The sequence below is a fragment of the Panicum hallii genome, chromosome 3 (assembly GCF_002211085.1).
Source record: "Panicum hallii strain FIL2 chromosome 3, PHallii_v3.1, whole genome shotgun sequence".
Lineage (NCBI taxonomy): Eukaryota > Viridiplantae > Streptophyta > Magnoliopsida > Poales > Poaceae > Panicum > Panicum hallii.
In genome coordinates, this window is record NC_038044.1 from 55,405,320 (window position 1) to 55,476,669 (window position 71,350).

At 46.4% G+C, this 71,350-nt stretch overlaps 2 protein-coding genes, 1 long non-coding RNA gene and 1 pseudogene across 5 annotated transcripts; all 4 read right to left on the bottom strand.

Moving 5' to 3' along the window:
* Positions 1–18,792: 18,792 nt before the first annotated feature.
* On the bottom strand, positions 18,793–35,697 carry LOC112887180. 3 transcript variants are annotated; one of them, XM_025953289.1, is made up of 5 exons: positions 35,185–35,697; positions 34,989–35,077; positions 19,617–20,756; positions 19,448–19,520; positions 19,205–19,343 (listed from the first exon to the last, which is right to left on the bottom strand). In XM_025953289.1, exons 1-5 carry the CDS (start codon positions 35,573–35,575, stop codon positions 19,306–19,308), a joined length of 1,731 nt encoding a protein of 576 aa, XP_025809074.1. In that variant the 5' UTR covers positions 35,576–35,697; the 3' UTR covers positions 19,205–19,305. The 3 variants fall into 3 exon arrangements, with proteins under 3 accessions (XP_025809073.1, XP_025809071.1, XP_025809074.1); XM_025953288.1 differs by having other exon boundaries at positions 18,793–19,520; positions 34,989–35,068; positions 35,185–35,695; XM_025953286.1 differs by having other exon boundaries at positions 18,793–19,520; positions 35,185–35,695.
* A 4,706-nt stretch (positions 35,698–40,403) lies between these two features.
* LOC112884204 lies at positions 40,404–42,851 on the bottom strand. The gene is made up of 2 exons (XR_003227054.1): positions 41,987–42,851; positions 40,404–41,918 (listed from the first exon to the last, which is right to left on the bottom strand). It is a non-coding gene; the product is annotated as an uncharacterized LOC112884204 (long non-coding RNA).
* A 450-nt stretch (positions 42,852–43,301) lies between these two features.
* Positions 43,302–47,058, bottom strand: LOC112885011 (ABC transporter F family member 1). The gene is made up of 5 exons (XM_025950676.1): positions 46,729–47,058; positions 45,678–45,751; positions 45,380–45,590; positions 45,017–45,251; positions 43,302–44,571 (listed from the first exon to the last, which is right to left on the bottom strand). The coding sequence occupies exons 1-5, from the start codon at positions 46,939–46,941 to the stop codon at positions 43,514–43,516; spliced, it is 1,791 nt and encodes a 596-aa protein (XP_025806461.1). The 5' UTR covers positions 46,942–47,058; the 3' UTR covers positions 43,302–43,513.
* A 24,035-nt stretch (positions 47,059–71,093) lies between these two features.
* The window catches only part of LOC112885513, a 706-nt pseudogene continuing 449 nt past the window's right edge, over positions 71,094–71,350 (bottom strand).

Genomic DNA, 71,350 nt, shown 5'->3' on the forward strand with positions numbered 1-71,350 from the left:
GCTTGACTTGGGACCACGGCCAGTCATATTTGAGAAGCCCTGAGGAAAGAATTATAAGCATTTGAAGGCTCTATACCTCAAGGGTTACATCAACGGCCAGCCTGTCAACAAAATGTTGGTCGACACTGGTGCGGCGGTCAACATAATGCAATACTCGGTGCTGCGCCGGTTGATGCGTTCTACTGGAGATTTAATCAAGACCAATGTCACATTGAGTGACTTCAATGGCCAAACATCAGAGGCACAAGGTGTCCTTAATGTGGATCCGACCGTGGGAAGCAAGACTATCCCCACCTCTTTCTTCATCGTCAACAGCAAGAGTACTTACACCATCCTACTTGGGAGGGATTGGATTCATGCCAACTGCTGCATTCCTTCCATGATGAACCAATGTCTGATTCAGTGGAACGGAGACGAAGTAGAAGTGGTTCGTGCGGATGATTCGGTCGAGATTTCACATGCCGCCATGAGCATCTGGGACGCAGAAGATCAAGAGCCAATTTCAGGAATTAGCTTGGAAAGCTGTGATCGCATGGAAGCTACAAAAAATGGGGTGAGGCTAGTCTTATCCACTGGCCTTACAGAGTATACAAAGCATCAAGGGCGAGCTATTCTGACGCAGTTGGCAAGGCCGATCCCTGTGATCGGTCACAAAAAATAAAATGTAAACTCCTGATGACAAGTGCATTGCATGATTGTGGCAATTACAAGGAGGAACGCTCTAGCAGCCGGCCAATATATCAATTGTAAAATTTCAAGGATTAAAGAAAATTATAAGGGGCCGATCTTAACAATTGGCCAAAACTCTTTTCTTCACATTATTTTCCCATTTGCAGCATCGACTCGACAGATGATGGAAAGCTAGGATACGGTTTTACATCGGCTGACGAGCTCGAAGAGGTCGACATTGGTCCTGGGGATAAGCCACGACCAACATTCATCAGTAAAAAGTTAAGCCCGTGTCTACGAGAGCTGATGATAGCTTTACTGAAGGAGTATGCAGATTGCTTCGCCTGGGATTACACGGAGATGCCTAGTTTGGACAGGAGCATCGTCAAGCATCGGCTCCCTCTCAAGAAGGGATTTCAGCCGTTTCAGCACGAGCGCAACAAATGAAGGCTGAAGTTCTAGAACAAGTCAAGAAAGAGGTGGAGAAAATGCTAGAAGCAGGATTCATCAGGCCGTGCAGGTATGCCTAGTGGATTTCAAGTGTTGTACCTGTGCAAAAGAAGGATGGTAGACGGCGAGTCCTCGTGGACTTCAGAGACCTCAACAGAGCTACACCAAAGGACGAGTACCCAATGCCTGTTGCGGAGACATTGATCAACGCGGCTGCTGGTAACAAGATTTTGAGTTTTATGGATGGCAACGCTGGCTATAACCAGAGTTTCATGGTTCCGGAGGATATACACAAGACCGCATTCAAAGTACCTGGGGCGGTAGAATTGTTCGAGTATGTGGTCATGACCTTTGGGTTGAAGAATACCGGCGCCACGTATCAACGTGCCATGAACTACATCTTTCACGATCTAATCGGCAAGTTGGTGGAAATATACATTGATGACGTACGACAAGTTCTTGAACGAACTAGAAGGTTCGGATTTAAGATGAATCCTAAAAAGTGCGCCTTCGGCGTATCGGCCGATCAGTTCCTAGGTTTCTTGGTTCATAAAAGAGGAATTGAGATCGGCCTAAAGAGTCAGGAAGCGGTAAAAACAATGGTACCACCTACTACAAAGAAGGAGCTCCAGCAACTCATTGGCAAGATCAACTTTGTCAGAAGGTTCATATCCAATCTCTCCGGGCGGATCGAGCTGTTTATGGAGCTGGTGAAGATTAAAGTCAATAATGAATTTCGCTGGGGGGCAGAGCAACAACGGGCATTCGAAGATATCAAAGAATATTTGTCAAAACCACCCGTGTTGGTTCCACCCCAGCAGGACAAACCATTCTACATCTATTTGTCAGTAGGCGACACCTCCATCGCTTCGGTGGTGATCCAAGTGCATGATGGCAAGGAGAGGGTTGTGTTCTACCTCAGCAGAAGGTTGCTACATGTGGAGACCAGGTACCCTGAGATTGAAAAGTTATGCATGTGTTTGTTTTTTACCTGTACAAAGCTTCGTCATATCTTGCTATCTGTCGAAACGATCATCATCTGCAAATCGGATGTTATCAAGCATATGCTATCAGCTCCTATGTTCAAAGAGTGACTCGGAAAGTGGATGTTTGCATTATCAGAGTTCGATATCCGGTACCAACCCGTGAAGGCAGTCAAAGGGCAAGCGCTAGCGGATCTTATTGCTGAAAGGATCAATACTAACATAGCAGCACTCTCCGTGCGCGCATGGGCCATGTACTTCGACGAATCGGCTTGTGGAGACGGATGTGGCATAGGTATTCTGCTTGTATCGCCTTAGGGGGCAACATATTCTTTTTCAATCAGATTACCTACCGCTTGCACCAACAATCTAGCAGAATATGAAGCGGTGCGTAAGGGTATAGAGTTGCTTCTTGAGGCCGGAGCTGAAGCAGTGGAAATTTTTGGGGACTCAAAGCTGGTGATTTCTCAGCTCACAGAGGAGTTACTCTTCCCGTTATGGGTACAATGTCAGGAGCTGATGTCCCAATTTAGGTACGTAAATTTCTATTGGATACCAAGGATACAGAATTCAGAGGCCAATGATCTTGCACAGATGGCTTTGGGATACAAGGCTGTGGCAAACCGAGCCGATCTTCAGGTGCACCTTCTGGAACAAGGAGACTGGAGAGCCGATATCTTCAATTACTTGAAGGATCCGGCTCGGGTGGCACCTAAGAGGATATGTTACAAGGCCAAGTGGGTAGAGGCCGTCCCTATGAAGTCAGTAGCATCCAAGGATGTCATTAATTTTGTTAAAGAACATGTCATTCATGTGACATCTCAGGTATATGGGAGCCAGACATAGTGCATTGAGTGTAGGATGTGCTCTTGTATGCTATTTAAGGGCAAGATTTTTAGGGTGTTTTCTGTAATTTTAGAAAAATATAGGGCTGAATGTGCAAAATGTGTGTGAGGGTAGATAATTTTGAAATATAGGAAGGGCTGATTTGCAATGTTGCTTTTACTTTTAAACCACTGTAAAAAGTGAAAACAAACCAGGGAGCTTTTTGAAATGTAAAATTCAAATAGGTTTTAAAAGAAATTTGACTAGTTGTGTGGTTTTTAAAATAACTTTGAAACCTCAACTCTCCTGAAGTTGAACCCTAAAGCAAAGTTGTAGAACTTTTTCTTCTCTACACTTTTTGTTTTGGGAGCATTTTCTTTTGAGCTCTGGTTTGAAAGTTACTCAAGCTTTACAGTGGAGCCCCTGGTTTTTCAGTATTTGCAACCGGGTCCTGTCTTCCACCTCCAGCCTACTCTGCTCTGCCCGTGAGCTGCTGCCGCCGCTTTAACTCCAGCGATCTGCCCCGGTCGCCACCTGCCCCTGCGCCGCCCGCCAGTGCCACCTCCACCTCCAGCGCATCGCCCCCGCCGCTTGCCAGGCCCTGGTGGCCTTTTTCCCGAGCCGGCACGCCATTCCCGAGCTTCCCGCGGCCGCCACGACGTCGCCGGCGTCCAGCACCTGTTCGCCCCCTCCAAAGCTTCCCCAGGTGCATAAATAGCTCCATGGCATCCTGCTCGAGCTCCTTTACCACCTCTCCGAGCTCAATTCTACCCCGGCCCCCTTCTCCCGCGCGTCGCCGCCATCCCCCATTGCACCGCCTTTCGGCCTCGCCGTCGGCAGCTCAATCCCGAGCCTCCCCTCCCCTAATTCTTGCTCCACCAGCACCACATCACCCTCGTGAAGCTCATAGTGCCGGCCATTTTCCATTTCCCCCACCGGAACACGCTGCCCACGAGCACGCCGTCGTTCCTCCGCCGCCGTAGCTCGGCCTCGTCGTCGTCCCACTGCTCCGCCGTCCCCCAGCCCCTGCCAAGTAGAGCAACAGCACCACATCAACCTCACGAAGTTCTCCAAGCACTTGTTGTCCACTCCCCGGCCCTCCGGCCACCGGAACGCCGCCACCGAGCTTCCAAGCTCCGCCGCCGCCTCTGTCACCCCCGTTCCGCCGCTACACCTCCTCCCCAGCCCAACTTCGGCCACCCACGTGACCGCCGTAAGCCCCTGAGCATTTCCCCTCACTTTGCCCTCACCGCCGACGAGCTATCTCACCGGAATTGGTCGCCGGTGATCTACCCCAATAGGAAAACCGGCCAGGGACCTGATTGCTTTGTTTTAAAACTTTCCAGGGGCCTTTTTGTGAAGAATCAGTACCTTTTTCCAATTCCAATTCAGCCAGCTTTGAAAATTCATAGGGAATTGTAGAAAAATCCAAAAATGGCAAAACCAGTTCTGTTGTGTTCATAAAAATGAGATCTACAACTTTTGTTACCAAAGTATAGTTTGAAATCAATTATTTTTGAAGTTATTTAAATGTTTTCAAAAAGGGATCTTTTGTGTATAACTTGTGTGATTTAATTTTATTTCCTGTAATTCTTGGCTACTAGTTAGCTTAAGGAGTGTTTAGTTTTGTGTGAAAAATTCAAAACCAGTACAATTTTGTAATTTGAGTAATTTCATTTTTGGTCAAATTAAGTTCAAATCAAGAAAGGTTTAATTAAGTAAGTTTTTGATAAAATCATGCTTATATATCTTTATGTTAGAATCTTATGAACTTAATATGACTGCTAAAAATATTTGAAGAATTTTTATTCATATTTGAATTAAGTTTTAAATTTAAACTTTAAATTTGAATGTAATTCAAATTGCTTTAGGAAATATTAGCCAAAAATTAGGAAAAATTTATGGTAGGCTTATTTTTTTATTAATAAACCCACTTAGATAAAATTTGAGGTTACTTTCTATATAAGTTCAAATAACTAAGCTTTGGGTATAATTAATGCTAAATGTGTTTAAACCTATGATTAGGAATAACTTGCCTTAGTTTTGTGATACTTACTTAAGGACAAATACTTAGCTACTTAATAAGTTTGTCAATTTGTTGTTGATGCTGTGTGTGTGTTGATTTGTTGAATTACAACTTTATCATGAAGGAAAGGCTTAACATGTTTGTCACTAAGCATCAATCCTTGCATATCATGTAGACTCACCGATACTTGAAGACGGAAACTACGAGTTGATCTTGGAACCCGAACCCGGGCTATCTGAAGACTCCGTCCAAGTTACTGAGGAAGTGACTGAAGCCCCGAACCAAGGTTCGGAAGTTTTTAACTCGTCTGACCCTAACTTCGCTTCCGAAGGCAAGCCCCGTGGCATAACCCAGTTTTCAAATTACGCACTTACTTATTATTTCAGTATTGTGCATTTAAGTTCTAGGAATTGAAATAAAACCCTAGATGCATGTATCCTAGGAACCTTTGTAATGCTTATCCCGAGTCCTATCGCATAGATGCCTTGCTAATAGGATCGGTAGAAGTCGAGTGATTCCCTGTCGCTCGCGCGATATAGGAGAAATGACAGACGGGGTCATGGTTATGGTAGAAATGATAACAGCATACCCCGTCTGTGTTGATGAAATTTGTTAAGGTCGGAAAGTGTGGTAGTGGTAGTCAAGTGTTTGAAAGTACTAGCCGCATGCCGTAAAATATGGTACACGGTAAGCCTATTACCTGATTGGCCCAGCAAGTGGACTTACCCCACCACTCGACGTTGACTTTTGTTGCACGCACCGACGGGCAGGAATACGTTCTGCATGGCAGATGGGAGTATGGTTATACAGTCGCGCTGTAAGAATACGTCCCGCACAGTAATGTGCGTATGGTCCTGCAGTCGCTTGTGGTGGCCCTGTTCCACGACCCGAAATATGATGGAAACGGTTGCCCGGAAAATTGAAGTTTCCGAGCGTGTGAGTTAGGATCCCTTGCAAGGTATTGAAATTCGATTCAGAATCGTCCGTTTCTCGCGGAGATTGAGACTACTTGACACTTTTGCCACACGGAGTAACAAGTGTAACATGAGGGATACAACTTGTTGTTTGATGAAGATCTACCTTGCTTGATTAGAAGTAATGCTCACCTAGAATGGATAAAACTACTAGAATTTGATGGCTAAAATATGAAAAGTTAGTTCATACTCTTTGTTGCTTTTTAGCAAAAGAAACTTAGAGCTTCCAACCAAGCATGGTCTAGTTTCTGGGACTTCTCCTAGAACCCGGTTAAGTCTTGCTGAGTATCTTTATAATCAGTCTTGCTAGAACTGCTTTCAGGTATGCAAGTTGAGAACCAGGCCGATAGTACTTCCTGCCCCTTTGCTGTTCCGCCTGGTTGGTCCGCGGAATGGGATCCGTCCCCGGCCGGCATTAACCCCTCGGAGTGACACCACCGACTGGGCTATGCATGGTGCTGCTAATGGCGACGTTGTTACTCGCGTTGTCTTTCCGCTGTGACTTTGGTCAACGGGTGTTTACCCGTTGCTTTTAAACAACCCTTTGTTAATTTGCTCCAGTCAGGGCTGGAGAAAACTGGTTTGTAATAATGCTACTTACTCTGTGGTAAAGGCTTGCACTGTTATGTACCTGGAGCTCATCTTGTATGAGTATAACTTACTTTGATCCTGTGTAACCGTGGTTGCATCGGGCGGTGACCCGACAGACCCATGGGTGTGACATCCAGGTAATAAGATTCAAAAAACTAAACCTTGGGTGTAATAGACATAGTTGTTAAGGGTGTATTTAAAAATTTCCATGCATTGTAGGTCTTTAAGTGCAAGGTGTGTGCTTTGGATATGATCATAAGGAGAAATAAGCCCTTGAGTAAGGATAAGGGCCTATGTGTAAAGGAATATAGGTTATAGGGTCTTTTGTGCAAATAGTTGAGGAATAAAAATAACTTTCATGCTTACCTGAGGGTTTATTTGTAAAATTACTTGTCATCATGACATTTCATGAATATTTGCAAACATATCAAAATTTTGGTTAAAATCTCATTTGGTAAGGACAGGGGTGATTCAAATTTTACCTTGCCTAAAATTCAATTTATAAGGTTGCAAACTTTGAGTTTTTGAATTTGAACCTTAAAGCAAAAATGTAGGGCTTGAAAAACTCTACAATTTTCATGTTGGGCTTTTTCTCAGAAAACCCCTAAATCAGTGGGAAAAAGTAGATTACCGCAGGGTCCCTGTAATTTTTGAGTTTTGCAAACGGGTCCCTGAATCCTTTCCCTCCCTTCTTCTTCCTCTGCACCCCCTCTGCTCCCTCTGCTTCTGCTCTGCCGCCGGCGCAGGCCATCTCCCCTGGCCTCTGCTCTGCCCTCGCCGCCGGTCATCTCTGCCCTACCCTATCCCCCACGCGTCCCCCTACTTCTGGCCGCCGCTGTAGCTTCTCCCCGCTGTCCCCTTCTGTGCGCGCCACGGTTGCCCGAGCGCCCGCCGGCCGCCACCGCATCGCCGCCGTGGAGAGCCCCGGGCAAGCCTCGAAGCTCTTAACCTTCACGCGCTTTAGCTCCGCCAGTACCCCTACACTTTTTCTCCCCGTTTTTCCTGGCATTCCCTGAGCTCCTGACCCACTCCCCACTGCCGCCATCGTTCCTCACTCCGGCAACACATGGTTGCACTGTGGGCAGCCGCTTCTGGCCCCCCAATTGCCTCTACAGATCATCCAAATCGCTTCTCCAGTTTCCACTCATGCTCCCAGCCACTGGTCATCCTCCAATCCCCACCGAAACACCCTCGTCGGCGATTACCACCCGCCGCCGCCTACTGCTCACCGTGGGCAGCTCACTCCAGGCCGTCCCACGCTACCACAGCACCCTAGCCAGCACTACATCACCACTACCAAGCTCTCCGACCCATCAATTTGATTCCTAAGGCTTTACATCGACTCCCCGACGAGCTCCCCGAGTTTTCCATCGCCGCCGTGTTCTGTCCACCGTGGAGCACCTGCTTCCAGCCACCCCCGACCTTAACTGGTTACACTTCGAGCTTCCTCGACTCGCACTGAAGCTCCTGGACTCCTCCCTTGTCCCTTCTGACCCCCGGAGTACCCTTCCCGCCGTTCTTCCCCGTCGCCGGCCGCACGATCTCCGTCGAGCCACCGCCACAGCTTGCCCCGAGCCGATTCCAGTTGCCCACAGGTGCGCCTTGACGTGGTCGTGTCTCCCCACCTCGCCATCCTCGCCGCCGGTGATCGCCGACGACGAATCACGCCGGTCAATTCATCTGTCCCCTCTTTGACCGGGAGTAAGGGCCTCGGGTTAGAAGATACAAACTTCCAGGGGGATTTTTGCAAGGTCTGTGACTCAATGAAATAGTACCCCCGAGGGACCTCTGTGTAAACCTTTCTTTTATTGTATGTATTTGATGCTGCCGGCTTGTGGAATTCATAACAAATTATAGAAAATTCCAACAATTACCAAATCAATTTTGCTGGAAACTAGATTTTAAGTCCTACAACTTTGGTTAATAAAGTTTGGTGTGAAACTAAATATTTTTGGATCTAGTTTAAATTCAAAGTAAAATGATAAATGGTGTATAACTTTCACATGGTTGTCTTGTTGCTTGTAATTTTTTTGGTATGCAACTTCCATAGGATATGTGTGAGCTTAGGTAAAAATTTCAAACCCAGCAAACTTTCATGGTCTAAGTTCTTTTAAACTTGGGCTTTTCAATTTGAAATGTTATGAATTTAATTAAATGTATTCCTTAAGTTTATTTTAACTAGATTTCTTTACCATGATCTGTTGTGTTAATAACCAGTGTTTAATTAAATTTTCAAGACTTTATGATTCTTTTTGTCAAAAACTTAAACTTAATTTTGAAATTGGTATTCAAATTTAAATATTGTGGCTCCTATTTCAATAATTTTGATTCTGTAATCATAATTTAAATATGAGAGTTAACCCAAATCTAAACCCCCTTTTATATCATAGGTTCATGGTATATTTGATGCATGTTAACTATTTAGATTGCAACCTTATTATGGAATAAAATAAAAAGAATATGCATTCCTTAACCTTATATTTTTGCATATCATGTAGAACCGTTTACTCTCGCCGACGGTGATTACGAGCTAATCGCGGACCAAGCCGAGGAGATTCCTACAGATTTCGGAGACACCGTCGAGAATCCAACTGAAGCTCCGAACCAAAGTTCGGAAAACCTTGATCCTGCTACCCCCAACCCTATACAAGAAGGCAAGCCCCGGACATAACCTACTATTTTATTACACTGCAATCTATATCTATTTACGTATTCTATGCATTAAGTTCTTAGGAATTGCTTGAAACCCTAGCTGCATTCTCCTAGGAACCAATGTGATGGATACTAGCACTTGAGTCCGACTAGCTGCTATGCTAATAGGACCGGTAGAAGTCGGGTGATTCCCTGTCACTCGCGCGATATAGGAGTTGTAATGTTTACATTCTTGTTATCACTATAAGGATGACGGACGGGAGTTTTATGAGGTATCATGGTTGAGGTGATACCCCGTCTGTGTTGTTGAATTGGATAAGGTCGCAGTGTGTGGTAGCGGTGGTTAAGCATTTGAAAGTACTAACCACATGCCGCGAAATATGGTAAGCGGTAAGCCTAGTAGCCAATCGGCCCGAGAAGTGGACATACCTCCCACCACTCGTCTTGCTTCTTCTGGTTACTTATGTTCGACGTGTGGGAATACGTGTTGCAAGGGCAACCAGGAGTACGGGTTTTGTAGTCGCGCTACAGACGTACGTCCTGCACTTTGGAAGTGCGTATGGTCCTGCAGTCACTTGTGGTGGATCTGATCCATGAGTCGGAATGAAAGGTAAACGGTTGCTTCGGGACGACCCTTTGGTGTTCCAAGCGTGTGAGTTAGGTTTACCTTGCAAGGTTAAATTCGATTCAGAATCGTCCTCTTCTCACGATGGTTGAGACTGCTTAATCCCTTTGCTACATTGAGTAACAAGAGCAATCATATTATTATTATCAAAAATGATGAATGATTAAAGATTATACCATGCTTGTATAGACTTAAATGCTTACCTAGAAAGGATATTCAATTAAAACTTCAAAGCTAAAAGATGAAAGTAAGGATCTACTCTTAGTTGCTTTTTCGCTAAAAATTTACCCCATAACCATTACCAAATTTCATGAGTCTAGTTATATGGCTATGTATACCATCACCGGGTAAGTCTTGCTGAGTATTAGAATACTCAGCCTTGCTTTGTAACTTTTGTCCAGGTAATGCTCCTGCTGACCCAGCTCTGCCTGTACCGTGGCCCTACCCTCTGCCTGATGGTTGGTCCGTGGAGTGGGACCCGTCCAAGGCCAACCCGGACCCCTCCGAGTGATGTCATGCAAGGGCAAGCATGACATCTGTACTGACGACGTGTATTATACCGTACTTTAAATTCCACTGTTTTACCTAAAACTTATGTCGGTTTGTAATAATTCCCCGGTTGGGAAGGTGATATTACTTTTAAACACTCATGTAATTTAACTGCCTGTGATGTAAAATGTGACGGCCTTTGTATCTCTGGACTCGCCGTCGTGCGGGGTACCTTGTTTGATCCTGCTTTCGATGGTTTATCGGGACGTTACCCGACAGGCCAAAGGATTATACCATTTGAAGCACGCCGGAGCCCGCTAAAGTGGACTCGCGTACTTGAGCCGGTGTAATTCAGGTTGGTTCTGCCACAATGGGTTGTTCCGTTTGAAGTGCATTTGAGATCATCTTGCCTTTTTAGCGATGATTAGTGTGCTTGAACCGGAATAATTCAGGCGGTTCTGCCACAATTCACAGGTTCGGGATTCCTCAGACCATCACAATAGATGGAGGGTCAGTCTTCATATCAGAGGAGTTCAGAAAATTCGCTACTGACATGGACATCAAGCTGATCAGGTCGTCTCCATACTATGCTCAGGCAAATGGACAAGCTGAGGCATCCAATCAGAGCCTTATCAAGTTGATCAAAAGAAAGATCGATGAGCATCCTAGGCGTTGGCATGAAGTCTTATCAGAAGTATTGTGGGCATACCGTGTTTCGTGCCACGGGGCAACAAAAACTTCATCTTATCACCTAGTGTATGGACAGGAGGCCATATTACCGTGAGAGATTACGGCCGGCTCGAGACGTGTAGAGTTCCAAAATGACTTAACAGCTGAAGAATATGCCGCTCTGATGAACGACAACATTGAAGACCTTACGGAGCTCAGGCTTTGGTCACTTGAGAAGATCAAAGAAAACAAGGCCAAGGTAGCCCGCGTGTACAACAAGAAAGTCAAGCCAAAAGAATTCCATGTTGGAGATCTGGTTTGGGAAGCGGTGTTACCATTAGGGACTAAGGATGTAGCGTATGGCAAGTGGTCTCCAAATTGGCATGGGCCTTATAGAGTTGACCAAGTCCTACCTGGGAACGCATATATGCTTGAGGAGTTAGATGGCGTCAAGTTTCCAGTGGCTGTCAATGGTCAACATCTCAAGAGATACTTCCCGAGTATGTGGGATGATGGGCAATAAAGCCGATGCCACGCATCAGGCTGTGAGCCGATACGTACAGATTGGTCCATACAAGTGAAAGCCGATGCTACACATTAGGCTGTGAGCCGATACGTACAGATTGGTCCATACAAGTGAAAACCGATGCTACACATTAGGCTGTGAGCTGGTACGTACAAATTGGTCCATACAAGTGAAAGGTGATACTACACATCAGGATGTGAGCTGATACGTTCAGTTGGTCCGTACAAGTGAAAGCCGATGCTATGCATCAGGCTGTGAGCCGATAAGTTCAGTTAGCCTGTACAAATGAAAGCCGATGTTACGCATCAGGCTGCACATAAGAAAAGGGGCTGATACGTTCAGTCGGCTTGTAAAAGAAAAAGAAAATTCGTACCCAACACACTGAGTTAGTCAAATAGCCAATGTATCACCATCAACTTTAGAATTGTAATTTGAAGTACATGCAGGTTTTTGAACGGCAATAGGCTACAAGAGGTGATTACAAGGTAGTCTACTGAAGGAACTCATCGATGGCTATGATAGCCTCAAGACGGACATGGTCAGCTTCAACAATCACTGCTTCATCGTCCTTGTCTTCACCTAACACTATCTACCAACTTAAAACGCTCAGCTCTGTGAGTTCTATCTTTAGTTGGGTGGTCAGGTCCTCTGCTTCTTGTTTGGAGCGGGCCATGAGGTTCTTCTCTTCTTGGATGCGCTGCTCGGTTGCCCGGACCTTAGCCTTGAGGTCCTCTAACTCCTCCTCCAGAAGTTGAAGCCTCTGAGAATGTGCAGAAGTGTCAGTTTTGGCGTCCACAGCCACCTTCTTCTCTTTGAGCAGTCAGCACCTCTCGGCAATATCGGCTTTCAAGGGGGCTTGTGAGCGATGAGCTTCAATCCTTTGCTGAGCCTGTTCTACCTTTGCCCGAAAGAAAGGAAGGTGTCCGGTTGGCCAGAGCTTTATCTAAAGGATTTTCGGGAGTTGGGACTTGATCTCCTTGAGAATTTGCCTCACTGCATCAAAGTCCCGGACCAAAGCATCAATTGGAGCTGACAGCAGGCCCTTTATGCGGAGAAGTTGGCTGGCGACACCAGCTGGCTGTGGCTGATGATCATCCACTTTGAGTATGGCTGAGCCGACAGATGCAGGGTCAAATGAGAGCAATTCCGAGAGGTTTAGACCCTGAAAGAAGATAGAAAATTAGTACGATGCAGGGAAAGGAAGATGCAAATGGCTTAGAGATATAACGCGCCTTTTTTGGAGAAGGATTAATAGCCGATGAGGTGATAATCGGCTCCTGCAGACGCACCTCTTTCGGAGAAGGATTGATAGCCGATGAGCTGACAATCGGCTCCTGCAGACGCGCCCTTTCTGGAGAAGGATTGATAGCCGATAATCGGCTCCTGCAGCTCCTGAAGGTTGACCAGAGTATTGACTGTTGTTGCAAGGTTCTCCGGAGTTTCCAGGATCGGATCCTGGAGGTTGACCAAGAGGTTGATTGCTGTCACAGGATTCTTTGGAGCCTCTGGAGATGGGTCTTCTTGGCGCGCTTGCTCTTCCCCGCTGGAAATATCCACGATATCAGCCTGCAAGCAAGGAAAGAACAATTAAGTCAAAGTATACCTATTCAGAGGACTAATTTTAAAGGGACAATCCAAACCTAGTTGACATTCGAAGCTTCTTGTTCCATAGAAGTTGGTCCGGCCTCCTTTTGAATCTTCCTAACAGTCAACTTCTTTGCCTTCACCTGGGCTCGGGGGGCAGCCATGTCGGAGACTCGTTTCCGCTTGAAAGCCGATTTTACAGAATCAGGCTGAATCCGCATTATGGCCTTCGACGGGGGAGGTGCATTCTTGCCAAAGAGGACCACAGGAGCAACCGGTAAGAACTGGAAAGTGGAGCCATCACCGTTCTTGGGCTCCGGACCATCCTCCTGCTGTAGAGAAAATAAACGGAATTAGAGAAGGGGGCAAGCGGAATCACGAAGAAGTATCAAACTGATGGTAATACCTCATCTTCAGGGGCTTCATACTCAGCGTTAATCTGCTGCAGCATTGGCCCCAAGGCTTTCCGAAATACGTGAGTCTTCCACATGCACCACCAATCCTCGAAGCCAACGGACGAAGAAGTGAATGATAAGTCAATGGGGATTGGGAGGTGAAGATCAGAGAACAGGCTGTAGCATCTCTAGCTGGTGAGGATGTCGGGCAGATTAGCTCTACTTATTGTCAGATGGTGAAGGAAGAAGTGGGGAGAAACTTGCCCAAGACCAAATTGCCGGGCTGCTATGACCAGCTGGTAGAATTCATAACCGGGCTTGATGATTCTGTTAGAGGTGCTCATGCCGACTGGAAGGAGGCAAGGGCGAATCATGATAGAGTACAAATGCCGAGTGCTATCATCATCGGCAAAGTCAACCATTCTGAAGACGATTGGGTTCTCAAAAACTTCAGAATCTGTGTAAGGAAAGGAAGATTGGGTTGTCCAGACCTCTATAGAATATCCTAAACCAGCTTGAGGCATCTGTGGGGTTCAGCTTGCTACCAGGAAGACTGTTCAGAGCCTGGCCGAAGCTGGTATACCTGATTTGTCTCCCACTCTGATCTGGAAAGGAGTTGTTGGTCAGAACAGGGAAGTTTGGTATGTGGTTCTGAAAATATAGGTGAGCCCACAACTAGATGAACCACCAGGGACTACCGGTTCTAAGTTTCTTTTGGGTAAGCAGGCTCAAAGACATCAGGTGAAGATATCTATAGACTTCCCCAAGGAACAATTTACCAAGTCCAACAGTTTTACCTTTGGCCAGTTCATATGCCAAGGAGAGGTAGTTTTTGGTTGGGGCAAGGGAAGGTCCGTAGAATAGGAAGTGTTCCAACCAGAGATTCAGAAAGGCTGTATGTTCTTTCTCAGTTACAGGGCCTTTGGTTTTTATGTTCTGGTTTAGTTAGGCACCCCTGTTTGTGCACTCTGTTTTGGAGGACAGTTTAAAGGGGACCTTAGACAGTCTGAAGGCAGAGAGGCTGGGTGATGCGATCTCCAAGCCAATGATCATCATGACATCCATGAGAGTTGGAGTCATCGGCCCATGGCCAAATAAGAAGCAGTTCAGGGCATCAGACCAAAAATAGCTAATGGTCTTCAGAAGGTTCTCATTCTTCTCGAGGGGGGATAATGACAAAGACAGAGCATCGGCTATTCCTATGGTTTCCCATGTGGATTGGTAGGTTTTTGCTACTCTGTTGTACCAGGATACCCAGCCCTCAGGAGGATTTGGCCAGGCACGCAGGCTGTCGGCCCAGGAATCTAAATCTATGTCTTGGCTCACAAATGGGATTATGTTAGCCTCACAGGAAATTAGATCTACTGGACTCTCATAAGAATGAGGCCCAAGACAAAAGGAATTGGGGGAAGAAGGATGCGGCAAAAGAACATCTGAAACCTGAAGAATCGATAAAAGCCAAATAGCAGGAAAGAATCATTTAATGCTTCAAGGGTTTGAATAATTACTTCATTAAGTTAGAAAGGTCGGAGTTTTACCTTCAGACCAAGGACGCCCGCATCGGCACTCGAGGGTTCCGCCATCCAAAGCTCTAATGGCGGTCGAAGGCGCGAGATTGGATCTAGGGTTTGCTTCGTGAGTTTCAAGTTCGCGCTCTGAGGCTTCGACCTGAGGTTTTGCGATTGAGTTTCGGAGCAAGGGTTTTTGGAGCGCAACTTGGATTCGGGGAACCCGTGTAGATTTTTTTCGGGAAAGTTCCAGATTTGAGCAGAAAATGGAATTGATTTGAGAATCAACTCAGATCCAGATCGGCACTTCAAGGAAAGGAACCGATGCGTTGCCATCGGCTCCTGGTGAATCGGCTTCTCAACAATTGTTGACTAAATATAAGATTTCCTTTATAGGGAAGGTCATTACAAAAGGGGAGCCGATTGCTCCTGAAGCTGATCTATCAGCTCTGTATATGGCAGTCGTTGCTAATCCTACGAACTACCACCAGTAAGTGCCTAAGACCTTGCGGCGCTTGATCGAAGGGGCTGCACCAATGTCGCTGTCATCGTTGCTGCTATCGCGTTCGCTGCTGCTATCATCTCCGCCGCCGTCACCGCTGAAGCCTCCTATAGCCGAGTCATTCTCGGTTGATGCATCATCAACTTCTTCCTCCGAGGTGGAGAAGTCCCCCTCCCAGGACATGTCGTCGTCGCCATCTTCATCCTCCAGCTCCCCGTTGAAGAGGAACTGAAGGTCTTCGCCATCGGTCAGGGGCTCATCATCTTCTGACCAAACCTGAAAATCCCACTCCTAATGCAGAGGAGCGCAGGCCTCATACGCAACCATGGGATCAAACTCCGGGGTCACCTCTCGAGTTGACTCAGATTCGATGAAGATGACGGAGGAGGCAGAGGAAGCCATTGTGGGAGAAGGAGGAGTGAGTTAGTGTGGTTGCTATCGGCTCAAGGAAGAAGATGAATGAACAGGTTGCCAGGTCAAGTTTATAAAGGTAGGAATGGAATACGAATCGGCACCGTGACGATTTCCAAGAAGTTGGATGCAGAGTGGTCATATCCTGTGGAAGTGGAAAAGGCACGCGTGTACGTATTTTGGAAGTCGAAGAGGCAAGGCGATGGAAAGAAAAGAAATTGTTTTAGAATTATTATTGCTGAAACCAGGGGGCATGTGTTATCACCATAATTTGGCTGGGCCAGAAGGTAGGCCACGAGCAAGATGGGCTCAGAGGACAATTATAATGGGCTTGCGAATCGGCTCCTGCGCGGGCGGTTTAAGGCCAGATTGGCCATGTATCTAGATAGATATGTGCGTTTAAGTTAGTTGAGATAGAGATAGCCAGGATTCGTGTCGTAGTCAGTTAGGATTAGTTAGGAGAGGCAAGTCTCCGGACTATAAATATGTACCATAGGCTACGAATGAAAGGACGAATGAACAACCATTCACAAACAACTCTCGGCGCATCGCCATCCTTGTTTTAGGGTTTCCTTCAGGTATGTGCTATGCGGCCCCGGTCATGCTTCGCGTGATCGGGGCAGCATCGTTCCTACCATTCATCTTTGTGTTTCTTGCACTAAAGTGTTGTTGATGGCGAGCAACACTAGCTATCCTAACATTTATAGGGATGCATCGGCTCTTTCATACTATACCCGTGCATTATTCATCACCTGTAAACGTTTAGCTATCCTCATGCCTAATCCCGGGTATGAGGGCAGCGCCTTGCTCTGTTTCGATCAGTAGATCCAATCTGTTATGGTTAGTCTTTGTTTATCAAAGATTATCCGCATGGTTAGGCCCTTCAAACGAGTTAAATGATCCGGCAATACGTTTGGTGCTTTATATTAATCTAAAGAGGGAATCGGCTTTCTGTTGATTTTTAGGCCTCTGTTTAGGTTACTGTTCTATTATCTTTCGTATCTGTTAGGCTTAAATACGCGTAGGATGTTCCGATCATATGGTGAAAGCTTTAATTATCGTAGATTGAATCAGCTTATCGATTGCAGAGCAAATTAATATTAGTATCGGATATATGCACTTTGTTAAATATACAGATCCGATCTAATACTGGGAGACAATTGGCTCTTTACAGCCGATATCGGGGATCACCCGAAGAGCCAATCACGGCTCGGATTAACGTCTATACGTGTCTGTGTACGCAGGAAACTAACCGAAACTACATCCACACCTTCCTGATCAGGTATACGTCAGGTGGCACGCCTAGCAAACCCAGACGTAAGGTCGTGTGCCAGATCTTGGACCATTGACCGAGGGACCGGGACCCACCAGCAGTCCCAGGAGCCTCCCGGATCCTCATGTTGCCTGTCGCTGCTCACCGGTGGGTTTCGACCGACAACACCCTAACAAGGAAATCAACTCGGATTGAAATTAAAACAACTCGGTAGAAAGCCAGCTTACCTCAATGGTGGGACTCTTGAGGTAGTATGCAATTGGGCAGCCCTTGTCCCGGACCTGCCCGCTCACGATGCGGGCGACTTGATTCGCCACCTCCGCGCGGAGGACTTTGCGGTTCTTTACCCGGGTTAGTCATAGCCTAGGTGGACCCTGTCTTGGATTGGCTGGGTTAGCCGCTTGGAGAACGATAGGGATACGACGGCCCCGGTCAGCTTCTTGGCCTGGAGCTCCAGCAGCTCGGCCATCAGGACTCTCACCTGGACCATCTCATCCTCGGAGGGCATTTCCTCCCACTTGTCATTGAGGATCGGGGGATACCCAGTCCGGAGCGGAAGACCAGGAGTGGGGTTCGCCACCACGAACCACTCCTCCGCCCATTTCTTATTGCTATTCTTGAGGCCGGCCTCCAGATACTTCGCCCCCTAGCGTCAGGCATCCCCTTCTTAGGGTACGCCCTCAGGTGGTATAGTGCCCGCCAGAGGTTAAAGTGGGTGGGGATGCCCAGGAAGCTCTCGCACAGATGAATGAAGATCGTGATCTGCGCAATCGAGTTAGGCTTGAGGTGCGTCACCTCTAGCCCGTAGTAATGGAGGAGCTCGCATAAGAATGCCCCCGCGGGTAGGCCGAACCCCTTCTCATAGAAGGACCGGAACACCACCGTCTCGGTCCGGTCCTCCGAGGGGAAATCCTGGCCATAGCAGCACTTCCACCCGAAGATCACCTACTCCAGGAGGAGGCCGCGTGCCTCCATGTCTTTGAGGTCCTCCTCCGTCAGGGTGCTCGGCGGATCTGGAAAGGGGGCGGCAGCGGTTTTGCAAGGAAAAAGGCGAGAGCTTTGAGGAGCGCCGACGAGATCTGGAATGATTCGGCAGGGGCGGAAAAAGCAGAGGAAGGAGAGTGAGTGGATAAGAACTGGTCGTGTCGGTCTCCTTTATATTGGCCTGAGACTTAACGGCCCGTCCGGCGCCGCATTCGAAATTCGAATCACCCCTAATGGCAGATAAGGTTCGTATGCCGAAAGGAATGGGGAAGGGAAGTGAACAACCGTTATGCTCTTGTTCCTAAGGTGCCCTGTCAATGCTTTTTACTTGAGACAGGGCAAGCACCTACTAGCCGAACTTCCTACTGGATGTGGCCGAGCTGCTTGTGAGTTGTGATGCATCGAGTGGAGGTGAGTGGCACGGCTGATGACAGGCTGCTTCATCTGTTGGCTCTGCAAGCTTCCCTAAGTGAAACAGTAAGAGGGCATCGCCTGAAACTAACCAAATAGCCAGGCTATTTCACTTCTGCTGCTTCTTACGTAAGCTACTAACATCATCGATCTGCGCTAGAACCTCTTCCTCTGCTGTTGACCTAATCTTGTTAATTATCTGTTTTTCTGGTTTAGATATCTAATATCTTAACAACTGCATCGCCTGAAACAGTAAGAGGGCATAAGTGAAATAGAACCTGGAGCAGAATACAACGTTGTGTACAAAACATGGGTCCAAGGAGTTGTTATGGCAGAAATACTCTTGATTAAATCTGGTACAGAAGAATTAAACATGCAACTACTGGCTACAAGGAGGCTGCAGAGCACAAAGAAAATATTCAGCTAAACAGTAGACCACAAATTAAGCTCCTGGAACAAAAGACAACGAAGCAGGGTGCCGCCCATGAGGGATGACAAGAGGAGCCAGCTCTGCAGAGATCGTCGAACCTGAGTTTTGATAATCCAGGACGATTATCTCCCTAGGCACTTTGTCATGCTCGATTCCTCGGCATTCAGCAGCAGCGTGATCTTCGGCTTGGTTGTCGATGCTGGTCAATTCTTGGTTGACGGTTGAATCGTTCCCATAACTTCCTGTAGTTTTCGCTGATCCGCCTAACTCTATCTTGTGACAACCGATAATGTGCCTCCGCAGGCGAGAAGTGCCATTTATTTTTGAATCAGCTCTCAATAGCTTGCCACAATGTCTGCACATTGCCTTAATGACGCAAGAATCATCAATGTTCACCACTCTTGAGAAATGAAGCCAAACTTTTGATCTTGACCACGAAGTACACTCCGTGTGCTTTCTTGATTTATTACCTGGTTCAACTTCCGCACTCTTCTTTTCAGTGGAAGGCATGGGATTCTCTGCTATTTCTGTGAACTGTAGTCCCTGCGAACAAGAGGACAATTGGGGTCGTTTTGCAAGATTAAACCATGCTTACATGTGTATCTGATATTCTGATGTACAATCTTATGATGCCCTTACCTGGTGAGGACGACCATTAGCGGAGGCAGCTCTTACGATACTGTTGAAATGATGGCAATCAAGAGAAGCTTGGTCTTTGGCTTGGCTGTGGGTGCTGGCTACTTGTTTTTTCTTTTTTGATTGTCTCTTCTTGATTACGATTGATCTGGCTAACTTTATCTTGTGAAAATCTGTAATATGCCTCCGCAGGCGAGAAGTACCATTTCTTCTTGAATCAGCTTTCAACACCTTGTCACAGTATATGCACTTTGCCTTAACGCCAGAATCTTCAACGGCCACCAATTTTTCGAAATGGAGCCAAACTTCTGATTTAGACCCTGAAGTGTACTTGTTGCGCTTTGTTGATATTTCACCAAGCTCATTGTCAACCACACTCTTATCATTTTTAGTCAAAGGCGTGGCATTCTCAGCAATTTCTCTGGTCAGCTCTTCTGGGTGGCCTGATAGGTCCATCTGATGAACATTCTCAAGACGCCTTGAAAGGTGAGACGTGCCATAAGTGGAGGGAGCACTTGCGGTGCAAGAATCATTGGAAAAATTCTTGCTGAAGTGCAACCTAACTACTGAACCAGCATTTGAACGCTGCTTCACTGAAACTCCCTTCCTCCCTTTCTCATGTTGTTGAACTCTACAGCCTCCAGTGGTATTGTTCTGGGGCGATGAACAGTAGGAACCTTCAGAATTTCGGGCACATGTACTGTTATTCTGCTCATGGTTCTCACAAAAAAGCGCATGGCCTTGAGAGCAAATCCTCAAACCTGCATCGCCGACCACCTTTAAATGGCAAAAAACCTTTTTCATCAAAGCTGAAATATAGTCAAAATGGGCGGCGGTGTACAATGTTCCTGCACCAAGCATCCTGGGACGGCCAGCTGCCTCGATGGGGGGGTGATAGAGCACAATCCTTCGGCTGATATCCTCGACTTTGGCTGTGACCTCCTCGATCTGCTTGGCTTTTCTAGGTACTGACCATCTCATGGCCAACAAATCCATGAGGCAGTCAACCACCTCTAGGAACTGGTTCACCAAGGTAATTACCATGTACTCAGATCTCTCAGGGGCCATCAGGTAACAACGCATTGTCTCGATCTCATCACTCAGGGAAGCTATACTCCGAGACCTTGTGACGATGAGCTTTGTCTGATAAAGCTAACTGTTAGTGCCCGTGCATAAAGGGTAGAGATGGATTAAAAAGCAGTGAAAAAATAAATATAGCTAATAAACTCCTAGTTGAGTAAGAAAGTTATGCCTTTGTTCCTTTTGTGTTTTTCCATCATGACTTCGTTCCAACTTCTTTGTTGGGACTTTTAATAAGACGTTTTTTGGGGTTGCTCGCATGTTTATGACAGATGTCAATTTTTCATGGCATTTCTTCCACGCAATATTTTTTACCACATCGGTTCCAAATAGAAGTAGTAAAGAACAGCACAGAAGGGTTATGTCCCTAGGGACACGAAATAGTCACTAAAAACTATGTAGGGGTATTAACTGTCTACCTTTCCTATCTGCTTCAGTTTTATGATTGAACTGGTTGATGGATACAACTAAATGTGGTATCAGATGCAGAGATCTTGAGTTTGAATCCTAGCATGTTATTGCATGTGACATATTTTCACATTTGAGAACGAATCGAGGGAGTCTGCACGTTAAGAGGTGTGTTGAAGTATAAGTGAATTATTCATCTTTTTTATATTTTAGGTTGAATTGGTCAATGCATATAACTTAATATGCTGGTATTCGGACTAAAGGTCTTGAGTTCGAATCATGATGAACATAATTAAATAAAATAATTTTAGTCAACTTATATTTCCATTTGAGGCTTGAGGAGAGGGTTGAAGTATAAGTTAATTGTCTTCGTTTTCCTATCAATAAAGTTTTTTCGGATGGGGAGTAGGGCTGATCCTTGTTTCTTATATATGGATGGTCAAATCAGGCTCGGGCCCTAGTTAAACTGGCCCCGACATGCTCACTGATACCGACTCGAGTCAAAATGCCTAAGTGGTGGCCGCAACCTACTCACTATTAGTATATTGCTATACATCAGCTATCCAATAGGTAATTTTATACAGTGTCACATAATATTTTTTATTATATAGAGGAGAGAGCGCAAAGTGAGAGAAAGATGTGCTTGTTTCACTGAACAACTGCTTATTTTTAATTATATGCAGTACAACTGCTTGTTTCCTGCTGATGATGTGGACAAGTGAGCATAGGAAGGGGTTTGACACCCTGTTCTCAGCTGTCATTCCGGAAATCTGGAACGAAAGGAACGCAAGGGTTTTTTGCCGGACTTTCATACATCTCGATCAACTACTCCAGAGAGGATTAAAGCCGAGGCTGAACTTCAAGTCGTAGCACACTACTAAAAACGCACGATTTGCAGCAATGTAGCATTTTTTTCCGAAGCGGGTCAAAATGTAACCTACTCCTATAAGCAAGAGACCCGCTCCTAGAAATGTAGTTTTAGGGACAGGTGATGACGTCACCCATCCATAGAAGTGACCACCATTTTTAGGGGGCGGATGGAAAATGCATTTTTAGGGTCATCCGCCCCTACAAATAGTCCCACGCAAAAAATATTCATAATTTTTTCATATAATCTCGGATGAAGTCAAACTTCATACTAAAATGAACTTCATACTAAAATGGTAGAGATTGACGAGACCTACAATTGAATTGTAGTTGATAACTTAAGATCATTTAATTGTCCAAAAAATATTATAAGTTGTCTAATAGGTAGGACTATATAGTGTCTCATACAACTCAAGTCATATTTTAAGATTTCCACGATCTTAACCTTTATATACACTAAAATATACTTGGCATATTTTTTTATCTACAATTCACAATAACCATACTATAGAAGTTTCACTTTTTTAGATTTGTTTTGCCATATGTAAAGATTTAAATGAATTTTTGGAATAAAATAGAAAAACATTTGTAGGGGTGGGTGATGGCGTCACCCTCCCCTACAAATCAATTTCAGAGTTAATACAAAAAAATAACATAACCAATAGAGTCATGAGTGATTGTGTAGTGTGGTGGAGATAAAGGTACGTGCGAGGCTCGAGGTATTCGGTTCGAATCCCGGATGATGTAAATGTACATATTTCATCAAAAAAATTGTACCTCAATAATACAGAAAGATTGTGGTGGTGGCTAGTTGGCTGCAATATTTTTTATTTTGCTATTCTTGATTTTTTTATTTTCTAGAAATTGATTTCTGATGTGACCCGCCCTTAGAAATCATTTTCAGGGGCGGGCTCATAACCTGCCTCTAAAAATAGCATTTTTAGCTATGAGAAGTAGGATCGGATACCGCACCCGTCTCTAAAATATGTTTTTACCCATCTCTAAAAACACGTTTTTACCCATCTCTAGAAACTCATTTTACGTAGTGGCAGGAGCGACAAATCTTTCTAGCGTGTTGTTTGGTGTTTTTTTCTCAGGTCATCTGAGTTTTGTATTAATTATATAGAATAAGGGAGCGCTCCAGCATGTTGCAATCTATACTCTTTTTCTATTTTAATATAAAGATGGGCAGTTCTCTTGCATATTTTATAAAATAGATTTGGCAATGTCGGTGGTTAAATATGACATCTTTTTTGTTACTTCCTAGCTTCGTTCCAAATTATAATGAGACTTTAAGATCTGGTGGGGAATTATTGGAATATTTAGGCCCAATAGTGCAAAGACGCACCATATAAATCCAAGTAATTCCAATAAAATCTCAAAGGCCCATTAGTGCAAAAGTGCATGGCAACAAGTTAGTCCCACCTTGCTAGTGGAGGTGGAGGAAATCCAAGTTAAATAGTTGGATGCTCTCCATGCTCTTGCAAGTGTGGGTGAGAGGAAGAAGGAAGAACACGCGCACGCTCGCTCGCCTCGCCGGGCTTGGGCTTCGGGCAAAGAGCGTGCACACGCGACGTGCGCGTGAATGGTCCGCCAAAAATCCGGTCCAATCCTTGCGGGAATGCGGCTTCCTTTCGCAGATTTGTTTTGCCACTTCAAATCTGTTACGGATATCACGTGCGGAATTTTAGGACTCGTAACCGACTTGGTTTTTGGGACGCCAAAAACCCTAGCGGTTCCTTCCTGTAAATACGCACGGGCCGGCTAGAAAAATACATACAGAAGACGCACAACACGCCTCAACCTGCCTGCTGCGCCGCCGCGTACGCTACTTCATCCCGTTCGTCGGCGTGCACCGGCGATCAGGAGAGCAGGTCTTCGGAATTTCGTCCTCAGCGATCCTGCACTAGGAGAGGGCGAATAAGGTTTTTTTGGAAGCCCTCTGCACGACTGCTCGAACGCTTCCACATCGCCATCCTCTACGTCCTCGTCACCACGGCTCGTCTTCCTTCTCGTCAGTAGGGCGCGACTCGGCGTCATCAAGCACGCGGAGGTGCTGATCGTCACCGTCGTCTTCTTTACCCGGTTATTCCGATCAGCCTAGAAACGTACAGTTTTCTGTCCCTAACTGTGTCTTTCATACCTAGTATGATCTGGTTAGGGTTGATCTTGTTGCTGCGATATTTTATCTTAAATCACTTGATCAGCATGTTTACATATGTTCATTTTCTGTACGCAATTTTCATCATGGTCATGATTTATCTTCAGATTAATTTAAAACTAAAACTTTTATTTATTCCATCAATCCAAAAACCTTGATATAGGAATTTCATTTTCATGGCTGGATTTGTTGATGCTCTGAGGCCCGAGAAGTTCTCTGGCGAGCACTGCCATGAACATGTTGTGGGTGTCCAAGGGCAAACCTGAGGGGCCTCTTACCCCTGAGCAGGAGAAGCCCTTTACTGAGGCCAATACATTTTTTGTGGGCGCTGTGATCGGTACACTTGTAGATCGTCTACAAGATGTGTACCTCCATCACACAGACGCTAAAAAGTTGTGGGATGCCCTGGAGGCTGACTTTGGCGGCACAGATGCTGACGCTGAGTTGTACATTATGGAGCAGTACGATGACTACAAGATGACCGATGGAAAATCTGTAGTCGAGCAGGCTCACGAGATACAGTACATGACCAAGGAGCTTGAGCACCTCAAGATCAACCTACCCGATAAGTTTGTGGCTGGTGGCATCATTGCCAAGTTGCCTCCTTCATGGAGGGATTTCGCCACTACTCTCAAACACAAGAGGATGGAGATACCAGTGTCTAATCTGATAGCATCCCTTAATGTTGAGGAAAAAGTTTGGGCCAAGGATGGGCGATCTAAGGCTGCTGAGGGCCAGACTAGTGCCAACATGGTGCAGAAGTCTCATAGCAAAGGCAAGGGCAAGGGAAAAAAAGATCAAGTCGCAGCCTACCACTACTTTCAAGAAGAAGTTCAAGGAAGGTCAAGGCTGTTTTGTATGTGGATCTTCCGATCATTGGGCAAAGAAGTGCCCACACCGCAAAGGAAGGAAGCCTTCACCTGAGCAGAAGACTGCGAACACGGTCACCATGGCTGGAGTGGAAACCAGTGGGTATAATTCTTTACCTTTGGTTTTTTTTGTATTTACCGTGGCTTGATACTGGTGCAAATGTTCATGTGTGTTCTGATGCTACCTTGTTTTCTTCTTACCAGACTGCTCGGGATTCTACCGTGATGATGGGCAATGGGTCGCATGCTACTGTTCGTGGTGTTGGCACGGTCGATCTGAAGCTTACTTCAGGAAAGATCGTGCAGCTGAAGAACGTGCAGCATGTCCCTACTATCGGCAAGAATCTAGTTAGTGGCTCCCTTTTGTGTAGGGATGGTTTTAAAGTAGTGATTGAGTCCAATAAATTTGTTGTGTCTAAGTGTGGACAATTTATCGGTAAAGGCTATGAGTGCAGAGGCTTGTTCCATTTTTCAGTTTCAGATTATTGTAATAAGTCCGTGAACTTAATTTCTGATGGTATAAATGAGAGCGATGCATCTATTTAGCACTCGCGTTTATGTCATCTAAATTTTGGCTCTATGTTTCGACTTTTCACCATGAGTTTAATTCTGAATTTTTCCATAATCAAAGGTTCTAAGTGCCATAGTTGTGTGCAATCTAAGCAACCTCGAAAACCTCACAAGGTGGCAGAGGAGAGACAATTGGCACCTCTAGAACTCGTCCATTCAGATATCTGTGAGATGAATGGCGTGTTAACAGAAGGTGGAAAAAGATATTTCATACCTTGATTGACGATGCAACTAGATTTTGCTATGTGTACTTGTTGAAAACGAAAGATGAGGCTCTTAACTGCTTTAAAATCTATAAGTCTGAAGTAGAAACCCAACTTGAGAAAAGATCAAATGACTTAGGTCCGATCGAGGAGGTGAATATTTCTCTAACGATTTTGACTTATTCTGTACAGAACACGGCATTATTCATGAGAGGACGCCTCCCTATTCACCCGAATCAAACGGGGTTGCCGAAAGGAAGAATCGCACGTTGTCTGACCTGGTTAACGCCATGTTAGACACCGCCAGATTATCTAAGGCATGGTGGGGGGAGGCAGTATTGACTTCATGTCATGTCCTGAATAGAGTTCCCATAAAGAATAAGGAAAAGACTCCTTACGAGGAGTGGATTGGGAGAAGACCTTCACTCTCTTACTTGTGCACATGGGGTTATTTGGCCAAGGTGAATGTGTCCATCAACAAGAAGCGCAAGTTGGAACCTAAAACTGTGGATTATATCTTTTGGGTTATGCACATCATAGCATTGCTTATAGATTTCTAGTAGTTAAATCTGAGTGGTATACATGTAAATTCACTGCTTGAGTCTCGTGATGCTACTTTCCTTGAGAATCTTTTTCCTATGAAAGGCTCGCATGTTATATCTTCATTACCTCTGAATGAAACAGTGAATACAACTCCTGAATCTGTTGAATTTTCTGAGCATGATGAACACACACTTGAATTAAATCATGAGGAGATTCACAGTGATGCTCCCAGGAGGAGCAAGAGGCAAACGACTGCAAAGTCTTTTGGTGATGATTTCACTGTTTATCTCATAGATGATTCTCCCAAAACAATCACTAAGGCATTCTCATCTCCTGATGCAGATGATTGGAAAGAAGTTGTCCATAGCGAGATGGACTCCATTCTCTCCAATGGAACTTGGGAGCTGGTCGAAAGACCATATGGTTGCAAACCTGTGGGTTGCAAGTGGGTGTTCAAGAAGAAGCTTAAGCCTGATGGTACTATTGACAAGTACAAGGCTCGACTTGTGGCTAAGGGTTACACCCAGAAAGAAGGCAAAGATTTCTTTGATACTTACTCACCTGTTGCGAGACTAACCACTATTCGTGTTCTACTCTCCCTAGCTACCTCGCATGGTCTTCTCATCCATCAGATGGATGTTAAGACAGCTTTCCTCAATGGAGAGCTGTAAGAGGAAATCTACATGACACAGCCTGAAGGGTTTGTAGTAGACGGTCATAAGAACAAGGTGTGCAAATTGTATAAATCTTTGTATGGCCTGAAGCAAGCACCTAAGCAATGGTATGAGAAATTCAACTTGACACTCATATCAGCAGGCTTTAGTATTAATGAGGCTGATCGATGTGTATATTACTACTATGGTGGGGGTCAAGAAGTTATATTGTGTTTGTATGTCGATGACATACTGATCTTTGGGACTAGTCCTGATGTAATCAACGAAGTCAAGACATTCTTGTGTCAAAACTTTGATATGAAAGATCTTGGTGAGGCTGATGTTATTCTCAACTGTCAGTATTTTACCGGCTGCCCACCAAAGGATATGCCCAAGGTGGTAAGTTTAGGTGAGGAGACGCCAAGATCAGGAACTCGAAGGTGCAAGGAACATAAAACTTAGACAGGTTCGAGCCGCGAGGTGCGTAATACCCTACGTCCTGTATGGTGGTTTGTATTGCCTTAGGTGTAGAACGATCTGGAGATCCTGTTTTTAGAGGGATCCCTATCCTCCCTTATATATCCGAGAGGCCAGGGTTACAAAGATACTAACCAATACCAGCCAAGGAATCGTACCAGAACATATCTTGAGTAGATTACTTCTGCATCGGTTAGCCTTATCTCCTATTTAAATGGAATAAATAAGAGATAAACAAGATTAATAAGAGATAAGACGGACTTAATCTCTTAAACCTCTTTAAACTATATTATGTACACAGTCCCGTGGCCCCGGGTCTGACAAGCCCCCAAGCTCTTTGTAGCTGAGTACTGCAGGCTTATCGAGTACTTTCAAAGGAGCCTTCGGCTTCTTCAAAGTTCCGTCTTGAAGTCCTTCTTCGAGTATTTGCTTGGCTGCATCGAAGCTATGAGGTGCTCATGCCCCGAATTATATTTCAATATGGTGTGCGATTGAAAAATCGCACTCCATATGGAGTAACCCCCGAGCCTTAGGTTGAATCGAAGAATCAGGCTGAGGGTCGCATTAGTCTTGAATCTTCCTTACTTACTCTTCGAATAAATTCGAAAAAATAAGTAGTTGATGCCACGTACCCCACAGCTCTCGAGCCTTGAACCCAAATCTCCCAGGTTTAGGAAAAAGGATCCAAGAATCGTGGCATTGGTATTATTCTGAAATCCTGAGAAAAACTATTCGCCTTCTGCATAGTGAAATTAAGCCTCCCGCTGGTTTATTTAACCGCGCACTGACCTAGAGTTTCTTCTGCACTCTCAATCTTCATATGAGTCATCTTTGAGTAGTTTTGCGGCGTCCAGCCCCCGAGCTTACGAGCCAGGAGAGCCGAAGGAGCCATGTCGAGTAGTGTGCATCGCCAAGCCCCCAAGCCTGGGAACTAGCGGAACTGTGATGGCACGCCGTACTGCCTGGAGGGTTATTGCCAAAGCTTGATCTGAAAAAAAATGCATACATTATGTAGCATAATGCGAAGATACCGAGTAGTACTCAGTAATAATGTGAAGACACCAAAATTTATTCGGTGTAAAAATTGTTGTGTCGAGCTCTTTTTTAGGCCATTTAAATCTCCCGAGCAGTCCACCTGTTACGTTTAAGCACCTGGTCCTGTTTTAGCCGTTGCTCATAGCGTATATGAGATCTTTGTCTCGTGTACGCGTAGAGGCGTTAGGTGTGACAAAAGAGCCGAGGTTTCACGGATTAAGGTATGTGCTACTCAAGTAGATTAGCGACCGTTAAGAGGAGACAACGAGCAGAAAGTAGTCGTCATGCGACAAAGAGGATGCGCAGTGCGCAAAAGTAGTTGCAAAGTGTAGCTCTGGAGGGTTTCAATGCCCGTCGAGAGACGTACACAGATAGGTAGTCGGCGAAGTGTAGCTCTGGAGGGATTCATGTCCGTCGAGAGACGTACACAGATAAGTAGTCGATCATGGTGTAGCCCCCGAGGGTTTCATACCCGTCGAGAGGCGTACCCAAAAAGGTAACCAATCATGGTGTAGCCCCCGAGGGTTTCATGCCCGTCAAGAGGCGTACCCAAAAAGGTAGCCGATCCTGTGAAAAACAAGTCGGAAAAGGTATAAGTCACTTAGCTTGATTCGTGGACGAATATCGATGAAGCCGTGGAGCTCGTTGATGGAGCTGTGATGATTTGTTGATGAAACTCGACTAGTCGGAGTCGATTCCAACTAGTTTTCAAGTCAAGGCGAGTAGTCGAAGTAGTCGTCGGCGGGCCGCCGATCATCCTCGCGAAGTCGAGGTGCCCCACGGTGGGCGCCAGCACGGCCTTCTTGTGAACTGGAAAGATGCCATCAAGTTCGCCGGTGGATCTTCGATGCGCTCCCCTACCTGGCGCGTCAGCTGTCAGTGTTTTAATGGCTGCCCACCGAGGGATATGCCCAAGGTGGTTAGTTTAGGTGAGGAGACGCCGAGATCAATAACTCGAAGGTGCAAGGAACACAAAACTTAGACAGGTTCGGGCCGCGAGGTGCGTAATACCCTACGTCGTGTATGGTGATTTGTATTGCCTTAGGTGTAGAATGATCTGGAGATCCTGTTTATAGAGGTGTCCCTGTCCTCCCTTATATATCCGAGAGGCCAGGGTTACAAAAATACTAACCAACTCCATCCAAGAAATCGTACCAGAACATATCTCGAGTAGATTCCTTCTGCATCGGTTAGCCTTATCTCCTATTTAAATGGAATAAATAAGAGATAAACAAGATGAATAAGAGATAAGACGGACTTAATCTCTTAAACCTCTTTAAACTACGTTATGTACACAGTCCCGTAGCCCCGGGTCTGACAAGCTGTCGGTGTTTTACCGGCTGCCCACCGAGGGATATGCCCAAGGTGGTAAGTTTAGATGAGGAGACGCCGAGATCAGGAACTCGAAGGTGCAAGGAACATAAAACTTAGACAGGTTCGGGCCGCGAGGTGCGTAATACCCTACGTCCTGTATGGTGGTTTGTATTGCCTTAGGTGTAGAATGATCTGGAGATCCTATTTTTAGAGGGGTCCCTATCCTCCCTTATATATCCGAGAGGCCAGGGTTACAAAGATACTAACCAACACCAGCCAAGAAATCGTTCCAGAACTTACCTCGAATAGATTCCTTCTGCATCGGTTAGCCTTATCTCCTATTTAAATGGAATAAATAAGAGATAAACAAGATTAATAAGAGATAAGACGGATTTAATCTCTTAAACCTCTTTAAACTACGTTATGTACACAGTCCCGTAGCCCCGGGTCTGACAAGCCCCCGAGCTCTTCGTAGCTGAGTACTGCAGGCTTATCGAGTACTTTTGAAGTAGCCTTCGGCTTCTTCAAAGCTCCGTCTTGAAGTCCTTCTTCGAGTACTTGCTTGGCTGCATCGAAGCTATGAGGTGCTCATGCCCCGAATTATATTTCTAATATGGTGTGCGATTGAAAAATCGCACTCCATATGGAGTAGCTCCCGATCCTTAGGTTGAATCGGAGAATCAGGCTGAGGGTCGAATTAGTCTTGAATCCTCCCTACTTAATTTTCAAATAAATTTATAAAAATAAGTAGTCGATGCCACGTATCCCGCAGCCCCCGAGCCTTTAATCTAAATCCCCCAAATTTGGAGAAAAGGATCAAAAAGTCGTGGCATGCGATGCAAAAATATCCACACGGTAATTTACCAACATGGTGGTACAAATGATGGGGGTTAGATCTAAAATTCGAAAAACCCCTCTTTTCAGGCCAATTAACCCTGAAAACTGATTAATCGAATATTTAATCCAAACAGTCTACCAAATGACCCCTCATCTTCGGAATATTCCCAAAAACGACTCTTCAACTTCGAAACAGTAAACTTTTCCCCAACCGCTGGTTATTTAACCCCACGGCAACAATGAGAAAAGACTGTGCTTCCAATCTGCAATCTGCCAAAAACCATCAAAATCCCCAAACAGAGCCGCGCTCCGCCGTCATCCTCCCGGAGAAATCCCAACCCCCTAGATCTCCATGCCCCTCTCCCCGCAGCCCCCGAGCAACTCGTGGCGAGCGGATCCGAAGATGGCGCCCAAGAAATCTGAGAAAGAAGGGAAGAAGAAGGAGACACCGCCGCCGACCTGGGAGTGGACACACAGTAAGTGTTCCCTCAATGATCTTAATAGACTTGTCTCCGAGGGGTTGCTGCAAGACAAGAATCTTATCAACTGGAGCCCCTCATTCCGCGAATCTTTGCCCATGGAAAATGTTGACGAAATCGTCATATTTTATCATTTTGCTGAACGGGGATTGGCCCTCCCCTCTTGTTCTTTCTTCCGCGGCATTCTTTATTATTATGGGCTTGAGCTCCATCACCTCAACCCGAATTCCATTTGCCACATTTCGATTTTTATCAATTTCTGTGAAGCCTTCCTCGGAATCGAACCCCACTGGGATCTTTTTCGCTTCCTCTTCCGCGTCAAACCACAACCCACCTCGAAAAATCTTTCCGTTGTAGGGGGCGCCGGCATCCAACTGCATCAGCAGGCCGGCGACAAGTACCTACCATACAAATTCCCCTCCAACCTTCCCGGGTGGAAAAATCACTGGTTCTATATCGAAAACCATGCCCCCCAACTCCCAGCAAAATCAAACAATCCACCTGTAGTGAGGCCGGAGTGGAATATTGAACTTTCCAGGGGAGACATGGATCAAGTCAAGGAACTATTAGACATCATAGAGGCACATAAGATGATGGGAGTGACCTGCGCATCCGTCATGTTTTCATTTTTCAAACGCCGCGTCCAGCCGATCCAACAGCGCCACAAACTTGGATATGAGTACACAGGCGCTGAAGACCCGTCTCGCATGTGCGCAGAGGAATTGTCAGACGACGCCGCACTCCTCCGAGTCAAGCGGGTGCTGCTGGACGTGGACGCTGTGCCTTACGTGCCCGGACTGTTTTCCGCACGAAGTCCGCCCAAACCGGTGAGTATTCGACTACTTTTTATTGGGAACAACCTCTGTTATGCCATTACTAACTGAGAACTTTCTGCAGGGACACACGGAATTGTACCGCAGCTACCCGCCACAGCCCGACATCCCTCGGCCAGACCACCTGCTCCCCAGCGCCGCTGCCGAAGCAAAGAGGGCTCGAGCAGCTGCAGCCCTGCACGGCAGCGAGTCCACGGAGGACGGAAGCCCCCTGGCGGAGAAGGAGATCGAAGGGGAGGCGAGAGGGGACAACTCCTCCGGGCCGGCCGTGGAGTTGGCCGAAGCTCTGCCTCTGGTGCCACAGGGTCGTCGGGTAGTGCACAAGCGAAAGGTGCAGGAAATCGAGTACCAGAAATCAAGCTGATCAAGGAAGAGAATGGAATTACTCTTTCACAATCCTATTATGAGGAGAAAATGTTGAATCGATTTGGCTATAAGGATAGCAAATCTAGTCCAACTTCCTATGATCCGAGCTTGATCCTTCGAAAGAACAGAAGAATTGGCAGAGACCAATTGAGATATTCATAGATGATTGGCTCACTCATGTATCTTGCGAGTGCAATAAGACCTGACATCTCTTTTGCTGTTAGCAAGTTGAGCCGGTTTACTAGTAATTCGGGAGATGATCATTGGCGTGCGCTTGAGCGCGTAATGCACTACTTGGTGGGTACTATGGAATACGGGATTCACTATTCCAATTTTCCTGCAGTACTGGAAGGATACAGTGATGCTAATTGGATATCGGATCTAGATGAGCTATATGCCACTAGTGGATACGTTTTCACTTTTGGCGGTGCTGCTGTTTTATGGAGATCATGCAAACAGACGATCCTGATGAGGTCTACTATGGAGGCAGAACTCACAGCACTGGATACAGCTACAGTGGAAGCCGATTGGCTTCGTGAGCTCTTGATGGACTTGCCTATTGTCGAGAAACCATTGCCGGCAATAATGATAAACTGTGACAATCAAACCGTGATTGCCAAGGTAGACAGTTCAAAGGACAATATGAAGTCTTCAAGACATATCAAGAGACGATTAAATTCAGTCACAAAAATGAGAAACTCCGGAGTTATCACTGTGGGTTATGTCAACACTGAGAAAAATCTAGCTGATCCGTTCACCAAGGGGTTGTCACGCAATGTGATAGACAATGCATCCAAGGAGATGGGTTTGAGACCTGTATAAGCTATTCCCTAGTGGTAACCCAACCTATGCGATCGGAGATCCCGTGAATTAGGATCTGGGAGGTTAGCATGAGATTAACCCAAGCTAGAGGTTAGCATGAGAGTAACCTTTTATACTCACTCGAGAAGGATGCAATACTCTTGATTACTGCATGGCAAGTTGGCATTGGCCTTAATGTATTCTGTTAGCTTTAATTAGCAAAGACGTTTTCCTGCAGAACATTCTTGAAAGAATACACCTATGTGAGCCTGACTGTTGGACGGTCGCAGTCTGTGAGATTCGGGTGATCTCTATTAAGCTCATGAAGAGACCAGGGAGTACGACCTATATGCTCCAGGTAGCCTACTGGAGGTCAATTATCAGTTTGACTGTAAGTGAAACTCATTTGCACAAAAATTGCAATTCAAGGCTTAGTCCATTGTTCAAGTTGTGAATGAGTGTAACTTGCTGTTGTAGATGGAAGTTCAACTTAACAGTCTCCATTAAAATACTGGTATATCAAACAACAGTAGGTTGAGGCAAAATCATAATGAGACTTTGAGATCTGGTGGAGGATTGTTGGAATATTTGGGCCCAATAGTGCAAAGGCCCACCATGTAAATCCAAATAATTCCAATAAAATCTCAAAGGCCCATTAGTGCAAAAGTGCATGGCTACAAGTTAGTCCCACCTTGTTAGTGGAGGTGGAGGAAAGCCAACTTAAATAGTTGAATGCTCTCCATGCTCTTGCAAGTGTGGGTGAGAGGAAGAAGGAAGAACACGCGCGCGCACCTCGCCTCGCCGGGCTCGGGCTTCTTGCGAAGGGCGCGCGCACGTGACATGCGCGTGAATGGTTCACAAAAAATCCGGTCCAATCCTTGCGGGAACGTGGCTTCCTTTTGCAGATTTGTTTTGCCATTTCGAATCTGTTACGGATATCACGCGCGGAATTTTAGGACTCATAACCGACTTGGTTTTTGGGATGCCAAAAATCCTAGCGGTTCCTTCCTATAAATACGCACGGGTGCCGGCTAGAAAAATACATACAGAAGACGCACAACACGCCTCAACCTGCCTGCTGCGCTGCCGCATACGCTACTTCATCCCGTTCGTCGGCGTGCACCGGCGATCGGGAGAGCAGGTCTCCGGAACCTCGTGCTCAGCGATCCTGCACCGGGAGAGGGCGAATAAGGTTTTTGGGAAGCGCTCTGCGCGACTGCTCGAATGCTTCCACATCGTCATCCTCTACGTCCTCGTGAACACGGCTCGTCTTCCTCCTCGTCAGTGCGGCGCGATTCGGCGTCGTTAAGCATGTGGAGGTGCTGATCGTCGCCGTCGTCTTCTTTACCCAGTTATTCCGGTCAGCCTAGAAACGTAAGGTTTTCTGTCCCTAACTATGACTTTCATACCTAGTATGATCTGGCTAGGGTTGATCTTGCTGCTGCAATATTTTATCTTAAATCACTTGATCAGCATGTTTACATATATTCGTTTTCTGTACGCAATTTTCGTCATGGTCATGATTTATCTTCGGTTTAATTTAAAACTTAAACTCTTATTTTTTCCTTCATCCAGTTGGTAACACCATCCGGTACTAATGTATAGTTTTAATGTATAATTTTATATATAGTTTTCAGTACCAGTTGGTGTTACCATCTGGTAGTAAAGGTCTTCTACGGGTTAGTTCAAAAACAAATCATCTTTCTCCTAATCACAACTGTTGTCACGAAATTGGCAATAACGACCTTAAAATCTGGCACTAATGGCCCATTCTTTATTAGATATTCGTTCAAATATATAGCAAACCTAGAAAACATAAAATGATCTATAATTTAGAATATAAAAGAAGTAATCACACGGGATAATTGAAGATACTCACATAGAAAATCCAGCGAAGTACGTAGTTCAATATGCGAAACCCTCGATGGCTCCTTCGAATTGCAGGTCCTGATACGGACTCTGTCACCACTCCGGGGTTAGATGTTCAACAGAGGATGGAAACCACAGTGTGTTTTAATCAAACTGCGTGAATGAAGAAACGCCAAGAACGAATCGATGCTATAGAGAACTTTTACCGGCGACGTTGAATTGTGGTGCCAGCGGTGCTGCAGCGACAAGGTTGAAATTTGGAGCACCGGAGCTCATCCCAGGATACGGGATATGCGCACCATCGAAGGTCCACAGCATGTCGACCGCCCCCATCGGTGACCATGACTGGAACAACTGGAAGGAATCCGATGCTGGTATCATTTCGCTGTCGTCCTCCAGGTACCGCGGAGGAGAAAATATCGGGGAGGAGCTCGGCGACCAAGGAAGAGGATCGTAAAGCACGGTCGACGGTGGCAGCAGCTGGGCCCATGTCGGCGACGGGGGTGAAACGAGAAGGTCCACCATCTCTACGTAGTCGGCCGACGGCGGAGGGGGCTGGACCTCCGTGCTCCCACCAGTGGGGTCGTCAAGGTCCATCGCCGGCAGCAGATGGTGCCGGTGTGCAAGAGGGAAAGCAGGAGGGGAACGCGGCGTGCGAGGAGAAAAGGGGGTTCTGTGATGTTAGGTATGGGTGAGCTCGTGATCGACTTGGCCGCGCCCAACTGCTGTTAATATATAATGGAGCTCCCCGCAGGGCCCGCACGCCACACGACCTGGAGCTCGGGCTCGGGCTCTTTTTTCTTTCTTTTCATTTATACTTGCTCGGGCTCCAGCTTTGGAAGACTGCTTCATCATTATTGGCTCGCGGTCTCGGGCGGTCGGCCGGTCGGGCTCGGGACTAGAATTTCCCTTTGTTAAATAAACTGTGCGCTGCGGTGTGTGCCATACATGAAAACCAATCAATCCCGGCCACCATCTCTCTTTTTTTTCCACCGCCTAGAGTGCAACAATCACATGTTGTCCTTTCCTCCTTGCCTCTCATCCTCTCCTCGCTTAGGATATTTTTCTAACAGTTATACATCAGCTAGCTTTTCGATTCATGTCGTCTTTTTTTTTTCATGTGGAGAAGAGACCAAGAGGAGGAGGGGAGCCGGTTCTTGTGAAGTGATTGTCTTCACCCCGCCCCTCGTTGTGTAGTGGTCCAACAATAATTAACTCTTTCACAATCATCTTTCTTTGATTTGTAGCATACTTTAACTTTAGTTAGTGTCTAGACCATTGGAGAATGATCTTTTATATTGGCTCTTATTAAGTTTGATGGGACACATAGATCTTGGAGCTAACACGTAGCTCTAACCATTGTTAGTGGTCTTATAAACAACGCGGCCATATATAGAGACAATGATGGCGACAAGCACCAGAATCCGGGCCTATTGTATGGAGCTGCCTTGGATCATGGGGGGTATAGCTGCGGACATCGGAAGAGGTTCCATACATCCGGTGCAAATAGTGCACATCTTCTAAGTAGATTTGAAACTATAAAGAAAATAAGACCTCCAGTGCAATGTTTCATTGCGCGGTTTTATAGGTTAGCCCTAACGTCTAGTTGTTGCATGGTTGAGGATCTTAATCCAGTCTCAATAAAGGTTTCATGAAGAGTTTCATAATATTAAATTATATACCATATCATCAATTTTGCTAACATAGCAAGGAGAGAGGAGAAAATTTTATAGGATGATTGAGCAGTTTTATAGCATCCCTGTGAAACTCAACCGGCATAGTTACCTGATTCTTAGTCTTGGTAACCATAACCATACCATAAAATGGTAACTATACCATAAAATTATGCACCGTGACTGGTCCAATACACCAATGAATTGTGTAGACACAAGCAAGTTTTTGAATTATGACTAGTAGATGCATTACCATATGCCACAATGGATCGAGGAACAAGAACGATCCGAGGATTAAACAAATAAAGGAGCCCCGGTGCTGGTTTGTGGAGGAACGATGTGAGGATGTAACCTGCTTGTAAGCCGGAGCATCCACCATGGTGAACTATTTATCTCCTTCCTCCCCGACCAATCTGCACTGTTCTGGACGAGGCGCCAAAAAAAACTCAGAAGTAGGGATGTAAGTAGGTCTCTAATGGTATTTTATGGATTAACTAAATAAGTACGATGGCATGCCATTCTAGTTGATGAGGACATCTCTCCTTTGCATAGAGGACGTGCGCGACATTTGGATCTCCAGGTACGTTCTAACGTTATCAATTGTTTTTCAGAACTTACAATTGGTTCCATGCATGTTTTATTGATTAGGAACAATGAAGAGGAGCAGCAAGGATTTGGAGAAGGTCAAGGAGTCAAGGAGGAGGAACCAGGACGTCCACACCAAGGAGGAGTCCAGATCCAACTCGACTTCGACTCCACCTCGGATTTCAGAACCTGACTTCACCAAAATTGACGTCCTGGCCACATATGGAGTCGATTTTGGACGTTCTATATATGGTTAGAACCAGAGTTTCATAAGGCTTCCAACGGCACCAGTCCCACCTCAAAATTCCTTTTAAGTCAACGAAAATCGTCGAAACAAGTGGACATCCAGAATCTATCAAGGTGCTGCGTCACCATCTTTTGGGCCGCTGGCCCGTGTATCGTGTTGGAGCCCGTTAGGGTTGCGTCCAGGAGATTTGCACGCCTCTAACTCCTTTTTATTTAGTAGCTGTCGCCACTTTAGGGTTTGGATTTTTCATAGATTCAATCTGTCATCGAACAGTCTCGCCGTTCATCGGTTTGTGAGACCCTATCTCGTAATCAAGTTTGTTTGATTGCATCTTCTGTTCTTACTTGTGTTCTTGATTGCGCTTGCAGGGATAAGCTTTCGTGGCGAGGTCATTCGAGTGACAAGGGTGATAACCAATGGAGCAGTGGTGTAGTGATTGCGAGGTTCTGTTCATTCGGAGCCTTGGTTCATCAATGTCGAGTTCTCCACCAATCAAGTTTACCGTACCTCTCGGAAGATCGGAACTCATCCTCCTATCACTGGTTCATTTTTTCTCCTAAATTAATTACATACAATGCCATCCTAGTTTATTTTATTAAGATTTTTTTTCAAACCAATGATCTAAAATAAATATAACTTGCATCCCTGCTCAAAAGTGGAGGGAAAATTAAGATTTTGCTCTTGGATAGACACTGCTCTTCAAATAAAGGTAAGGTTATACCATTCCTATCCTTTTCATAGTTTCCACCTAGATTTGTGCTTTAGTTATGGTTTGGTTTGTATCTTGGGAATGAGGCTTGGTTTGGCCATTTTGACATCAAGTTAGCTCAAAATTTGTGCCCCAAACTTATTTCAAATTAATATATTCACAATATTCTCACATTATTTTGCCCCAATTTCATGTTTAAGCTCTAGAGGTTTGTCATGGATCGGGGACTTTTCCACATCATAAGTTACATAGAGAACTGTGAGAGAAATAATTTTATAAATTAATGCATCCCCATGCGAGGAAGGTTAGCTATTTCCCATAAGTTTTGGAAAATACTTGGTGCCATAAAAATGCAGATAAGTTTCAAAAGTAGTCCAAATTGGTGCCTTTTTATTTTATAATTGTAAAGGTACATATTTGTTATTTAAGAAAAATATGTCAATCTCCATTTGTTCTATCACTAGAAAATCATGAATTTGGGAGGTGATTCTGACATAGTTTTGGTAAAAAAAAAGAAAATAAATTGATTGGTTATTGTTCACCTAATGACCTAATTGAACAGACGGAAGTGATCGGAGATGTCAAATAATGATGAAAGTTACAGTCATAAAAGCAAGCGAAAATTTTTAAGACCAAAGAATGAATTGAGATTTTTTTTCCCAGTATCAAAAAGGAATTTTACCTTATTTTTCAAGGCCAAGGATTCTATCAGCTCCCGGGCGTGCTCGATCGTGAATTTTCAAGCCTAGATGGTCCAAAAGCAACATATACAACTTTATTGAAAACCGACCATAATATTAGCTTAATAGATCTAGTAACAGAACTGAATGAGAATTCATTAGTCGATCTGGTTTTAAGAGAAATAATTAAGATTTGCACAAGGACCTTCCGTATCATCGTTTATATGGGGGCATTCACCCTTGTGGTCATGAAACTCTACGATCGAATCAACAGATATATTAAAAGAATTCTAACTTCCCAAACAAGCTGACAACAACAAAGCATTTCTATCGATAAATATTGCAAGTACTATAAATACTCTGGTTCTCATGGAAATTTGTCTTGCATTTGATTCAACGCCAGCATTTGTCTGGACCTGAATCATTCCGGCGTGTCCGATTTCTTACTTGGAAAGCAAAATCATGGCAAAGAAGGAAAAAAACAAAGAATCAGATGCCTTATACAACATGGTAAGCAAAGGTTTCGCCGAAGCAGGGTATCTGACATAGTGAAGTGAGTTGAATGTTGCTCAACCATCTTCAAACGACTGTATTTCTCAATTCGTCATTCCAAGACGTAATCTGTTTGATCAGAAAAGGGGGGAAATTACATGTGGCGCCCACCTTTCATACTCACAAATCTTGGGTTCTTTTTTACAAGGTTTAAGGTTTTCTGCGTGGCCAAAATGCAAATATGTTTTTTATTTTGTCATACATTGATTTTGGTTACAGCCCAGTTTCACTTGGCTAACCCAGGAGACAAAACCAAATAGCCAGTCAACCACATTCAGAAACCTGGTGTCTTTTTGTTTTAAGCTTTGCTTCAGCTTCATGGATACTTTCTTTCGGATAGCTCTATAATTCTTTGGGGGTTGCTGCAACGCTCTTTTGAGATTCAGTATGACCTTTAGAGTGATTCTTACTTGAAAAAAAAATTGAAATCCTGAAAGACATAAGCACATCAACCACGAGTGTAGTACTGTACTGTCCTGAGGACTGTCAGTTCTCATTCCGCAACATCTTATTTGCATTCCTCGAACTGTTTTTGATATAATACAACTTTTGTAGTCCCTTGCTATTTATTTGGTCTACCATTTATTCTTCATTTTGAAATCTCCTCCGAGTCTCCAGTCAAAAGAAAAAAAAATATCATCTGTTCCTGCCGTTTGCAATCATCTACGCAGGCCTATCCAGCCATGTATCCATCTGCATTCTTCACTCTTTAATACCCTATACATTGGCTATACCTTCTTCCATGTTTTCTCTCAAAAGTTATATTTATTTATTAATTTTAGAAACACAATTGTCTGAGAGAATGACAAAAATAATGGTTGCCCCTACAGGTATTGCAGTTTGAATGGGTAATAATCTCCCTTGTCACTTAATAACTAAGCATCACGGACCTTTCTTAATCCCACAGTAATAGGCGTCGTCAAATGTAATTATGCAAGAAGAGACAATTTTTCCATGGAAAAATAACAACATTTGCCCATTTCAAATAGCTAAAGATTCTTATTCAGCAATTCCATATAGCAATAGACAATTTCAAATTGCTAGACTAAAGCAACTCCAGCAAGATCCCTACTTATAACCTATAAAGTAGGGACCGAGGATGAAAAAATTCACTCCAGCAAGATCTCTAATTGGGTCCCTACAGTAGCGAGGCACTCAGATTTCCTCTCGTAACCCCTTCTCCCACAGGTGGGAAGGGAGGCCCCTACTCGGTGCGTGCGTGCGAGGAGCCCTGCTGGAGCTCGGCCATGGAGCCCCGCCGAGCTCGGCCATGGAGCACCACGGCCCGCCCGAGCGTTTCCTGAGCTGGGCCATGGAGCCCCGCAGGTCTACCTCGAGTGCCGCCCGATCTTGGCCATGGAACCCCGCAAATATACCCTGAGCACCACCCGATCTTGGCCATGGAAGTTGGAACCGGGCCTACCCGAAGCGCTGCCCGAGCTCGGCCATGGAGCCCCGCGACCCTCCCCCACGTGCCGCCGCCCGAGCTCGGCCATGGAGCCACCGCCCACCGGCCATGGGAGAGATGTGTTGGGGGAGAGGGAGACGAGAGAGAGATCCGTCGGGGAAGAGGGAGGGAGACGAGAGAGAGATCCGTCTAGGGAAAGGGAGAGGGACGAGAGAGAGATATGCGTTTAGGGGGAGAGACGAAAGCTGCGTTTGGGGAGAGAGAGACAGGACAGAGGCGTCGGGAGAGGGAGAGATGCATCGGGGTGGGATGCTTCAGGAGGAAAAAAGGAAAAAAAAAGTAAAAATAATGCAGATGAGACTGACAGGCCCACCTGTCACAGAAGAGTAGGGGCTAAAATGTAGAGACTGTTGGGGCCTGTTTAGATCAGTTTGAAAAACGTAAAAAAAAATTTACAAAGGAATCTTACCAATTTGAAGTACTAAATGAAGTCTATTTGTAAAACTTTTTGCATGGATGGGTTGTAAATCACGAGACAAATCTAATGATGCTAATTAATCCATGATTAAGCAATAATTAGTTGATGGTTACTATAGCATCACTATTGCAAAACATGGATTAAGTAGGCTCATTAGATTCGTCTCGCGATTTACAATCCATCCATGCAAAAAATTTTGTAAATAGATTTCATTTAGTACTTTAAATTTCTTTGGTATCTTTGCGTTTACAGCGTTTTTGCAAACTGATCTAAACAGACCCTGTGGAGTTGAAGGAAAAAATCATAGCTTTCTGGAGTAGTCCCTACTAGAAAATAGAAGCTAGAAGTAGGGGCTATTGCTGCATTGACATAATAAAAAGGGAATGGCAGGCACCACGGAAAAAATAAAAAAATAGGAAGAGGTAAAGAACAAAATAAAAAAATAGGAAGAGGTAAAACTGGAAAATTTGTCATACACATGTGCCAGTAGTTCTGTAGAGTACTTCACCTCAGGTAAAAATGTAAAGAACATATGTTGCAGCGGAGAACCAGATTGATTTTTTAGGCTTAAATGCCAAGGCTGCTTCCGACTGGTTCATGGGCGGGCACTGCCATGTTGTTTATCCACTAAAAAGTTTCCTTTCTACAAATAAAATTAACCAAGACAACTGCTTACCGATCAGTAGTGGCATTGCCATGTTGTTTATCCGCTTCCGTCTGCTTTCTTGCTGAATCCCGCCGTAGAGGTGTAGGAGCGGATGGATGGTGTGCGTATGCGGTCGCCCTCGACAGGAACGTCACCAGCGTGGCCGCGAGCTGGTGACTGACGTTCCTGTGATCGCCTTTCTGAACACGGCCGCACACCGCTGTCGCGGCCACTGGTGCTGGCCGTGCAGGAGCAGGACCCGGCCTGCAGCAAAGGCGGCGGCAGCCATATCCTCCTCCTCCCCGACGAGACGCAGCGGCGGACCGAGAGGTGGCGGCAGAGAGGGTCGGGGCGCGAGCCGGTGGGGAGCAGCCGGGCTTCGTTCCTTTTGATTTTTGTGGTTGGAGTACTGGATCTAGGGTGAGAGAGGGGTGAGAGAGGAGAGCCGAGGTGGCTCGAGCGGCCGGAGCCGCGCGCCCCTCGCGGCCAGAGCCGCGCCGGGCCCATGCTCCACAAGCAGATCCATGCGCGCCGCCCCCAGCCGCGTGCGTGAGCATGGGACGGGCGGTCCTGCGCGGCCAGCAGGCCGGCGGGGCTTGTAGCCCTCGGGGACGCAGGAGGAGAGGAAGAGGGAGGTCGAGGAAGGGAGGGGCTGAGGTAGGCGCGCCCGGCCGCCTTGCCCTGCTCGCCGTCGCGAAGAGCATGGGAAAGGGGAGCAGGTTGGGAAGGGGAAGGAGTTTGGGGAGACGAGCTCGGGAGCAAGGGAAATAGGGACGCCCCGTCGCCGCCGGCAGCGCCACGGCCGCCACGGCAGTGCCTCCGCCATCCACTAGGAGGCCGAGCGGGGAGGCGTGTTTTTTTTTCCCTATCGGAGGAGTTGGGTGGAGTCTCGTGCCTGCCGGATGCTTTGCGAAGGGAGATTTTTTACAGCGCCGAGTGAACTCGCGGGGATGACGGCCACCGTAGATCTTGGAACGGATGGGTAAAAAAAATTTCGCTGACGTGAACACCCCCATTGCCCGCCGAGGCGTGGGGGCATCAAACAGTTATTCTCTAAGCTTCACTTTTAGCAACACTCTCCCATTTAAATGTATGACGTTTAGCAATAAACTAATTAGCTTATACAAAACACAAAAAAAGGCTACGCAGATATGCTTGATCAGTAACAGAATGCAGTAGTATTTCAACAGCCGACTTAGTGCTACATAGCAAACATCTTCGTTATTCACCAAGGATTCATAAAAAGCATTTGTAGAGCAATTATGCAAGCATACCGACAACCATGTGCTCAGAAAGTACCAGTGCTCTGCTATAGGATCAGCAACTCGGGGAAATCCAGCATCCAAACTCTACAAACTTGCGATACACAACATTTCAAAAAATATATAAGCATTGAAGTACTATAAAATACTCATGTTCCGATGAAAGTCGTAAGGAATCCGATACAATAACATAAAACTCCAATAATTTGCTACTGGAAAACTGGGACTTCGTGATACAGAGTTAAAAAGCTCATCATGGTTGACTATAATTCTCCAAAGAGAAATAAAAGGCTTTCTAATCGGACAGACCAGCCTTGCTCTTCAAGTGTGCCTTGAAATCCATGATATCACCGTCCCACCTAGTCACTGCCTGGTTTTCACACACCCAGATCTCTTGAGCAACCTGGTTGATCAGCCTGAAGTCATGGCTCACCAGCACCAAACCGCCATCCCATTCGTTCAGCGCCTCCGCCAGGGAGTCAATGGTCTCAATATCCAGATGGTTAGTCGGCTCATCAAGCAGCAGCAGTTGTGGCTGCCTGTATGCTAACCACGCAAAGATGACACGGCTCCTCTGCCCGTCAGAGAGATTCTTCATGGGCATCACCTGCGCCTTCCCCGACAGGCCAAACCTGCCGACTGCAGCTCTCATCTTCTCTTCTTCAGTCCCAGGGTATTCCTTCATCATGTAAGCCAGGGCCGACATGTCCAGGTCCAGTTTCTCTGCAAGATGCTGATGGTACTGCGCAATGCGGAGGTGATTGTGGCGCCTCACCATGCCATCTAGTGGAACCAGATCACCAGTCATAAGCTTCAGAAGAGTACTCTTCCCTGCCCCATTGGGACCGACCAATGCAATTCTAGAGTCAAGATCAACGCCAAAGTCAAGATTCTTGTATATGAGATTATCAGGTGTATATCCAAACTTGACTTCAACAAACTGCAGCACTGGTGGTGGAAGCTTGCCAACATCTGTAAAGCGGAACACAAGTACTCTGTCCCTAACAACCTTCTCAGTGAGACCACCACGCTCCATCTTTGCAAGAGTTTTCTCTTTGCTTTGTGCCTGACGTGCAAGCTTCGCAGAACCATGACCAAAGCGGGCAATGTACTCCTTCATTGAAGCAATCTGTTCCTGCTCCCATTTGTACTGCTTCATTTGATTCTCTTCAAGCTCAGAACGGGTTTGCACATACTGATCATAATTACCAGTGTATAACTTAAGCTTCTTGTTTTGCATATGGATAATGTTCGTGCACACTCCATTTAGAAAATCTTGAGAGTGTGATATGACAACAAGTATGCGGTCAAATTTCTTTAGTGTCTCTTCCAACCAGACACAGGCCTCAAGATCTGCACAAGATTGTAAAGATAAGTTCAGGAGACATTCACTGAAATTGTGTCTTGAAGGAACTTTTTTGGAGGTCCAAGGGAGTTATAACTTGTTTCACCACAATAGAGACTGCTTTGTTCCCCTAAACATGTGCTAGCACAGCAACAGAAGAACAAAATCACATGGATAGCCTAAAACTTAATTGACAGGATACACAACAACAAATCAATTTGGGAGGAATTACAGAAAACATCAGAGAAATTCACAAGGTCTCTTATGTTTGAGAATTCATCTACGATGCTTGAAGTTAGCTAGTACAATGGTGACGCAAATGTGCACATATGATGCACCAAGTTCCAAGAAGTGTAAATAAAATTCACCGTTAGCAGGGTTCTGATTCACAAACCACAACATAAATGAATTTATCATTCAGTTTCCATTCACTTTAAATTTTCCAGAACTTACCGAGATGGTTTGTGGGCTCATCAAGCAAAAGGATTGTTGGATTCATGAACAGTGCCCTTGCCAAAGCAATTCTCATACGCCAACCACCAGAGAAATCTTTAGTTTTCTTTGCCTGCATCTGTTTGGTAAAACCCAAACCAAATAATATTTCAGCAGCACGCTTTTCTGCAGTTGCAGCATCCATCGCATCTAGACGCTCGTACACACGATCCAAAGCTTCACCACCACCATCATCCTAAAAATGTCAAAAGAGATCTCAGTTAGGATGTATCCAGCATCAAATTATAATTTGCAACATCAGAAAGGCATGATATAGATGAGAAACATATATAAAGATAACTATTCTGTATCTCATGGGCTCACCTGCGCAGCCAAAATTTCAGCTTCCTTTTCTAACTTCACTCTTTCCTCATCACAACTAACAACAGCTTGTAGTGCAGACATGTCTGAAGCCTCAATCTCATGGCTGAGATGGTATATGTCCATGTGTTCAGGGATAGGAAGTTCTCTGCAGCCTATTGCTGTGAGAAGAGTAGATTTTCCACAGCCATTCAAGCCAAGCAACCCATATCGCCTGATAACAGATAAAGCATTAGTGACATGCTCCAACAGCACAACTCGTCGTAACTGAATGGAAATAAATGTAGCAATGTGTGTATACCTCCCATAGTTCAGCTCCAACTCAGAATCCACAATAAGGTCATGCCCATGGAATGTTAATGAAAGAGACTCTATCTGCAACATTCAAAACGTAAGTTAACGAATTAGGAAATCATCAATCAGTAAGCAGAGTGTTAAATGAATCAACCAATAGGAAATGCCACAGCCAAATATTTAAACAAAAGAGTTTCACTTAGAAGAGGCAAGAGGGTTCTTTCACAAGGCACAAGTCGCACGAAAGAAGCCAACACCTGTGTTTTGTAATTACCATCTACATAAAAGCCGAACTTGAACTTTATATGGAACACTCATGAGAGTCAGGTCAAAGCTACATCCGCAAAACAAAGTGACTACTTGACAATTGCATTACACTGCGGCACATCCATTCCATAAGCGAGGACCGTTATGTATCGCAGACAATAATCAGCACTTGCAACAAGGTCTACAGGTAGTGCTATGGACAGTGAGGACCAATAAGCAGAAGTTCCAGTGAAACCTGAAAAACTGAATACAAGATACTTATGTGCAACAGATCACTCTTCTTTTCCTAAAGGAGGAGTGGCCAGAATACAACACGATGGCGTTGCCTGGCTTATTTATCAGATAAGCATCTCCACATCAGTTTCTCTTTATTTGCCAATCTTTATTCACTAAAACGAACTTCCTATTTTTATTCACAGCCACAGAAAAACTATCTCCCCATAACCATATTCGCGGATCGATTTTAAATAAAATGAATAATACTCTAATCAAACGAATCCAAAGACTAGTGACAGCTCCTTGCACATATCAACACCACTCCAGCAGACAGATCGGCTTTCCGTGGAACAAAACAGCGCACAAGGGATCTCCGGATATCGATCGAAGCCTTTAACGATTTCACCCGCCCCAATCCCAACCCAGCTTGCGATGGAACCAACAAGAAAATAAAAAAATCAAGAGCTGGGCGTTCCCGTGGCTAGGGTTAGCTCAAAAGGGGATTAGATTGAGGCCGCGAATCACGAAAGCCCAAGAGGAAGGAGGGAGGTTCGGTCGGAAGGGGGGGCGCTCACATGGATATCGCGGGAGAGCGGGTGGGACGCGAGGACCCCGGTGCAGGTGCGGTCGGAGAGCTTGAGGGCCGCGACGCCGTTCGCCGCCTTGTCCGCGGCCGCGGCCGCGGAGGAAGAGGACGAGGACGAGGACGCCGGCGCCTTGCCTCCCCTCTTGGCGGCCGCGGCGGCCTTCTTCTGGGCGGCCTTCTTCTTGCTGGCCTCCGAGACCATGGCGCCGATCCGGGAGACGGGGAGCTGGGGGGTGCTTTGGGTTGGGGAGGCGGTGGCGGCGGCGATCGGGAGGTGAGGGGTAGGAGAAGGGGAACTCTAAGTGCTCAACTCCGACCCGCCTCTGGCGGCTGGCCGCGTACTAATACTAGCCCCAGGTGGAGATGGGCTCGCTGGGCTTTGTGGGCGTCGGATTTTCGTTCTCTCTTCTCCTGTGGGCTGGGCTGAATTGGCTTTATTGCTTTTGGGTCCGTTTGGGAGCATCCCTTGGCCTTGCCTCCACAACGTCACAATCAGCACTACGATTCGTGACAGGGGTACAGCGGACGGCTGACACGAAGCATCAAGGTGCGGCAGTGCTGCTCGGCTGGTGGGATAGTGATGGGTTCAAGGGTTAGGACAGCGGCCTGGGTATTCGGGTAGTCCAAGGGTGCTCCCGTGCACCTCATGAATAGCATTGGATGCTACGTGGATATACCAGATGCACTAATTGTCCATGCGCTTACTTTTGCATTTTAGTCTTACATTTTTCCCAAACCAACATGTAGTCGTGTCCAATTGGGTGTCGGAGCTTGGTGATCGCCTAATAAGGAAGCTATGTTTGGGTGGGTGGTGGGGTGGGGGGTGGGGGGGGGGAGGGGTTGGGGTTGCAAGCTTAAAGAGAAGACGGGCAAGAGCTCGGTGATGAGTACTCTAGGGCAAGAATCATGTGTCTATAAATGTTGACTCTCATCTCCTTTTCAGAGGAGAGTAGTTTATAAGTAACCTCTTATCGCCGAAGAAAAAGGAGACCAACCAGACCATTTGGTCACTGTACGCACACGTTTCAAAAGTACTGCACACGACGCTTTCACACGGTGAAAATCAGACCGGCTGGACTAATGCTCTCTCAACACGTGGTCCATCAGAATTCTCTGGTGCTGTGGAAACCAAGCGCTCAGCATGAGCGTCGTCCTTGCACAAATTATATTAAAAAGGAGAAGCTTCTGGACGGGAAAACTGTACAGCGAGAAAATTTTAACAAGAAAAACAATAAAAGGAAAAGACTAAAGCTAACTCCGGCTCAAGAGAATGGAAAGGTGTTTGGCTCCCGCCGTCATCTAGCAAGCCGACTCCTCTTGAATTTTCTGGAGAACTTTGCAGCTCGTTGACTCTTTCCGATCAATCACTGCACGGCAGGAAGAGCGAGTGTGGTGTATGTGGTGCGGTGCTGCCCACATTGTGTATGATCGAACTTAGAACCTTGATCGCTGTTAACCCACAGGTCTTCACCGCCTAGAAACAAAATGACCAATTCCAGATAGAAAAAAGCACCAGTACAGAAAATATTTGTGCTGCTACCTTATTTTTTTTCTGCCGGTTGCCATTGCCGACCGTCAGCATAAATACCCTGTATTTGTGCTGGCGGTCGACATAAGCAACCGCCAGCACAAATCAATTTGTACTTACGGTTGGCTTAAACGATCGCCAGCACAAATATAGAGCATTCGTGCTAGTGCTAGCTTATGTCGACCGTCAGCACAAATTATTTTTTTCTTAATAAAAAATCAAATGATTAAATGATCATTTCTTATGAAATCAGATGAAGATAAATTTTATATGAAAGTTATAGAGCTCGACGAGATCTAAAATTTTGTAGTTGACAATATTTTTAGTCAAATATTCATTACCATTTTTTAAATTGAATTTTAAATCTTATATCCAAGTTATAGACAACCAAAGATGAAAACAAATCTTATATCCAAGTTACAAAGTTCGATGAGATCTAAATTTTTATAGTTGAAATTTTTTTCGTTCAAGATCATTTACTAGGCCAAATATTCATTACCATTTCTGAAATCTAATTTTAAAAATAAAAAAATAAATTTTTAAATTTTTTAAACAACTTCGGATGAAGATGAGCTTTATACCAAAGTTGCAGTGCTCGATGAGATCTAAAATTTTATAATTGTCAATTTTTAATTTAAGATCGTTTGGAGTGTCAAACGTACAATATAAGATTTGAAAAAGTGATATCAAAAGAGTAGCAATACTTGAAAACATAAGATATAATAAGTAGGTGAGATGATAGGGAAGGAATGCACGAAGGGAGAGATGCCGGGTTCGAACCATGTATACTGCGTATGTTGAAAAAATACGGGACTTAAGTCAAATGATAGGCAGTTGGGTGTAGATGCCTAGTAAAATACTAATACATTTTTTTTCAAATGCTTTTTTAAGTAGCGAGGGAATCGAAAGGGAGAAAAAATCCGTGGGGACGGACCCCAAAGATCCTCCTGTGCGGACCCGTGCTCGATTGGTGCCGCGTGTCCACCAGAGCAAATCGACTCTCGCGACAACAGACGCTCACAAGGCTCTGCGCTCTAAGGAGGGGATACATGGGAGGACAGCTTGTTGACTCAGGTTCGATGTCAGCTCGGCTGCCAAGATCTGCCTCCGCAGGGCGATTTGATCGGAGAAAAGCCTGGCTGCCTAGGAAGCCCGGCCGCCGCCACCTCCGTCCCCTCATCTGCCTTCGTCACTCAGTCCATCAACTGCACTCCTTGCCACACGGCTTGTCTGCTTCCCGACTCCCCGTCGTGTGAAGTCATGCACAAACGGCACCGTTGTCTCCTCGTGTGCCACCTCGGCGCCTCCCACCATGGCGGCTACTGCAGCAACGTCTCTTTGGATAATCGTCTCCTTCAATGGTTGAACCTGTTGGAATATGTGGGCTTTTGGCTCAATATTTACAATTAAAGAATTAAAAGCTCACTATTAAAATTGCTGATAGGAGGTTGAATCCCGATCTTCCGAGAGGTACGATAAACTTGACTGGTGGAGAACTCGACGTTGATGATCCAAGACTCCGAACGAATAGAACCCCGCAATCACTACACCACTGCTCCGTTGGTTATCACCCGTGTCACACGAATAACCTCGCCACGAAGGCTTATCCTTGCAAGCGCAATCAAGAACACAAGCAAGAACAGGAGATGCAATCAAACAGACTTGATTATGAGGTGGAGTCTCACAAACCGATGAACGGCGTCACTGTTCGAGGACAGATTAAATCTAAGCAAAACCCAAACCCTAAAGTGGCGACAGCTATTGAATAAAAGGATGTTAGGGGCGTGCCAGTCCCCTGGACGCAACCCTAACGGGTTTCAATACGGTACACGGGCCAACGGCCCAACAGACGGTGACACAGCACCCTGTCAGATTCCGGATGCCCAATTGTGTCGACGATTCCTGTCAAATCAGAAGGAATTTTGAGATGGGACCGGTGCCATTGGAAGGTCTATAAAATTCCTATTCCAACCATATATAGAACGTTCAAACCCAATTCCGTATGTGGCCAGGGCGTTAATTTTGATGAAGTAAGGTTCTGAAATCCGAGGTGGACTCGAATTTGATATTGTTTAGGACTCTAACTTGGGTTGGACGTCTCTTGCTGGTCCTCTCCCCCTCCATGCGTATCTTTGAGTACTCCATCATCATCTCCATGATTCCTAATTATAATAATATTTTTAGGTAGCAATCTATTCTTAAAATAAGTAAAAAAATAACATAGGAATAAGCTCACCTTTTCTTTAGCAGTAATGGTTGTACATAAGCATATCATATACTCATCATCCATATCTCTCCCCAAATATATTCTTGTTATGTTTGTATCAATACGAGTCATGTCCTCATCAATTGCTAGGGAGTTATTGTGTAGTCTCGTAATAAAAGTGGAAGAGGATTTTAACCAACTTAAAAGGTGGACTGTGTGTACACCGTTTGCGAAGCTGGTTAAAAGGGATTGGTGAGCCACACGCACGCCCGCGCACGCTCGCCTCGCCGGGGCGGGCCGAGGCCGAGGGCGTGGCAAGTCGAGTCTAGTCAAGACATGCCGTGTCGAGCCGAGCCTAGCCGAGCTTGAGCCTGACGTGATGCGCTGCGCTGCGGGGCGGATGTTATGCGCCAAGTAATGGCTATTATGACCGCGATTCATTCACAACGATTGATTCTGTGAAAGTTAATCGCCATTACGCTGTTTGATGGCGTTGATGACGTCCAAATGCATCCTCCCATCCCCAGACTCTCATCTATATCACCAGGTATCTTCTCCTCTTCCTCTGCTCTTCTGCATTTCCATCGCCGGTGCTGCGCACATATCTAGCGAGAGTAGGTGCCTCCGGAACCATTGCCTGCTAAAGGTCCTGCACGAGATAGCTGGACAAGTAGGTTTTTGGGGAGCATCTTTATGCAATTGCTCGCCCATAACCGTGTCGTCTTCACTGGTGTACTGTTCACATCCCTCCCTACGCACCAACTCTGTCTGTCGACATCGCCGCTCGTACCTCTTCGTCGCCTGCGTACGACTACTTCCTGAAGATGTGCGACTAATTCCTCAACAAGTACGACTACTTTCTCAATAAGTACGACTACTCAGTGCCTCGATCGACTACTTCAACAACTCGTACGACTACTTTTTGAAGGCCATCTGCACCGCACCGAATTCGTTCGACTACTTCAAGCAGGCCAGTCAAGCATATCTGGTAACGGTGCATCCGGTGCCACCGGCACTGGACCCACCTTGGGGTACAGTCTGATACTCCTCTTTTTTATTGGACTCATCGTTAAACTCATGTTAACTTTGAACACATGCACATACCTTGTTTCACTCATCATAGTCATGAAATTATTAACAAATTGTATGTGTAATTTTGGAATTAAAATGTACCGAAAAATGCCTATTTTTCTAACAATCCAAAAACCTGATCTCGTTGATAGGCTTATGGTAGCTAATTTTGCTGCAACAATAAGACCAAACGTTTTTTATGGTTCCAACTTTAACCGTTGGCGTGAGCGGGTGATATTGTGGTTGACAGCATTGAACATTATGCATGTGGCAAAGGGAAAGCCTGAATAGTTCACTTCAGAGGAAGGGAGTGCATTCGAGGGCGCCAATAACCTTTTTCGAGGCTGCATCATAAGTGTTCTAGCTGAAAACCTAGTGGACTCATACATCCATCTCAAAACGGGGAAAGAAATGTGGGATGCTATTGAGGCTCAATATGGATTTTCTGGCGCTGGTAGCGAGTTGTATGTTATGGAACAATTTCTAGACTACAGGATGGTGGAAGACCGTTCTGTAGGGGAACAAGCTCATGAGATACATACGCTAGCAAAATATCTCCGAAGTTGCAGCAAGGAGAGTCCATGTGTGTTACCTAACAAGTTTGTGGCCGGAGGTATTATCTCTAAGTTGCCACCTTCTTGGAAGTACTTTGCTACTTCACTGAAATACAAGAGACAAGAGTCCACCATCGATGGGTTCATTGGTACTCTTAATGTTCAAGAGAAGGCGAGAGCCAAAGACACATGTGGAAAAGGAGTTGTCGGAGCTAGCGCCAACTTTGTTCAAAAGAACAATAATTTTGTTCAAAAGAACAACTCCCACAAGAATAAGAAGAAACCTTCGTAGATGCAGAACCAAACAAAGACTAAACAGATAACCACTTTCGAGAACAAGAAGAAGGAAAATTGCTATGTGTGTGAGAGTCTGGACCACTTCGCTGAAAAATATCTGTATCACAAGGGCATGAAATCTGCCAACATGGTCATTAGTGAGGCTGGAGGAACATCGAGGTATGGTAATTCATTACCTACAGTTCTTTCAGTATTTTGTTTACCCGAGTGGTGGGTTGACACTGGAGCTAATATTCATGTATATGCTGATATTTCCTTATTTTCTTCTTACCAGGTTGGAGGGACTGCCTCCTTGTTGATGGGGAACGGATCGCATGCGCGTGTTCTTAGTGTTGGTACGGTCAATCTAAAGTTTACTTCGGGCAAGACCGTGCAGTTGAAGAATGTGCAGCATGTCCCCACCATCAAGAAGAATCTAATCAGTGGCTCTCTACTATGCAGAGATGGTTTTAAATTAGTCTTTGAGTCCAATAAATATATTTTATCTAAGTTTGAAATATTTGTTGAAAAAGGTTATGATAGCGGAGGCTTATTTCGCTTTCCTTTGGATGATTGTAATAAAGTTGTGAACAACGTGGTTAACATTGATAAATCTAATATATGGCATTTGAGGCTTTGTCACATTAATTTTGGTTGCTTGATGCGGTTAGAAAACTTGAATTTAATTCTGAAATTTACCTTTGTCAAAAATTCTAAGTGCCATGTATGTGTTGAATCAAAACAAACTCGCAAGCCTCATAAGGCTGCGGATGCGAGAGACTTGGCGACTTTAGAATTAATTCATTCCGATTTGTGCGAGATGAATAGTGTGTTGACAAAAGGTGGTAAAAAATATTTCATGACATTCATCAATGATTGTACTAGATTTTGTTACATCTATTTGTTGAAGTTAAAAGATGAAGCTTTGCACTATTTTTAAATCTATAAAGCTGAAGTAGAAAACTAACTTGAGAGAAAGATCAAAAGAGTTAGGTCAGGTCCGTGGTGGCGAGTACTTCTCAAATATTTTCACTTCATTCTATGAAGAAATGGTATTATTCATGAGAGGACACTGTCGGTGTTTAACCGGCTGCCCACCGTGGGATATACCCAAAGTGGTAAGTTTTGGGTGAAGGGACGCCGAGATCAGGAACTCGAAGGTGTAAGGAACACAAAGCTTAGACAGGTTCAGGCCGCAAGATGCGTAACACCCTACGTCCTGTATGGTGGTTTGTATTGCCTTTGGTGTAGAATGACCTAGTGATCTTCTATTTTTAGAGGGGTCCCTGACCTCCCTTATATATCCGAGAGGCCAGGGTTACAAAGATACCAACCAACACTAGCTAAGGAATCGCACCAGAACATATCTCGAGTAGATTCCCCCTGTATCGGTTAGCTCTATCTCCTATTTAAACGGAAAAAATAAGAGATAAACAAAATAAATAAGAGATAAGACGGACTTAATCTCTTAGACCTCTTTAAACTACGTTATGCGCCCAGCCCGGTCGTCCCGGGTCTGACAAGCCCCCGAGCTCTTCGTAGCTGAGTACTGCAGGCTTATCGAGTACTTTCGAAGCAGTCTTCGACTTCTTCCGGAGCTTCGTCTTGAAAACCTTCTTCGAGTACTTGCTTGGCTGCATCGAAGCTATGAGGTGCTCATACCCCGAATTTTTGTTATGGTGTGCGATTTAAAAATCGCACTCCATATGGAGTAGCCCCCGAGCCTTAGGTTGAATCAGAGAATCAGGCTGAGGGTCCCATTAATCTGCAATCCTGCTTATCCTTCAAAAAATTTGAAAAATAAGTAGTCGATGCCACGTATCCCGCAGCCCCCGAGCCTTGAATCCAAATCCCACAAAATTTGGAGATAAGGATCCAACAACCGTGGCATGCAGGCAAAAAATGACAACTTGCGAAATTACCAAAATGATGGTACAGATGATGGGTATTAGATTATTAATTCAAAAAACCCCTTTTTTCGGGCTAACTAACCCTGAAAAAATGGTTAATCAAATATTTAATCCAAACAATCCACCAAATGACCCCTCGACTTCGGAATATTCTCGGAAGTGGCTCCTGAACTTCGGAACAGTAACTTTTCTCCACCCCACTGGTTATTTAACCCCGCGACAACAGTAGGGAAAAAACCGCGCTTTCAATCCACATTCCGCCAAAAGCCACCAAAATCCCCAATCTGAGCCAAGCGCCGCCGCCATCCCCCCAAGGAGATCCTCCCGCTCCAACCTCCCCGCCACTCTCCCCGCAGCCCCCGAGCATCTCGTGGCCAGCGAATCGGAGATGGCGCCCAAGAAAGCAGAGATCAAAGAGAAGAAGATGGAGGAGGCGCAGCCTTCAACCGCAGAGTGGTCACACAGTAAGTGCTCCCTCAACCACCTTAAGAACCTAGTTTCCGAGGGGTTGCTGCAAGAAAAGACCCTTGTCAATTGGCGCCCCTCTTACCGCGAACCTTTTCCCATGGAAAATGTTGACGAAATCATCACATTTCTCCATTTTGCCGAACGGGGATTGGCCCTCCCCTCTTGTTCCTTCTTCCGAGGCCTTTTGTATTACTACGGGCTTGAGCTTCACCATCTCAACCCAAATTCTATTTGCCACATTTCAATTTACATCTATTACTACGAGGCTTTTCTTGGAATCGAACCCCACTGGGATCTTTTCCGCTTCCTCTTCCGCATCAAACCGCAGCCCACCTCCAAGAACCTTTCCGTTGTAGGGGGTGCCGGCATCCAACTGCGTCAGCGGGCCGGCGACAAATATCTCACATACAAATTCCCCTCCAACCTTCCTGGATAGAAAAACCATTGGTTTTACATCGAAAACCATGCTCCCCATCTGCCAACGAAGTCGAACAGACCACCTGTAATCAGGGGAGAATGGAACCTTGAACCCTCCGGCGGGGAGATGGACCAAGTCAAAGAGCTGCTGGACGTCATTGAGGCACAGAAGAAGGAGGGAGTGACCGGCGCTTCCGTTATGTTCGCATTTTACAAACGTTGCGTCCAACCCATCCAGCAGCGACATCGCCTGGGATTCGAGTACACAGGCCCCGCTGATCCTTCTCGCATGTGCGCAGAGGATTTGCCAGATGAAGTCGTGCTGCAGCGAGTTCAGCGGGTGCTGCTAGACGTGGACGCCGTGCCATACGTGCCCACATTGTTTTCCGCATGGAATCCGCCCAAACCAGTAAGTATTCAACTTCTTTTTGCTGAAGATAACCGCTTTTGCTTCGTTAACTGAAGAACTCTCTGCAGGGACACACGGAGCTGTACCGCAGCTACCCACCGCGACCTGACGTCCCCCGACCGGACCACCTCCTCCCCTCTGCTGCCGCTAAAGCCAAGAGGGCTCGCCTTGCTGTAGCTCAAGGCAGCAGCGAGTCCATCGAAGGCGTGAGCTCGTAGGCGGGAGAAGGAGCCGAAGGAGAAACGCGCCGGGACAACTCCTCCGAACAGAGCGTGGAGTTGACCGGCGCTTTGCCGCCGGTGCCGCAAGGCCATCGACTGGTGCGCAAGCGCAAGGCGTAGGAACTCGAATCCACCAGGTAAGGGTCTATCGGTTTGTTGTAATGCGGTACCTTAATTCTGAGTTGTACTTATGGCATCCTCTTGTAGTCCTTCCGCGTCCCTCGCCCGAGCCGGGCCCGAAGAAGAAGGGGCGAGCCCGGCGACTACTGCCGCTGTCACCATCACCGTGGCGGGGACCGCGCCACAAGCTGGTGAAACCCCGCCGTCGGAAATGGAGACGCCGCGTCAGGCCGTGCGGATGAAGAGAGCCATTAAGAAAAAATCTGTACTGTAAGTCTGCCTCTTGTTGCACTGCAAATGATTTGATCTTTCGGCTTATGTGTTGACTAACTTCGACTTCATTAGTGCTGCAAGTGCCGTGGACCTCCAGCTGACGCCAACTTCGACTGCCCCAGCCCCCGGGTCCTCGACCCGAGAGGAATCATCGAGTGCTGGGCCAGTCGCTGCTGCGTTAGCCCCTGAAGCATCGGCCCCTGAAGGGTCGACGCCCACGGAGCCAGCCCCCGGGGCCGACACCGCGCTGCCTGACCTGCCGCCTCCCGAGCTCCAACAAGTCGAGGCCGGGGCCGGTCGTGAGAAACAGGCCGAGGCCCCTAACGCCGCTCCAACAGATGGCGCAGGTGAGTGTCTGACAGCCCTGGCTAGCTACCAGGATCCACATGCTGTATGCTGAGAACATTTGTGATTGCAGGTGCCCAGCGGCTGACCACTGAAGAAGCCGTGGGAACCTCCAGGGGACCCGATGAGCTGCTACTGGCCGGATCGGGTAGTCAGGAAGCCGTTGCCACCGACCTGGCAGACGACCTGCTACTGACGGATGACAATGTCGATATCCTCAAGAAGGCGCATGACTTTACCATGGTAAGACCTGAGAGCATTTTCTGATAGTGGCTAAGTCGAGTTGCTAATCTGGCTTTTCCCTTTTTATGCAGAGTGTGATCGCCCACTCCCGGAAGCAGGCAGAGGAATTGAAGACCCTTGCCCGCGACTGTAAGGAACTCGATGCCCTGAGGAAGCGCCTTGACGACGAGAAGACGGAGAATGTTCATCTTGAGAAAGTCAACGCCGAGCTCCAGCGACAACTCGAGGAACAGAAGAAGGGGCTCGAGGCGCATAAGGAGCAGCTCAGGGAGCAAAAGAAGGCGCACCAAGGTAAACCATTGCTTCCCTCGGGTATTTTGCTCTGTATGACTCACCCTGGGTTCTGAAAAACTTTCCACCACAGAGCTTAGGAGAAATTTAATCAGTAAAGAAGAGCTACTTACTGACGTGAAGAACCTGCTCTATCGCCGTACAGATGACGTCGAGAGGCTGCAGAAGGTGATTGGCGACACTGAGCAACAGTTCGTCGACAGCCTTCGGCGAATCAAGACGCTGGGCGAAGAACTCGAGAGCATCAGGGGGGCCGCCCGGGAGCTGGTGGACGTGGTGGACCCACCGGAAGAAGGCGAAGCGAACCCTCGGCCCCTGCTAGAGCGTCTCTGTGAGGCCCCGAAGAAAGTGATGAAGTTCCTTTCTGAGGCACCTGTCAGTGCGTCAACAATGCCCTCGCAATCGTCAAGTCCTTCCTGCCGAGCGCGAAGCTGGAGATATTTGCTCAAGGCATGGCGGCGGACTGCACCGAGGAGTAATTCGACAGATACCTCCTAGAGGCCCAACCTGTATCAGAACACATAGTTCAAAGTGTAATGCAGGATTAGGGTACTGAAAACAAGTATTCACTTCCTTGTATATATGGTTTCTTTTGATATCTCTACTTGTGTATGTGCCTGTGCTGAATTGATATCCAGGCTTACAAGGCATAAGTAGTAGACACTACCCTGGGTGCAACGACCCTGAAGGTAGCCGTAGCTTCATGTAGGAACTTATCTAACAAGTTGTCCACAACCCGAACTCGTGGGTCTGAAACTGTTAGAAAAGAACGCGAGCATCGTCGCACAATTGCCAGGCTTTAAGGCGAAACTACTCCGAGTGCATTGACTCTGGACGTAGTCAGGGTCGCTCCTTATATGAGCGTGCTCCGCAAGTTAAGTGGGATCCGGACGGACGGATCGGACTTGTTGGGAGCAAATGTGGGCATCGCCGCTGTTGTGCCGTGCTCTTGGCAGAACCGAGACTACTCTGGTACACCGGATGTAGTCGAGGTAGCTCTTTATATGAGCTTATCCAACAACCTGGATATGAGCCAGTCGAACGGATCGATTGTGTTGGGAAAATGTGACTGCTGTCGCGTGCGACCATCCAGGGTCGCGGCGAAAACTGATATGGAGCGGATTTGATCGGGGCGGAGGGTTCCGTCGAGAGATGAAGTCGATAAGTTGTGAATATGGCCATAACCTTCGTATCATTCACGACAAGTAGTCGATTCACACAGATGTTTTCACGTGACAACGGCCATCGTGCGCCTGTGAAGGAGGGTATAACCCGAACATTGTGGCATACAGCCTCCAAATTGTTTCGAGGAAAAGAGATCTTCCACGCCCCCGGAGATTGGGACATCATCGGGCATTTTCTTATGGGTAGAACTTGCGCAGGTTCTGAATGTTCCAGGAATTCGGGATGTCATAACCCTCGGGACATTGTAGTCGATATGACCCTGGTCGGGTGACCTGCTTGACGATGAACGGTCCTTCCCATCTTGAGTTGAGCTTGTGCAGGCCGGATTCGTCCTAAATGCGACGCAAAACCAAATCACCAATGCTGAACGACCGCTCCCTGACGTTGCGATCATGATATCGATGAATCCCCTGCAGGTATCGAGCTGACTGAATGAGAGCGGTGCAGTGGACTTCTTCCACAGAATCGAGCTCTAACTGCCTCGCCTCGTCCGCCTCGCCTTCGTTATACATTTCGACCCTGGGAGACTTCCACAAGATGTCGGCTGGTAAAATAGCCTCAGATCCGTATACGAGGAAGAAAGGCGTTTGCCCTGTGGCTTTGGACGGTTGGGTCCGAAGCCCCCAGACGATATGCGGCAACTCATGTACCCACTTGCCTCCCTTTTTGCTGTTTTCATCATATAATCTCTTCTTGAGGCCGTCAATTATCAAGCCATTCGCCCTTTCGACTTGTCCATTGGCCCTTGGGTGTGCGACTGAGACATATTTAACTTCGATGCAAGCATTCTCGCAGAACTCCCAGAACTGGTTCGCCGTGAAGTTTGATCCCAAGTCTGTGATGATGGTGTTGGGGAAGCCGAAACGATGCAAAATATCTGAGATGAAGTCGACAACCCGATCTGGCGTGAGCTTGGCTATCGGCTTGTACTCGATCCACTTAGTAAACTTGTCGATAGCCACCAGAACATGGGTGAAACCGCCTGGCGCCATCGTGAAGGGCCCGATCATGTCAAGACTCCAACAGGCAAATGGCCAGGATGGCGGTATGGTGATGAGGCTGTGAGCTGGAACATGCGCCTGTTTGCCGAAGAATTGACAATTTTGGCACCTGCGTACGAGATCCTCCGTGTCGGTCACTGCGGTGGGCCACCAGAAACCGGCCCTGTATGCTTTCCCCACCAGCGTTCTTGAAGCCGCATGGTTGCCGCAGACGCCTTCGTGGATCTCCCGCAGTATGTCGTAACCATCTTCCTTTGTGACGCACTTCATGAGAACTCCTGACCGAGCGCCACGCCGATAGAGCTTGCCGTCAACCAGGATGAAGCCCTTGCTTCTTCGTGAGACGCGTGCCGCCTCTGCGCTCTTGGCATCAATTCCCGCTGGTAGCCGTTGATCTCGAATGAAGTTGATAAAAGCCTCTCGCCAGTCCTCTTCCAGCACCATAACCTCTCGATCGGGTTGTTGGGGACCCACGTTGATGGTTACCTGCGGAGAAGACTTGATGGATGGCTGCTTGAGCTCCTGGACGAAGACTCCCGACGGGACCTGGGTGCGCGTGGACCCTAGTTTGGATAGGATATCCGCGCCAACATTGTGCTCCCGCAATACATGATGAACCTCCAGGCCGGAGAAATTGCTTTCCAATTTGCGCACTTCCTGTACATAAGCCTCCATTGTCTCCTTGTTGCAGTCCCATTCCTTGTTGACCTGCTGAACAACAAGAAGAGAGTCGCCATATACAAGTAGTCGCTTGATCCCTAGTGATATCGCCAAACGAAGACCGTGAAGCAAGGCTTCATACTCGGCTTCATTGTTGGATACCGCCCACAGGATCTGAAGGATATATTTCAATTGTTGTCCTCATGGAGAAATAAGCAGAACACCGGCGCCGCTGCCGTCAAGCTTGAGCGACCCATCAAAATACATGGTCCAGTGCTCTGGCTTGTCCACCGGGGTTGGGACTTGATTCTCTCTCCATTCAGCCATGAAGTCGACTAGAGCCTGTGACTTGATTGCAGTGCGTGGTTTGAAGTCAATTGACAAAGCCCCCAGTTCCACTGCCCACTTGGATATGTGGCCCGTGGCATCTTGATTATGAAGAATATCCGCCAGCGGGAAGTCCGTGATCACAGTGATCTTGTACTCGTCGAAGTAATGGCGTAGCTTTCTTGATGTGATTAAGATTGCATACAAGAGCTTTTGAACAGCTGGATACCGTACCTTGGATTCGGAGAGGACTTCGCTGACGAAGTAGACAGGCCTCTGCACTCCCAACACATGGCCTTCTTCGCCTCGCTCGACTACAATAGCACTGCTGACAACATGAGTTGTTGCCGTGATGTAAAGTAGTAGATCCTCCCCTGGCAACGGTGCTGTAAGGATCAGAGGTGACTGAAGATGATGTTTCAGATCCTGCAAGGCCCGCTCAGCCTCCTCCGTCCATTGGAACTTATCCTGGCGTTTCAGGAGCTTGAAGAAGGGTAGTCCTCTCTCCCCAAGTCGGGAGATGAACCTGTTCAGGGCTGCCATACAACCTGTTAACTTCTGCACATCCTTGATTATGGCTGGAGCCTCCATATCAGTGATGGCCGTGGTCTTTACAGGGTTGGCTTCAATGCCCCGGTTGCTGACGATGAAGCCGAGCAATTTCCTTGAAGGTACTCCAAAGATGCACTTGGTGGGATTGAGTTTCCACCGAAATCTGCGCAGACTGCTGAATGTTTCCTCCAAATCTGCAATTAAGTCGCAGGATGCCCTGGTCTTGATGACGACGTCGTCCACATAAGCCTCAACATTCCGGTGCAGCTGATCCGTGAAACACATCTGGATCGCACGCTGATAGGTTGCTCCTGCATTCTTCAACCCAAAGGACATTGTTTTGTAGGCGTAAGTCCCGTACGGGGTGATGAAAGCAGTCTTGATTTGGTCCTCCTCCTTGAGCGCGATCTAATGATAACCTGAGTAACAATCAAGAAAACAAAGTGGGACACAACCAGCCGTCGAATCGACAACTTGGTCAATGCGCGGCAGCCCAAAATGGTCTTTTGGGCAATGCTTGTTGAGATCAGTGTAGTCGACACACATTCTCCATTCATTGTTCTTTTTCTTTACAAGAACGGGATTCGCTACCCACTCTGGATGGATTACTTCTTTAATGAATCCAGCCGCGAGAAGTTTAGCGATTTCCCGTTTAATGACCTCACGCTTGTCGTGGGCAAACCTCCGCAGGCGTTGCTTTTTAGGCGTAGCCTTAGGGTGTACATTCAAAGCATGCTCGACAACTCCCTGGGCACCCCTGGCATATCCGCTGGTTTCCATGCGAATATGTCTCGGTTAGCCCGAAGGAAGCTGACGAGCATGAATTCCTATTTGTCACCTAAGCCGGCACCGATGATAGTGGTCTTAGATGAATCTCCCTCCTGAAGCTGGATCGACTTGAGGGCCACGTCATCAGTCGACTGGATGCTCGACTTGCTAGCCTTCTTGGAAGGAATCTCCAGCCCGGATTGGGAAAGCTGCTGCGCGGCCGCGAGTACTTCTCCCGAAGCATCTGGCACGCGAGTAGTCGAAGCATATTGGATCGCCTCCTGATTACAGTCGTATGACTTCTTCAGGTCACCACGGAGGGTGAGTACCCCACTGAGTCCTGGCATCTTAAGAAGCAAATAGACGTAATGCGGCACTGCCATAAACTTGGCGTGTGCCGGTCGACCCAATATAGCATGGTAAGAAGATTCGAAGTTAGCCACCTCGAACTTGATGAACTCGGTACGATAGTTCTCCCACGTGCCAAAAGTAACTGGGAGGACCACCGTACCCAGCGAGTGTGCCGCGTTACCTGGGACGATGCCGTAAAAGGGAGACTTGCTGGGAACCAGCATGTCCTTGAAGTCCAGGCCCATTTTCTTCAGAGTGCTGACGAAGATGAGATTGAGCCCACTCCCGCCATCAATGAGGACCTTGGTGAGCTTGACCTCTGCGACCACAGGATCCAGGACCAAGGGGAACTTACCGGGCTCTGAAAAGCTCGTCCACTGGTTGTCATGGGAGAACGAGATGGGGACCTCCGACCAACGGAGTGGTCGTGGTACTGCCGGCTCGATGGACAAAATCTCCCGGAGAAGTAGCTTCTGGTCCCGCCTGGAACCAAAATCCTCGTCTCCCCCGAAGATGACGTTGACAACCTTCGAAGCGTCTTGAAACTTCAGGTTGCGCCCATGATCTTCTTGATCATCATCCTCGGGTTCTTTGTCAGCAGGCTTCTTGTTCTTCTTTCTGCCACCGGAGTTGCTGAACGTCCTTCGAAGGTGGTAGCAGTCGATGGCGGCGTGGTTGGCGCCCAGATGCCACGGGCACTTCTTCTGCAGGAGCTTTTTGAACTCCTCCTGCGTCGTCGACTTCTTGCCCCGCAAAGGATGATTGATAGCCGCGATGACATCATCTGGCTTTCGTTTCCGGGGTGGACCCAAAAAATCCCGCTGGCCTTTGTCGTTGCGGTTGTCGTTTGGACGCCTCAGATTGCTGTCCTGATGCCGTGGGAACTGCTCCTGCATCTTCTCCTCCTGTTTGGACCAATCGTGCATCATATCACGAAGGCCCGCAACAGTCTTTGGCCTGTTCCGCCCAAAATCCCTGTATATGCCCGGGTCGGTGATGCCGTTGTAGAAGCAATCGATGATGTCGTCCTCCGAGATGTTCGTGATGGTAGCGCGGACGTCGAAGAAGCGATGCGTGTAGGACCGCAGAAGCTCGTTACGTTCTTTCTTGCACTGGGCAAGATCGTGTCGAATACCTGCACGGGCAATCGCTCCCTGGAAATTGTCGATGAAGACCTTCTTAAGTCGTTCCCAGGAGTTGATGGAGTTGCTGCCGAGGCTCTCCAGCCAAGTGAGCGGTGCGGGATCCAAAGCCATCGGGAAGTAGACGACCTTGGTAATGTTTGAACCCCCTGCTACCTCGATGGCCGTGGAGTAACAACGGAGCCACTGTTGAGGAGCCTGCTTACCGTCGTACTTGGTGATGCCGATGGGTTTGAAGCCCTCTGGATACTTGTAGCTGCTGAAATATGCAGAGAAAGCAGGAAACCGATCGCTACAGTCAGTACCTTCGTTTTCGACTTCTTTGCGGGTCTTGCGCCTGGAAGAGATCACAGTCCGCGCGTCGCGGCCTTCATTGATGTGCTGGCACAGATCCTCTGGAGGAAGTCGATGATTGGCTTGTCACGGATGACCTCGTTGCGGTGGCTGCTGCCTCCCGCCAGGGGCCTGACTCCCGCGGGCGTTGTCAATTCTGAGATGATGTCGAGGGTGGCCGCCAGCCGTTCGGCTGTGAGCCTGACTTCGACTCTCACCCACGCGTTCCTCTCTGATGGTGGACGGCGGGTTGTGTTGATCCAGCTGGATCCAAGCCCTCTGCGCGTAGAGAAGTGCTTGACGCACCTCCGGATCGTGGCTGCGCTTGAGAATGGCCGTCACCCTGGCGATGTTGGCCACCGGAGTCTTGAAACCCCATTCGCTTACGGCGGCGAACTCAGGGTCAAGCTCGCGATGCATAGATCGCCTACGCTCGTTGGTTCTCCTCCGCCGGATTGCACGGGCCCTGTTCCTGGCCCTCCACGCCTCACGATCGGCGTCGTTCTCGTCGCCAGCGTTGGCCGTGATCTCATCTTCGGAGATCGCCTCAAAGTTGATGATGGGAAGATCCCCATCATCCTCGCCTTCTTCGGCCATCAACACCTGGCGGGAGGAAAGGTCATGAGAGCTTTCGTCGACTAGTTCAGTCGACCCCTCCACCACAGTGGCCAATGGCCTGCCCTCTTGGAAGGGCAATGGCTCGAGGTGAGCCACAAGCCGACCCTCCGCCTCGAGTAGATCGGAGAGCATCATGCCCCTCCAATGCACAATGCGCCCCTTCGGCAAAGAGGTGATCACCAAATCACCGGGACCAGAACAACCCGAAGCCCCCCGACACGCGGTGGCTTCAGGATTTCCGTCCTGGAGCAGCAAGTCCCGATCCTTCTCTAACATGGAGAGGGATCTAGATACGTTGGCCTCCTAAAGATCAGTGGACGGTTTGCATGGGCTGAGTTGAGATCGGCCATGCGGATCCCTAGATTGGAACAAGTCCAAACTAGGGGAAGTTGTCGCAACACCAGAAGAAGTCGAGCCTGGAGCAGACTCCATCTCGATCTGTGCTGCGGAAGTATGGAGCAGCAAGTTGTCGAGCTCGTTGACGAACTTGTCGAGGCCGCTGCGAGGATCCGCAGCGAAGGTTTTTGGCCTCATGTCGACGAGGAATCGCCGAAAGTTGCCCGCACCATCTGTGATGCAAACCCACGAGCCAAAAACGAATGTCGTACCCTGAGAGGGAACTGACCTGATGAAATTGAAAGATGCCATCGAGCTCGCCGGTGGATCTTCGACGCGCTCCCCTACCTGGCGCGCCAGCTGTCGGTGTTTAACCGGCTGCCCACCGTGGGATATACCCAAGGTGGTAAGTTTTGGGTGAAGGGACGCCGAGATCAGGAGCTCGAAGGTGCAAGGAACACAAAGCTTGGACAGGTTCGGGCCGCAAGATGCGTAACACCCTACGTCCTGTATGGTGGTTTGTATTACCTTTGGTGTAGAATGACCTAGTGATCTTCTATTTTTAGAGGGGTCTCTGACCTCCCTTATATATCCGAGAGGCCAGGGTTACAAAGATACCAACCAACACTAGCTAAGGAATCGCAGCAGAACATATCTCGAGTAGATTCCCCCTGTATCGGTTAGCTCTATCTCCTATTTAAACGGAATAAATAAGAGATAAACAAAATGAATAAGAGATAAGACGGACTTAATCTCTTAGACCTCTTTAAACTACATTATGCGCCCAACCCGGTCGCCCCGGGTCTGACAGACACCTCCATATTCAGCTCAGTCAAATGGGGTTGCTGAAAGAAAGAACCGTACTCTAACTGATTTGGTTAACGCCATGTTGGATACAGCGGGACTTTTCAAGGAATGGTGGGGTAAGGCTATATTATCTGCATGTCATGTCCTAAACCTGTTCCTACAAAGAAGAAAGAGAAAACACCATTCGCGGAATGGGAGAAGAAAAGGCCGACCCTTTCATACTACGTACATGGGGTTGTTTGGCAAAGGTTAGTGTGCCAATAACCAAAAAACGTAAGCTTGGACCTAAAACTGTGGATTGTGTCTTTCTAGGTTATGCTATTCATAGCGTTGGTTATAGATTATGCTATTCATAGTGTTGATTATAGATTTTTAATAGTAAAATCTGGAGTACCTGATATGCATGTTGGTACAATTATGGAGTCCAAGATGCTATATTTTTTGAAAATATTTTTCCCATGAGAGATTAAACAAGTTCATCTAGGCAAGAGATTATCGAGGAGGATATCTCTACCGAGCCGATAGTGCACAATGAATTTACACTTATGGATCATCCTGAGGAGGATAACAATAAAGCTCCTAGAAAGAACAAGAGACAGAGGACTGTAAAGTCTTTTGGTGATGATTTCATTGTATACCTCGTGGATGACACACCTAGGACCATTGAAGAGGCATATTCATCTCCTGATGCTGACTATTGGAAGGAAGCAGTGAGGAGTGAGATGAATTCTATTATGTCTAATGGTACCTGGAAGGTTGTTGATCATCCTTATGGGTGCAAACCTGTAGGATGCAAGTGGGTGTTCAAGAAGAAGTTTAGGCCGAATGGTACTATTGAAAAGTATAAGGCTAGTTTTGTAGCTAAGGATTATACTCAGAAAGAAGGAGAGGACTTCTTTGACACTTATTCACGTGTTGCTAGATTGACCATAATTCGAGTGTTACTTTCCTTTCCAGCCTCCTATGGTCTTTTCGTTCATCAGATGGACGTGAAGACAGCTTTTCTAAATGGAGAGTTGGAAGAGGAGATCTATATAGATTAGCCAGATGGGTTTGTATCAAAAGGTCAAGAGGGAATGGTGTGCAAGTTATTGAAATCTCTGTATGGCCTCAAGCAAGCACTTAAGCAGTGGCACAATAAGTTCGATAGAACTTTGACATCTGCCAGCTTTGTTGTAAACGAAGCTGACAAATGTGTGTGCTATTGCTTTAGTTAGAGTGGAGTGATATTGTGCCTGTATGTGGATGACATACTAATTTTAGGGACAAGCCTTAATGTGATTAAGAAAGTCAAAGAATTTTTATCTCAAAGTTTTGAGATGAAAGATCTGAGGGAGGCTGATGTTATCGTTAATATAAAGCTGGCAAAGGATGGAAATGGTGGGGTGACTCTGTCAGAGTCTCACTATGTGGAGAAGGTTCTGAGTCGCTTTGGGTATAGTGACTGTAAACCTATCTCAACTCCTTATGATACCAGCATAATTCTGAGGAAAAATAAAAGGATAATGAGAGATCAGCTGAGATATTCTCACATAATTGGCTCCTTGATGTATTTAGCTAGCGCTATGAGGCCTAACATCTCATTTGTTGTGAGCAAACTAAGCCTGTTTGTTTCAGACCTGGGAGATGATCATTGGAATGCTCTTGAAAGAGTAATGCGCTATCTAGTAGGGACAATGGACTATGGCATTCACTACACCGGGTACCCTAAGGTATTAGAGGGGTATAGTGATTCTAGCTGGATCTCTGATGCGGATGAGATAAAAGCCACGAGTGGATATGTGTTCACACTCGGAGGTGGCACTGTTCCCTGGAAGTCTTGCAAGCAGACCATCTTAACAAGGTCAACAATGGAAGCTGAACTCACAGTGTTGGATTCCGCCACTGTTGAGGCTGAGTGGCTTCATGAACTCCTTATGGATCTGCCAATAGTTGAAAAACCGATACTGGCAATTCTAATGAACTGTGATAATCAAACTGTGATTGTCAAGGTGAACAGTTCAAAGGATAATACGAAGTCATCCAGGCATGTAAAGAAACGTTTGAAATCTATCAGGAAGTTGTGAAACTCCGGAGTTATAGCCTTAACTATGTTCAAATGGCTAAGAACCTGGCTGATCAATTCACAAAGGGTCTTTCACGAAATGTGATAGATAATGCATCCATGGAATTGGCCTGAGACCCACGTGAGTCATTCTGTTGTGGCAACCTGTTCTATGTGATCGGAGATCCCGTGAATCAAAATGGTGAAACAAATCATAGTATGAGTGAGATAAGAGAACCTTTGTAAAAGACTCATTCCAGGTGAATGGTGCATTTCTCTTCTATTCTGTATGGTAGGTTGGCTTATGCCTTAATGTGTTCCAAGTGGTTTCTTTGAAACAAGGGAGTTGTTTCTTTGAAACAAAGATGTTGTCCTACAGAACATCTTTAAGTAGTACACTTATATGGGTCTGACTATTGGTCATAGTCTATGAGATTTGGATGATCTCTAGAAACTCATGAAAGGCCTGAAGTATGACTTATAAGCTCCAAACCGCGGGGATGCTTATGCAACCTAGTATTAGTGTAGGGCTTTGGTAAAGCTTGTTTGCACAAGACTGACACTTCAAGGCATAGTCCATTGTACAGTTGTGAATAAGTGTAGCCTTAGTTCTAGATGGAAGTTCAACTTAACAGTCTCCGTCAAATAGTGGTATATCAAAAGGGTATGAGAGCATTTTCCGTGTGGCTTGAAATTCTTGGTGGGGATTGTTGGAATATGTGGACTTTTGGCCCAATATTTGCAATTAAAGAATTAAAAGCCCACTACTAATTGCTAGGAAGTTATTGTGTAATCTCGTAATGAAAGTGGAAGAGAATTTCAACCGACTTAAAAGGTGAACTGTGTGTACACCGCTTGTGAAGCTGTAAAAGGGAATTGGCAAGCCACACGCGCTCGTGCTCGCTCACCTCGCGGGGCCGGGCTGAGGCCGAGGCCTAGGGCGTGGCGAGTCGAGTAGAGTTAAGATGTGCCGTGCCGTGGCGAGCCGAGCCTAGCCAAGCATGAGCCTGACGTGATGCACTGCGCTGTGGGGCGGTTGTTTTGTACAAAGTAATGGCCATTACATTGTTTGATGGCGTTGATGACATCCAAGTGCATCCTCCCGTCCCAGACTCGCATCTATATCACCAGGTGTCTTCTCCTCTTCCTTTGTATGCGAATACACCTCTCTTCTTCCCTCTGCTGCTCTTCTGCATTCCCATCACCGGTGTTCCGCGCACATCTCCGGTGAGAGAAGGTGCCTTCGGAACCACTGCGCACTGAAGGTCCCGCATGGGATAGCTGGGCAATCAGGTTTTTGGGGAGCATCTTCACGCGACTGCTCGCCCAGAACCATGACGTCTTCATCGGCGTACTATTCACCATGCGTCCCTACACACCAACTCCGTCCGTCGACATCATCACCCGTACCTCTTCGCCGCCTGCGTATGACTACTTCCTGAAACTGTGCGACTACTTCCTCAACAAGTATGACTACTTACACAATAATTACGACTACTCAGTACCATGATTGACTACTTCAACAACTCGTACAACTACTTTTGGAAGGCCATCTGCACTGCACCGAATTCGTTCGACTACTTCAACGAGGCCAGTCGAGCATGTCTGCTCCAACGAGTAACGGTGTATCCGGTGCCACCGGCATTGGACCCACCTTGGTGTATAGTCTGATACTCCTCTTTTTTATTAGATTCATCATTAAATTCATGTTAACTTTGAACAGGTGCACAAGCCTTGTTTTACTCATCATAGTTATAAAATTATTAACAAATTGTATGTATAATTTTGGAATTAAAATGTACTAAAAATACCTATTTTTCTAACAGAACCTCTCGGGCCGCGAAGCCTCCAGATGTTGACGTGATTTGATTGGTTGGAAATCTCAAGCCTGAGCCGAGCGTCCTCCAGTCCTACCTACGTTGCCTGAGCCGTGAGAGCCGAGGTGAGCCAGGCGGATGAACGTGCGCTCGTAGGCAGTCGTCCGATGCGTTGGTTGCCACGTGGCATCAAATCAGAGTGGGTCATCATGGATTGGAGTTTAGGGGCCGTCCTGATCAAATTTTCTCTAAACCCCTAATTTCTCGGTGATCCGAACCCCTTCAAATATTGGAAAAACCAGTATAAACAGAATGAATCACACTAAATATCTACTTAAAAAAATTGAAGCCACGGATCGCCGCGCTGAGACATCGCTGAAAACACACACGTGCAACGCGGTCGTGCCTAGAACCATGTCTGACTTGGATTCTTCGCACCTCCCGTTGTCTTCGACTCAAGTCTTCCTATATAAGGGTGTGTTTGATTGGGGAGCCAACTTAAATGGAATGGCTCCATTCTAATTTCTGAGAATGGAGCCGCTCCGTTCTACGTTTGGTAAGCAGAACGCAGCCGCTCTATTTTTTTTTGGTTGGAGAGTGTGCTAGAGTAGAACCATTGCATTCTGTGTTTGGTTGGAGAGCCAGGTGAGTGTGGTTAACTCGTCCTTTGTTGAGGTGAGCTTACAACCATATTTCAGTTAAAATGCACCATAATTAACTGAGTTTTAACATGACATAATATGCAATATAATTAACTGAGTTTCAACATGACATAATATGTAGAATTAATCCCAAGTGCATTGTTAAAGGACACAGGCAAAAGTACAACGCATACATGAGTTCAAGTCAACCGAAATAACTAGACTAACCAACATAAGGGCAGCAGCCACCATGACACTAACCATGGCCCACAAGCTAGAAGTTCTCACTAACGAAACTCGAAAACCACGATAGCTTCCAATCGGATGGTAGATTCACGAAAGCATGGGCATCATTGGGATGCCTAACCAAGTGATGATAGTATCGAGTCTTGTGGTGAAGCTCAAAACCTGGGAGACTGTCCATGGCTTCAAACAAACCATCTGGTAAAGCATTGCTTGCTTTCTCTATTGCCTTTGCTAGCCTTTGGCTGCCACGATCAAATGCTTCAACCAAGCAATCAGTCTTTCTCCAGGTATCATCAGTAGTCTTGGCTCTCTTAGCTGGTCTAGCTGATGAAGATATATCATCATTGACAACACTTTTACCAATACCATGGTTCAGCCCATCACTTTCTGCAATGGCATCACCCCCATTGCTCACACCTTCACTTTTATCAGTCCCAATTGGTTCATTAGAGCTCTTTGCATACTGACCGGTAGTGACACTATTGCCAAAGATTGTAGCTAGAAAACCATAGTATGGAAGAGGCTTGTTCAAATATTCATCATCAGCCTTGTTTTTTGGATCCTAACAGCGAGTGCAACACTAATTAAGTACAATATCAAGCATATAGTGATATCAAATACAAAAGGCTAGTGAAATTCATACCGTCATATGTCCTTTGTAGTAGTCATGATCTAGAGAGACAATGAATTCATCTTCATCCCAAAGAGCAGCACTCAAATTCTTAAGATAGTTGATACTAGCGTACTTCTTCTTCCATGTCTTCAAGTGATTACTAACTTGATCACCTGTTCTTGTGAGTTTAAAATGATCGTTGAGAGCCTTAGCACAAGCGTTGAGATGAACTTTCTTGAAGCCGGTAGAGGTCTTAGTGCCATCAGCTACAATGTTGCTAAGAAAGGTGAGCACAAATGTGGACTGAGTTGGAGTCCATTGACACACTCCACTAGCAGCTTTTGCACCGCTTGCCTCCATGTCCATCCCCTACACTGAATCATGACAACAAATACATTAAATTCAGGAAGATAGTTTGCCAAAGCACATGTCCATATTGCAGCAAGTTTGCCAAAGTACATGTCAATATTTCAGCATCATACATGTGTATACAAATAAAAGATACATGTGCATACAAATAAAAGATTCATGTTGTACATGTCCATACAAGTGAAAGGCACATAAAAATAAATACATAACAGTCATATATTGTTTGCATAATAGTCTTCCCACATGGCATTGGCAAGTTCCTGCCTGAAGTTAACCATAAAGGCATGCTCTGCTGCTTGTCCATGAGAAGATGTTTGATGATTAATGGTAGGCAATTCCTCACTCTCAGCAATGATAAAGTCATCACCTCCATCTTGTATAACCCAATTGTGAATAATACAACAAGCAACCACAATTTCTACTTGTGTAGAGAAGGGAAAGAATGGTGTAGCATCATCAAGAATTTTAA

Bases quoted from the DNA above. Each gene is read 5' to 3' on its own strand.
- LOC112885011 (XM_025950676.1), bottom strand. From the start codon at position 46,941: ATGGTCTCGGAGGCCAGCAAGAAGAAGGCCGCCCAGAAGAAGGCCGCC. The intron at 45,252-45,379 runs GTGAGCCCATGA...TGACATTTTTAG, and splicing joins CTGAAATTTTGGCTGCGCAG to GATGATGGTGGTGGTGAAGC. The intron at 44,572-45,016 runs GTAAGTTCTGGA...AATCTTGTGCAG, and splicing joins TGAGCCCACAAACCATCTCG to ATCTTGAGGCCTGTGTCTGG.
- LOC112887180 (XM_025953286.1), bottom strand. From the start codon at position 35,575: ATGGACCTTGACGACCCCACTGGTGGGAGCACGGAGGTCCAGCCCCCT. The intron at 35,078-35,184 runs GTAAAAGTTCTC...CTAACCCCGGAG, and splicing joins ACCACAATTCAACGTCGCCG to TGGTGACAGAGTCCGTATCA. The intron at 20,757-34,988 runs GTGAGTATCTTC...TAGCTTTATCAG, and splicing joins TACTTCGCTGGATTTTCTAT to ACAAAGCTCATCGTCACAAG.